The sequence below is a fragment of the Carcharodon carcharias genome, chromosome 17 (genome assembly GCF_017639515.1).
Source record: "Carcharodon carcharias isolate sCarCar2 chromosome 17, sCarCar2.pri, whole genome shotgun sequence".
In the NCBI taxonomy this organism is placed as follows: domain Eukaryota; kingdom Metazoa; phylum Chordata; class Chondrichthyes; order Lamniformes; family Lamnidae; genus Carcharodon; species Carcharodon carcharias.
In genome coordinates, this window is record NC_054483.1 from 60,427,420 (window position 1) to 60,488,367 (window position 60,948).

Consider the following 60,948-nt stretch of genomic DNA (forward strand, 5'->3'; position numbering starts at 1 on the left):
AGCCTGGTTTGAGGCATCCCACAGTAATGTTAATAAAAATATGATGGTTCCTTTATAGTGGAAAGTGCTTCTGATTTCACTCATACCATGCCAAGTTCTAATTTTAAGACTCTGCTCCCTTGTTCTGGATCCCTCCACCAGAAGATTTAATTTCTCATATCAACCCTTTTGAATTCTACTTTCATTGTAAACACCTTGATTAGATTGTGTATCGGTTTACTAAACTCAAGTGTTACCAAACAAGTTGATTCAACTTGTCCTAATAATTTAACCTTTCAGCCCTGGGTATCTTTCTGTCATTCTGGTTAATGTATAAATTTATGCAGTTATTTGGAAATTAGTCTCAGCCTCTCAGGGTTTGTCAGAAGTGAATGGACACCATGAAGCATTTCCAAGGCTCTGATACCTGCTCTGTTCTGTGTTGATGAATTTCCAGTGGAGATCCTGAAACTGGTGCTGGGCCCTTCATTAAGATGTGGACAATGCCTATAATGCCTGTTTTGGGCAGCTGTCAGGGATACATCAATATAATCGACCCAACCTCCTGACTTTAGGCACTTATGTGGCATGGGAGACAGTGCTTATTGCCCATTATGTACCTGAGAAATGGCGCCAAATGGTCTAATTTTTCCTTCACTCACTGCTGAAAGTACGTTGGTGTCAATTGTTATGTGGAGCCTGATAAATTTTGAAAAGAGATTAATTTCTCAGCGAGTAACAAAAATAACCAAATAACAAAATTTCATGTTTTAAGACTTTTGCTGGAGCATGCAAATTAAAATCAACATAGACTAAACATTTCTTAACAGGCAACTCATGCACCAAACTGAAAAAGAGGTGCTTTCACATTAATTAACTAATGCAACTGAAAAATACCTTATGAGTCATATTTGCTTGAGGCCATGTTCCTGGCAGATATGTAGCATCAAAGATGAAGTCCTGAGTCACTCCCAGCTTTCCAGCAGGCTCAATTCTTTCTGCCAAGCCAGGTCAAATCTCCCAGTGTCCTTCAAAAATCATTCCACTCAGGCTGAGTCTTCCAGAATTGACTGCCACAGCAAGGCACATCTCAGCTTCTCCTTATTCTTTAAATCACCAAAGGTCCTGCCTGTTCTACACTTTTCTTTTTGTACAGAGAACAGCTCTCACAAGCATCCTGCTTGGTTGCTAATATAAAAACAGTTTTTTTCCTATTCTTCACAGCAGTAGCTGCTTTCCTCTCTCTTGCTCCCCCCACAACTCCTACAATGTTTGTGCCACTGTCTCCAAAAAGTAGCTGTCCCTTTCACTCAGTGAAAATTGTCACTTGACTTTCAATAAACTTTGGTTTGGTTTTCATTCCTCACGACAACCAGATCACATGGGCCTATCTCCAGGCAGAGATATATTGTGTCTCACACCATCTCACTATCTGGAACATTTTGTTTCACCTTAAGTAAAAGGAGACATTTTAAAATATTACTGACTTATAAATTCCTGCATCCATAACACCTCACCCCTAAAAATGAAAAAAGAGTGACCATAGTAATGATTTTCCCATAACACTATTAAACTACCTTGTAAACAATTTTATAACTAACTTATCAAGTACAGTGCAAGTAACATTATTTCCCCTCTTGTCACATTTCACCATTAAACGTTCTGCCTTGGCAACATTATAAGGCTCAACTTGTAATAGCTAATTGCACATGGTCCCACATCTCTTGTAAATTAGAATTTATTTTACTTCTGGCTGATTCACTTTCTTTCAATCACCACAATCATTTTGAATAACATATACAGTATTTCCATGTCCTTGATTGAAAGAATGTATTGTGGTTTTTTATGTGTTTTTTTATAATCTGTATTGAATTGTGCACAGTCTGGACCTTGGGATAGTATCTGTGATAGGCCCAAAAGTTTTGCAATCTGTTAGGTCTGGACAAGAACAACATTGCTGATTGTTGATAGCTCATCTGGCTTCTGGATACTGGTGGCTTCGAATTGGAATCCAAGGAGAAATCCCGTGTCATAGTCCTTCTTACTCTCTTCTTCAAAATCAGACAGTAAATTGTTATCAGGGTTTCCACTTTTTAAGCAGAATCTGAAGCCCTCATTTCAGGTTTGAAATCTGAGCCCCATTTGCTTAATGTCTTCATGTTTCTTAAATGTACAAGTCTGTTAAGAAAATCTCAGCCAACCAAATACTGAACTGCAATGAAGGACAATTGAATTCACCACATCCAATTAAAATTCAGGACCACTTATGTCTTTAAGTTTGTTTCCTTTACTTAATCCTTTGAAGTTCTTTTCCAGAAGCTGCAGGTTTAACACTGCCTCTTTTCATGCAAGCAGTACATTTCTCTGCTGAGTAAAATCCTCTTTAGCTACTTTAAGGAATTCATTAACATAATGGCAATGTTCTGCCAAAAAGATTGGATACTCCTTTTTGGAAAATTCATAAATTATTTTAATTTCTTTTTGTTGCTCACCCTCCAACTCATTTTAAGCTTTGTCTAATTATTTTCTAGCAAGAGAAATCATTTTGACATTTTTTAAGTTTTACCTTACATTCAAGAATAGGTCTCTTTCCTCACAGCTCTATGGTATCGGTATTGGGTGCAGTTGTAATCTCTTCTTCAAATCATTACTTTCATTTCATCATTAGCTTTGAGTAGTGTTGCTATCTGTTTGGCTCATATTTTTCCTATAGCTTTAATTCTGACAATTCTAAATCATCTGCAATTGCCATTAATTCTAGCTTTTCAGCCTGATGCCCCAGTAGGTGGACATTGCATGTGGAATTCGGGACTTTTGCCATCTGTGCATAAAATTAAGCATGATGATACTGGCTCATGAACCGGATGTCCAAGATATCCCAGAGATAAAAGAAGAAGATAAAAGGGCATAACAATGATCTGGAAGCAGTGGAGAAGAGGATTTTTGTCGATGGCTCTTCCAGTCTTCCTTCTAGCCCCCCACTATACAGCTGAGCCACCCGTAGTGCCATGGACTTGGCTCTGGCTGCACTCCCCAGATGAACCTCTTGTCAGTATTCAGAAATGAATATTGGTGGGCAAGTAGGATGCACTTGGGGGACTCCTGTACTACCTGGCTGGTCCTTTTTGCCTGTCTGGCGGACACACATTCCCTCTGTCCCAGTATACTCTTAAGCTGTGGAGTGACCACATCAATAAAAGTGCTATTGACATAGCTCTCAGCCTCATGGATGCACCGCAGTGACTCCAGCTGCTGCTCAAGTTCCGAAATCCAGAGCTAAAACTGCTGCAACTGTAAATATTTCCTGCATAAATGGTTATGCAGGACACGGGAAGCATCCTGGATTGCACAGGATGTGCACTCATGATGTCAGAGCAGCCCTGCCATCCCTTTACTTATTAGTTAACTTTTTTACTGCTAAGAAACCTTACTAATAATAATACACCTTACCAATACTGATAAACCTTACTAGTACTGATAATCACTACTAAAACGTAACACACATTATGAGTTGAAATTAAACTTACTTAAAAATAAAAGGATAGATAATACTCACCAGCTACTCATATGTTCCTTATTATTATTGCTTAATATTTTTTATCATATTTTAGCAACCAGTTTTTGAGACTCAGTCCTCAAACAGTAATACTCATGATCCAATTGACTTAAGCATTTCCTGTTATGTCGCAGGTCAATTTCTGTTTTTGAATGTAGCTCTGACTCTCCACAGGAACAGCAACAGAGGCGAATAGTCCCTCCACTCTCCAGACTCTTGCTTCTTCTCTTGTGGGTTTTACCACTCTGATCTCAAAACTCTGGGGGCTTCTCTCATAGGTCTTTAGCCCCTCTGCTCTCCAAACTCTCACCATTAGCCCCTGTGCCCTCTGAACTCTCACTGCTTCTCTTGAAGGACTTGAGCCCCTCTGTTCTCCTGTCTGATCACACTGCTAAAGTGTGATGCCTGACATTATTTTAGGATGATGTCACTGAAGAGCATCAAGTTAATGAGAAACAGGAAGCTGCAAAGGATAGACCCATGGGGGACACCTGAAGTAACAGTGTAACAACAGGAAGAGAGGTCATTGCAGGTGATTCTCCTGCTACCACTGGATAGATAAGAATGGACTTGGTGTGTACAATCCCACACAGCTGGACAACAGAAGAGGGATGTTGGACGGTGTGAAGGTGGTTCCTCAGGGCCCCACAAGAAGGTCCTGGGGGTCGAGAGACGTGGTGATGAGAAGGAACTGGGTGTTCTCAGCATAAAAATCGAACTTGACATTCTGACTTGGGATAATTTTGCCAAGGGGTAACATGACAGTGAGAAACAGGAGGGGACCGGGGATAGATTCTTGGGGGACATTTGAGGTAACAGTGCAGCAATGGGAAGAGAGATCATTGCAGAAGATAGTTAATGGATCAGGTGTATGCAATCCCACTCCACTGGACAATGGAAGAGACGTGTTGGAGGAGGATGTGAAGGTGGTTCCTCAAGACCCCATAAGAAGGGTTGGATCTCTCTTGAGGCTTGCCCATCACCACTTACTTGACCATCTTACTGCTTTTGCAGCTTCAGTTGTTGTCCAGAAATTCACTCTTCTGGGATGTAATTCATTCCTCTGCCACTTTTGAATCTCATGGTGCCTTTCAATGTTGCCTCTGTTTCCTGTCCAGCGGACAATTCTCCATAGCATCCCCACATTTGGGTCTTCATCCTCATGGAAATATCTTCAGCAGTGAAACCTCCAGTCCTGCCTCTCCTTCTTTAAGATGCCTCTGAAAACCTACCTCTGAGAACATATTTGGTTATCTGTTCTGAAATCTCCTTTTCTTCAAATATTTTCGAGACTCACTCGTTCTGCAATAGTGTACCTGAACCAGGACATCAGCTTAAATAAAGCAAAATACTATGGGTGCTGGACATCTGAAACAAAAACAGAAAATGCTGGAAAAACTCAGCAGGTCTAATAGCATCTGTGGAGAGAAGAACAGAATTAACATTTTGAGTACATATGACTCTTCTTCAGAGTGGAAGGAGGGGAGATATGAAGAACCATACGGGATTTTCTAAACATCAGCTTGTTGATGTTCCAAGTTGACTCCACATCACCTGCATCAATTTTATCCCCACGGGGACTCTGACTTGTGCTTTTCGAAACCTCTGCTGCCCGTATCCTAGCTCGCACCAAGTTCAATTCACCCATTGCCTGTGCTTGCAGTGCTACATAGGTTTCCATTTCAGCAACACCCCAATTTCACAATTCTCATATGGCCAGGAAACAGAAACCAAAACAGTGGTGGTTAGTTTCATTTACCAGGCTTAGTTACTGTGTCAACATAGTGCAAGAAAAATCACAAGGAATTCACAAAGCTTCCAGCTCATTGACCCTTCATTTCACTGACAACAGTCCTCTTAAGTAACAAAAATATTATTTTAAAATTGCAAAAAAAGATTCAAACATGTGGATATTTCACCCCCGACCTGAACAGCCCTGAGCTGGGCTGCCATCTGCTTTTAACCAGTGAGGGATTGGTGGATGTGAGGAATGGCACCAGCACCAGTTTGACTTAAAGAATCCAACTCAAGTTGCAATTGGTCATGGGTAATGCACATTCCCTTAGGCCTCAGTTCCTTACCTAACCTGCTGGAAATTTCATGTCTGAACCTGTTTTGGGTCTTCACAATACATGTTCCATAAAGTACAGCACAAGCTGCTCTTGGCCTGGGTGTTGGCTCACTCTGCACCTGGTTTCTGACTCACTGCTCTCCGTGCCCTTTGCAGCTGCTATAGCCTCCAGCCCAGGCAGTCCAGCACTCAGCCTACCCTGGAGCTGCTCTAATGCAATCCCACTCAATGCCCAGCCGCTTTCAGAGGATCCTTCTCCAGCTCACACTTCAGCACCCCCCAGCCTTGTTTCCTTAGGCTCAAACCCTGCGAGTTTGCCAAGGAAACTGACCCAAAGGTGCTGAAAAATTCACCAACCCAACGCTCTCCCATGCCATCACCCCCTGTCATTGGGGGCATGGCCGACAGCCACCACATCAACCGCAGTGCCTGGTGAAGGCTCTATTAGATCAGCATTCAGGACTTAAAGAATCTGGAAATGATAACACTCCAAGGGCTGTTTCCATCCACTCACCATTGTTAGGGATATTTAAGAACATAATTATCACATTTTACTTCAGATCAGAATTACAAGTAACAGATCATTTGACGTCCTGCTCTAAATTTATGTTTAAAGTCAATGATTCCACTGAAACCATTGACCATAGCTCCTAGATGACAAGTGAACAGATGTCATGGAGGATGCTGTGTAGATGCACTACCCTGGGTCTCTAGGTTACTAGTCCAGCGGCAATACCACTACGCCATCGCCTCCCTAGGTTTTAATTTGTCTAACAATTCCTGAGTAACTATCCCGGTAAGCACTACGGAACCTGTTTTGATCTGGAGACCAGAAGATTTGGGCCAAGGGCGTTAAAGCTGCAGAACATTCAAAGGAGTAGAGACCAAAACATTAATAAATTGCTCCCAGATAATCAAAATCCATAATATCTCAGCATTATGACAGTATACAATTAAAGGTAAACTTTTGACTGAAGCAAAGTTTGAGTGGAAATTAATTTTAAATGAATTTGAAATATAACTTGATATAATATCATAAATGGATCAGCTTTTTGTCTCTTATTCCTTTTGACAATCACCAGTTTTGGTTCAGTGGTATGTTGATGCAGAGCTGAGCAAATCTAAAGAGTAACAACAGGAATTTTGTGACATTGGGAATACTGTGTCAAGGGGAATGGAGATGCTAAGAGAGGAATTGTTTAAACGAGGAACTTGGCACCTATAACTTGCTTAAAAGGGAGAGAACAATTATAATGGGGAGGAGGGAAATGGCAGAGATGGTTAAACAAATGCTATGCATTGATCTTCATAGGAGAGGAAACAGAAAACAAATGCCTTCAACTTAGCAATGGCAACTTTTCCCCATTCGCAACTCCTCAGATGCTGAAGCAGCCAATGTTCCAAAGCAGCAAGACCTGGACACATATCCCGGCTTGGGCTGACAAATAGCAAGTATTTAAACCATCTAACCATTGCCCCTTGATATTCGATGGTGTTACCATCACTGAATCCCCCACTATCAATACCCTGAAGTTACCATTGACCAGAAACTGAACTAGACTAGCCATATAAATACTGTGGCTACAAGAGTAGGTCAGAGGCTAGGAATCCTGCAATGAGTAACTCACCTCCTGACTCCCCAAAGCCTATCCACCATCTACAAGGTACAAGTCAGGAGCATGATGGAATACTCGCCACTTGCCTAGATGAGTGCAGCTCCAACAACACTCAAGAAACTTGACACCACCCAGGACACCGCTTGGTTGGCACCGCTTCCACAAACATTCACTCCCTCCACCACTGACACACAGTAGCAACAGTGTGTACCATCTACAAGATGCACTGCAGAAATTCACCAAGGCTCCTTAGGCAGCACCTTCCAAACCAATGGCCATTACAATCTAGGAGGACAAGGGCAACAAACATGGGAAAATCACCACCTGGAAGTTCCCCTCCAAACCACTCACCATCCTAACTTGGAAAAATATCGACATTCCTTCGCTGTTGCTCAGTCAAAATCCTGGAACTCCCTTTCTAACAGCACTGTGAGTGCACCTACGTCCCAAGGACTTCAGCAGTTAAAGAAAGCAGTTCACCACTGTTATGAAGTGGCAGATGATATATGCCAGGTGGATCAAATCCATGAGGGAAACTTGATACCTCTATCACAACGGTTTTGCAATTTGTATTTATTTCAAGATGCATGCATTGAATTCAAAAGTAATTAGTTCAAATCGGACTTTGAAATAAAAAAAAGCAGGCAAGCACAATTATCACCTTTAAGTGTTCGATGCAGTAGACTCATGCAGACATAGCTGGAGGTTTTTTCTCTGAGGCTGTTTCGCAAGCTTCTACTAGATGTCACAGGGCATCTCCTCTTGGCTTTTCATTTTCCTTTTTATACGTTTTCTCTCTTTTTTGAACTGTAAATTCCATTGTCCCATGTGTCATTGAAAACGTACTTTCCCACGATATAAACTTTTCATGTTGCATATTGTCAGTAACCTTTGGGAAAAATAAACACACTGCTTGGTCTAGTTTCCCTTGTTAGGTGTAAACATCCTACTGTCTCTTTGAAATTCAAACTGTCCTGATTTATCTAAAAATGCAAATTCTCTTACACTTTACATTCTAAGACTTCAGCCATGTTTACGTATCTAATATTTCAAACCTAGTTTCTTTTGATGAATCAAAGCCTCCAGACCAGCTGTCTCCAATTCAATTAAATCACACACACACACACGTGCGCGCACACACACAGACAAACACCCCCATCGAAACCCCAATATTAACCTACTTTTACAATAATATTATGACAATTATTGTACTTTCGTAACACCAACACCTTTTCATGGACAATAATTGCTGGCCTAGCCAGCGATGCCCACATCCCATAAATGAATTTAAAAAAAACACCTGGATATCTCCACAGCTGATCCCCCAATAACACAGTCCCCGACCCCTGACTACTGACCTGATCACCCAACTACATCCCCCAGCCCGACCCAAATACCTCCCACCCTGAATCAACTACCACCTTGAAACCAACTATCCCTACTAAATCCGACTACCACCCAACCGGTCCCGACTGCACCCTGCCTGACTATCCACTGACCTGACTACTTCCCCAAGGACCTGGTGACCCCCTCCCAACCACACAACTACCCCCAACCTGACAAGATTACTCCCGACCTAACTACCCTCACACCAACTGTTCCGCAACCTGACTCCCCCTCAACTACATGACTGCCCCTCTGATCTGACTACCCCCGACTGAACCTGACTACCCCTTCCCGACCCCCAGCTACACCCCCGACTCAACCTACCTAACCTCTGACCACCTGATCACTCCCAATGAATCACCAACCCCCGTCTCCCAACCTGACCCAACCACCTGAGAGGATAAATGGAGCCTTGCTTAAATATCTCATCCAAAAGTCAGCAACTGCCTCAGTACTGCACAACAGTGCCAGCTTAGATCATGTACCCTTATGAGAAAAGGGGAAAGTGGAAATGAGAAGTTGATGGCACTCAGAAGATTGACTTTGGGGGGACAAAGGGAAACTGATGAATGGTGGTCATGATATTGGGGTTCAGATGGGGAGTGGGAAACTTGTACTTTGTGGATACACTGCTCACTCTATTGAAGCTCTTTATCCTTTTAAGGACCCCAATTAGATCATTCTTTCCAAAGTAAAGGAATAGAAGCTAGGTCTGTGAAACCTGGCCTCATAATTTAACCTTTTAAGTGCGGGTGAGTTTGTGCTGTAACACTGCCAATACCAATATATCATTCTTGAGGATTGATGCCTGAACCTCAATGCATTAATTCTGATAGGATCTCAATTGTCTCTACACACGAACCATCACTTCCTCACTTTTGGATTCCAACTTGAACAGCCCATGAGACATTTTGGCTTGGATTTTCACTCCCGAAGCGGATGTGCAGTATTGGGTAATTTCCTGACACACCGATCCCCCTTCAGGAGAGGTTGGTGGTGGGGGGGGGGTGCAGGGGGGTGGTGTGGTGTTGGGGGGTTGCTGGTGCAAGATGGAGTCAGGCCTACTGACCCCAGAAGCAGTATAGATGCAGAGGCAGGCCCTGCATGGGTAACAGGTCACAGGCACAGAGGCCAAATCTGGGGGGGAGAAAAAGTACAGGAAACTCCACTGAAGGAGCAGGGGGGCCATGCAGGAGTGGTGGGCAGTGCTGGTGAAACCAAAGGAGCCAGGTTGGGGGGGTTGGCGATTGGAGTTGTCATGACCATGTAAAAAGGTCAAAGTGGTCCATGAACTCGTGTGTGTATGTGTGTGTGTGTATGTGTGTATGTGTGGAGTCCCCTTTTTTAATTTGCGAATGATTCAATTTGAAAATGGCAGCAGCAAAGCTATAGCCTTAAACAGAATAAAAGGCTAGTTTAATACAAAAACACAGCTGTCAGTTACCCAGCTGAAAGTAATAAAGTTACTAACTAAATAAATACATTAAATACAGATAAAAATAAAAGATATTTATAAAGATGAAATTCAGTTCAGTCCTTTAAGATATGATTGTGGGCCTGGAGCTTGCAGGTGAATTGTCTGCAGCAAAGGATTGAAGTTGAAGACTTGTTCATCAGTCGTGATGGCTTCTGTAGTTGAATATTCAGAGGTTTTCCTTTTCAGGTGATTTCAGCAGGTCAGCAACATTTTGGGAAAGAGTGAATGTTTCCTATTTCTTATTAATTCTGTGGTTACAGCACTTGCAGATTGCCTAGACTCTTTCAGCAGAACAGCAGTTGATTTCTTAATGCCTTCCTCTTTGTCATCCCTTTGAGAAGAACCCTCTCTGACCTTGTCCCTCAGAGTTTTTTCCGGGGGGCTCTGCACCCTGCTACACAAGATGGCTTCTTGCCTCACTCTATTTATAGTTCACAAACACAAAAATGACTGCTCTGTTAATTTTCAGTAAGTCATTGTTTCAAACAAGCAGCAAGTTAATTATGTTGAGGCCCTTTGAAGGCCTTTCCTGTCTCCTGTTCCCTAAGAAATAAAACGGTCTTTATACCTTTTAGAAGATTCAATGGACATCCCTGGAGGAGTCTTTTGCATTTTAGTGACTCTTTGTAGCCAGTTCTAGAGATTAGAGAGTAGAGGTTGGACGGGGCTCGGTGGTGATAAGACCTTAGCCGCAGAGAATGTGGGGGTTGGGGAGTGGGGACTAGAGAACAGGGGTAGAAGCATCAAGGACAACATGAGTTGGTCAGAGAAAATACTTTGCCCATCACAAAATACTACATTTAAAATTTCTTATTTACAGGGTTTGAACAAAGACAGAAAGGCGTGAGGTTGTGCACCCATACTTTCATTTTGAAAAATGCTTTTAAACTCAAATTGTTGAAAACAGAAAAATACCTTTTAAACAGTTGCCCTTAAAACCTATAATATCATATTTACATGCTCGTGACAGTGTGCTGACCGGATCAGAGGAGTAGAGGTGGGACGGGGCTCGGTGGTGATAAGACCTTAGCCGCAGAGAATGTGGGGGTTCGGGGGTGGGGACTAGAGAACAGGGGTAGAAGCATCAAGGACAACATGAGTTGGTCAGAGAAAATACTTTGCCCATCACAAAATACTACATTTAAAATTTCTTATTTACAGTCTGCCTCCTCAACCCTGTGAAAGCTTTGCATTGCTCCCTTGAAGCTCCACACTGATCCGTAGATGCACCAGACTGCGCACCAACACAAATGCACACACATCTGTCCTCAACTACCCTTCCGCACCCCTTCCCCCTCCCCACCACATACACTTTGGAAGCCCTTCTCTCTAAGACTCTCTTCCCATCTAATCTGCTCAGATCCAAACCCTCAGGTCTGCCAGATCTGCCTCACCCTTGCAACTGCAATTCCCTCTACCACTACAATCAAGCCAGGGGATCAACCCTGGTTCAATGAAGAGTGCAGGAGACCATGCCGGGAACAGCACCAGGCATACCCAAAAATGAGGTGTCAACCTGATGAAGCTACAGCACAGGAATACTTGTATGTCAAACAGTTTAAGCATCAAGTAATAGACAGCTAAGTGATTCCACAACTAACGGATCAGATCTAAGCTCTGCAGTACTGCCATGTCCAATCATGAATGATGCTGAACAATTAAAACAACTAACAGGAGGAGGAGGCTCCACAAATTTCCCCATCCTCAATGATGGGGGCACCCAGCACATCCGGGTAGAAAACAATGCTTTTGCAACAATCTTCAGTCAGAAATATCCAGTGGATGATCCATCTCGGCCTCCTCCTGAGGTCCCCAGCATCACAGATGCCAGTTTTCAGCCATTTTGATTAACTCCATGTGATATCCAGAAATGGCTGAAGGCACTGGATACTGCAAAGATATTGGGCCCTGAAATCATTCCAGCAATAGTACTGAATGTTTGTGCTCCAGAGTTAGCTGTGACCTTAGCCAAACTGTTCCAGTATAATTACAACACTGGCAACACTGGTAAGGTGAGAGTGACTGCTCTTGACATCAATGCAGCATTTGACCTAGTGTAGCATCAAGGAGTGTTAGCAATACTGAAGTTAATGGAAATCAAGAGGAAAGTTCTCCATTGGTTTGTGTCATACCCAGCACAAAGGAAGATAGTTGTGGTTGTTGGAAGTCAATCATTTCAATCCCAGGAAATCACTGCAGGAGTTCCTCAGGATAGTGTCCTAGGCCCAACCATCTTCAGCTGCTTCATCAATGTCCTCTCCTCCATCATAAGGTCAGAAGTGGGGATGTTCACTGATGATTGCACAATGTTCAGCACCATCTGTGATTCCTCAGATACTGAAACATTCCATATCCATGTGCAGCAAGACCTGGACAACATTCAGGCTTGGACTGAGTAGTGGCAAGTAACATTCGTGCTATAGAAGTGCCAGGCAATGACAACCTCCAACAAGAGAGAATCTAACCATCGCCCCTTGACAATCAATGGCACCACCATCACTGAACCTCCTACTATCAACATCCTGGGGGGTTACCATTGACTGGAAATCGAACTGGACTAGCCATATAAATACTGTGGCTACAAAAGCAGGACAGAGGCTGGAAATTCTGTAATGAGTAACTCATCTCCTGACTCCCCTAAGCCTGTCCACCATCTACAAGGCACAAGTCAGGAATGTGATGGAATACTCTCCAGCTACCTGCATGAGTGCAGCTCCCACAACACTCAAGAAGGTCGACACCATCCAAGGCAAAACGGCCGACTTGATTGTCACCCCATCCCTCACCTTAAACCATCCGTCCCTCCACCATGAGCACACATTGGCAGCAGTGTGTACCATCTAACAGATGCAGTGCAAAACTCACCAAGGCTCATTCGATAGCACCTTCCAAAGCCATTATTAGTACCACCTAGAACAACAAGGGCAGCATAGGAACACTACAACCTACAAGTTCCCCTCGAAGCTACTCATCATCCTGACGTCGAACTATATTGCCGTTGCTTCACTGTCGCTGGGTCAAAATCCTAGAACTCCCTTCCTAACAGCACTGTAGGTGTGCCTACACCACATGGGCTGCAGCGGTTCAAGAAGGCAGATCACCATCACATTCTCAAGGGCAATTAATTAAGGGTAATATAGGCTGGCCTAGCCAGTGACTCCCACATCCCACGAACAAATAAAAAAAAAGGACCCCTCTTCCCTCAGGCCTGCCCTGATCCACCCACTCCCGCCACCTCTTGTATGCTTGGACCTCCTCGCCCTCAGGCCTGCCTGGACCCATCTACCTCCTCAGGCCTTTTCAGACTGGACACCCTGCATTCAAGCCTGAGAGTGCTGTCACTGTCGCTGCCACTATTCTGCCCCACCACCGCTGGATTTGACTCTGGACCTCCACCCGCTGGGTCAGGCCTGGCTCTGAGTGCTCCTACTGCAGCCAGCCCGGACTGTCCCTTGCCCCAACATCTCCCAGGTGCTGGATCCCACCCCCACCAAACTCCGACCCCCCCAACCACCCACCTGTTGAAGCCAGACTGCTGTAGAGAGGAGAATGCCAGCCAGCCCTCGTGGCTGTGTGCACTTGCATCTGTGCATCCACAGCAGCACAGTGCGCATAAACAGACACCAAAGGTGCTCGGGCAGCGGCAAGAGGATGTTCTGAGCAATCTCCTCGCTCGCTGCCCAGAAGAATCCAGGACAATGACTTCCTGGGAAGTCTAGGCATGGGATATGGGGCTGGAAGCCAAATTCTGGGATAATCATGGAAAATTCAGTCACCCTGGCCTCAAGCTGGGTATAAAAGGAGTTCCTGCAGAAAATGGATGGAGTTGCTGCTGTTGTTCGAAGGAGATGGCAATCAAGTGTTAGGTGAGTGCTAACTAACAGTTGCTCAACTGGTAGCTGACACTGGAAGAGGTGGCTCATCATGGGCATTCCAGAGGAACTATAGTCATTCCTGATGCCTTTTCACAACATAGTGAGGCAGCATAATCTACCAGGTTAAGGCTGGAAAAGCTTCATGAGGCATAGCTATGGAGATGGCAGCATCTAAGCGCCATCAGCCACTGACAATATTCTGTATCGCAATCAACTGCATTGTTAAATGTGCTACCACTTCCATTGGCCACATCTGTGCGAAATCCATCCTGCCTCTGTCCCCCCTGACAAAAATGGTTCAGGCCCCAGTGTTATTTTGTATAGGGCACAAGGTTGTTTTGACTCCACAAAAATCTGGCCTTTGATTACTGGTTCAGCTTGTGTGGTAGCTTTGAGCATTTCCTGTACATGGACAGCTCAATCCCTTAGCTTCTCAGCAGCTTCTAGTCTTTCAAATGAAGAAAATATAATAAATTCTCTTTCTCTGATTGAAAGTGGATGAACTCACACATTGAATTCCATTTGCTCTGCTTTTAACCAGTCACTTAACTATCCACGTGCCCCTTTGGAAATCTTTGCTACCAACTTCCTGTGCCTTCTAATTTAGTGCAATCTTCAAACTTGGATGTACAGCTCTCTATTCATTCATCCAAGTCACTGATGTACGTGATGAGCACTTGAGGCTTCTGTCCACAATCAAGCATTTAGCTTCGTCTGTGGTTTTGCAGGGGCACATCATTTATCACATCCCATCATTCACAGATCATTCAATTTCTCCCTACTTTCTGTCTCCTAACTCCTAACTAATTTCCAAGTCATGTCACAAGGCTCCCTCCAATTCAGTGCGTACTTATTGTTGCTAATCGACTCTTGGGGGAATTCTTATCTAACTCTTTCCGGAAATCTATGAAGACAACATCCATAAACATCCCCCTATTCAAAATACAAGTGATCTTCCAAAAGGTTTAGATTAGATTAGTCTGTCATGCCATATCCTTCACAGACCCATGCTGACCCTTTTTAATCAACTTATACTTGCCCATATCACTCACTGGGCTCAATTTTGACTGGGGCAGGTTGTCCAAGTTAGGGGATGAAAGTGGGGGGTCGGGGGTGGGGGGGTGGGAGGGGGGGAGGTGGTATGGGGGCAGTGCAGGGGCTTTAGTTGCTGTGGAATTTTTGTGCAATTGTGTTTTAAAAATGATTACTGCCCAGAGGCTGACCCAACAGACAGGCCACTTTCTCTGCTGGGCAAGGAACATGTTGGAGACCAGAGCTGCAGGGGTGCATGTAGACCCTGTTGCTGTGTTAATGGGAGCATCAGTGGGGTGGGTAGATCCCACATAAGTCCTACCTCGGAGATTCCATCTGTGGGACTTGTCAGGGTGGTGGTCCGATTCCAAACGCGGAGAAAGAAATTGGAGCATTGCAATGGAGTGGGAATCTGATGCCAGGCAAAATCCCCCCCCAGTGGGGGATTTAGATGGTCCAAGAGCATGGAAGAAGATGAGCTTAGGGGGGAATGAGGAGATGTAGTCCTTATCTGCCTGTAGCCCACAATCAATGAGGTAAAGGCATTTAGCTTGATCTGTGGTTTTTCAGAGGCTCAGGAAACCCAGCTGACCAAGGTTAAAAGGGGAAGAAAAATTAAATCTGAGATATATGCAACTTCATAATACTTCAGTATTTAAATGGACAGTCTATCCTTATCTCTGCCTGTAAACCTAGAAGTCAGTATATTTTTGCGATTTTCAAACTTCTACAACTCATCTGGCCTCAACCAACTGGAATTTGGAGCTTAAAATTGCCCCCATTCTCCCTGATAATCGATTCCTGTACATATGATTTTCTGCTGATTTTCTGGTCTCTGCACTGATGAGTTTAAGTAGAACTCAAACCCACTGTTCTGAATTCTTAACCTCAGTCGCTGGTTCATTCGGCATATCACCAGAGCTTCTAGAAATCAGTGAGACTAATTTTAACTCTGTATAGGTGAGTGGGTTTTGAGTGAAAGTATATAAACAGGGTACATTGCACAAGTGATATTAACAATGATTCACTTGTAATTTCAGTATTCAGTCACCAGCAGAGCCCTGGAGTATAAATAGATTGACATGGTACTGTACCATTGGTAAATGTCCCAACATGTCACTTGGGGTTAACTATAAAGACCAGGGTTAGAATTAATTCCAAGGATCAAATGTGCAAAATGGACAAGTTACAGCTGCAGACAAGGTGGATTATGAAAGATTTTATTCTCTTGCAGTAACACACAGGAGGATTTGTTGAAAATGAAGCTCGATTGGCTTCAATGTCACTTCACGTGGGCTCCACAGAAAGAAAACATTGACCTCAATGATCTGAAGCAAAGATTAGAAGATTCAATACAGGCTGGTGTGAAATATCAAGCCAGATCTCACAACCAACTCACTTTTGTAAACTGTCTGCAAGGAAACTATGAAGAGGCCATTCAAAACTTACAGGACGCTGAAAGATTTCTGAGGGAGAATCATGAAGATGAATTTGACAAAAGAAGCATCATCACCTATGGAAACTATGCCTGGGTATATTATCACATGGGACAGCTGGCAGAGGCTCAGTCCTACCTCGACAGGCTGGAGGAGATCTGTAAACAATTTCCTGATGTCTCTCAGTATACAGCAATGATTCCTGAAGTATAAGGGGAGAAGGGTTGGTCACCGTTAAATTCTGCTGCTCAGTACTATGAAGAAGCAATGGAATGTTTTTAAAAGGCTCTGGAGGAAGATCTGGAGAACACGGAATGGAATGTTAGTTACATGGCTGTTCTGTCGCATCTGAAGGGGTTTTCTGGTACAGCATAGAGCTGTGTATGTGGTGAATCTGTGAAGCAGCGGAGGTGTGTGCTGGAACCTAATCCAGATGACGCTGAAGCCATGGTGCTGTTGGCTCTAAAACTACAAGAGTTCAAGGAAATGGCAGAAGCCTTCACATTAGTTGAACAAGCATTGGAGAAGTCCCCTGATCTCCCATATGTGATTATCTATGCAGCAAAATTTTATAGAAGAGAAAGGGATGTGGATAAAGCTTTAGAGCTGTGAGAGGAAGCATTAGAGATTATCCCAAACTCTTGCTTCTTACACCACCAAATGGGTCATTGTTACAGAAGCAAATTACTTCAGCTGAACAAAAATCCAGACAGCAAAGACCCTTGCAATCCTGCTTTTCAGCAGAGTAAAGAATTGATCAATCAATGCAAGTATCATTTTGAAAAGGCAATTGAGAACCGACCATTAACATCTATTCAGGTGCATTTGGATTTAGCAAGAATTTGTATATTAAATGAAGAATATCCCAAAGCAGAGGAGCTCTATGACCATCTACTGAAATTGGAAGGCATTCGTCCAGAAAATAAGCAAGCAATATGTTTACAGACGGGCTTAGTTGAACTCAATCACAAACAATCTGAATCAAATGCCATCACCCATTTTCTGGAAGGAATGAAAGTCAATTATGACTCAATACATCAGAAAAGGTGTCAAGCAAATTTGGAGATGAAAGCAGCAAGACTGTTTTGCAGGAACCCAAGAGAAAGCAAGGCTCTTGGTGTTTTTGGGTTCCTGCACCAGCTGGATGGTGAGAGATGTGAAGCTATTAAGTGCTTTGAAAAGGCCTTGGAGTTTGATCCTGACAATAAAGAATATCTAAATGCTCTTTGTGAATTACACCTTTCCATCGAGGACAACAATGACTTTCCCAACTAAAACTAAACACGTTTTGAAAACTGCATTAACGACCCTGATCTATAAATAGGTTCAGTGGGGCACATTTTCATTTATATTCTAATGGCAACTTCATTCAAATGAGCATTTCACTCACGTTTGCTTAATTTTCAAACCATAATTTTATTGTGATTATTCTAAATTGCTGTGCTTCATTCAGGAGTATTAACCATACTGGTGAACTCACCAAATAATATTTATTTTCATATTCTTGGAGTTTTTGCTGAGTGTGAAAAGGAACAAAGTAAGATAGGATTTGGGGATTTAGAGATAATTGAACCAATTGAACAGAGCTACAATAAGTCTTTATAAAGTACACAAACCTGTTTTACACAATAATAAACTTAACATGGGCCTGATTTTAACTCCAGATGGGTTTTGGGTGAGTGGTGAGGTGATTTGGAAACTCACTGGTTTCTGCAGCTACCGGGTCCGGGTCCAGGACAGAGTTGGCAGTGCAGTTGGAGCCCAATAATGTCACCAGACCCCAGTCTGCATATGTTAATGAGGACCCCGCCCACTTTGGTTGAGCAGCTTAGCCTAGTTTCCACCAAGTCGGTAGATTTACAATCACCTCCATTAAGTTCTAAAGTAATCTAGATAACTGGGTAGATAGATGTAAACTGTTGTCCAAATAAAGATGAAAAATATGTTTTGTTTCATGATTTTAATAGGAAAACATTATAGTTGGAGTTACTATTAGCTTCAGTGCACTCTGAGCATGTGACTTATAATCTTTTTATGGTATGATGGTGTAATAACAATATCCAATGCAGCCTGTAGAGGGTATAATAAAACCAGTCTGCCACCCTATCTTTCACTTGCTGCCTCTTCACAGAAAGTTCCCATTGGGTTAAAAGCTTTCCATATGTGACAGCTGGGAAAGGGCTGACAATTACTTCAGACCCTTCAACTAAATCAACAACTTGATTCTGTTGCTCTGAAGATTTGCTGAGAGATGATAGGACTCCCAACCAGAGCTTTCATTCAGATCTCAGCCTCTGTCACTGGGACTCTCCATGTCCTGTAACTTGTCAGCTTCACCAACTCTTCATCAAACCATTCAAGTCCCTCATTGGCCAACAGCTTGGGCAGCTTGGACAATACCCAGGATAGACCATTTTCTACAGACTGTCACCATCTCAGTGAAGAGAAATGCAGTGAACAGGAGAAGGATAAAGGATATACAAAATGGACTAAAAGGGAAAAAAAAACAATGCCTGCAGATACTGATTTTGTAAACTGAGATTTCAATTGTAATTGTATTGAATAAGTTTAAATGCCAAAATAAGCAATAAAATGAAACTGTGCCTAAAATATTATTTGTTTGTTTGATGCATGTAAATGCAAATTGTTAATGCGGTACAGAATATGATGGGGATAAAATCTGCAAGAAAACTTCTGACAGTTCATGAAGTTTATGGCCACTAACAAACATTTTGATGAACAATATTTCACACATTACGTTCTGGTAAGCACAGAGCAACTCAGACACAAGCTGCAAAGTCTATTTTATGGAGATTTTTGCCATCTCGGCTAAATGAAGACACTGTGGAGGAAGGGAGGCTAAGAGAGTATAAAAAGGTTCAAAATAGTTAAAAAATTATCAATTAGACACAGATTTTATCAACAGAAGTCACACATGTCAATGATATTTGCCTCCTGGAACTCAGACTGCAATGATTCTCTGCCAGTGAAGATGGTTTCCAATCTCTATTTGCCTCTTTGGCAATTTTTTAAAGACAACGTGAAATTCATTGAAACTTTTGATTCCCCCAGTAATAGGTTTCTTGCTGCTGATGAGAAAAAGATATTTAAAAATGTAAAATAATCATCATTTCCAAATGGGAAATAGAGAGGAATTGGGGAGAAAAGTGAACAAGTGTTCCTTTTTAGCCAAAGGTTAAAAGAGAATCCAATCACTGTGTTCATTATAGAACCCAAACTACTGGAAAATGCACCAAATAAGTTGTCAAAAAACAGTTTGGAGGTCTCATCTACTTTAGATGCTTTATCAGGTTTTTTGAAAGTTTTGGTGAGTTCTTACTCGTTCTTGAAGTTTGAAAAGTATGGGAAGTACATGTGGTTGTCTGTTGAAAGACAGAATTGGACATTGGTGTGGTGTGCCACACAGTTAAATACCCTGCTACAGTCACTGCCCTTCAAATAATTAATGAAAACCTGAGTGAGATACTGGAGGGTGACCTGTGCCCATTGGTTTGTACTCAACTAGGGAGTCAGCACCCCTAAGGGCAGGAGGAAGTTGGAACAAATAGCAGAGAAAACAGATAATGAGCAAAAATCTTTCTGGTTACTGAGTATTCCAGGTCCCAGGATGCAATTTCTGGTATTTGACAGACACTTTATCCACCCCTAACACTGAACTGACTGCTGGGATTTTCTGGAAAACTTACCCAGTTGCACAGTTGTCCAAAGGTGCAGAACAACAGTTGAGGTAACAGCCACAATGTGACAGAACTGTTGAGCTCCTCCATAGCTTATGTATGTGTAGTAATCTGATGTGTAGTATAGCTTTAAGACAAATATTGTAACGCAAGATCACATGATCTTGATACACAACAGCAGAGTAGCATGTTTTTGAGTTAGATTCTGAAGAAAGAAGACAGAATTTTGAATTGGAAGCACACAAGTGTAGCTGCTCAGTTCATTCTGTAAATAAACAGAATGTGTTTCTTCTAAGAACGGTCTACTGATCTTCTCTGTCTCGGTACCAACTCGGTCACCCCGAAACAAGTGTGCAATCCGGATCCTTTTGCCCCAATAAACCAAGGGCACTGGATCCAACAAACTGGCAACAAGAATAAAAAAGCAAGAAAAGACATGAGAAAACGAGGTAAGAAGCAAGAAATAATGAAGGAAATCAGAAGAACGGGAATCAGACCATATCTCGCACAATAGTTTTAGGTAAAGAAAAATTTCCTTCCTGATCGTTGAAGCAATCCCCTCAGAGCATACCACAATTTGGAAGAGTGTAGCCCTTCAATCCAACTATGGGTGTCTGGTCTCACTATGTTCTTCTTCCAGGGGAACAACATTGCGTGGGAGGAGGAGAGGCACACGATCCTTCTGTCCATGTGTGGGATTACTACATATGGATTAATTGGGAATCTGTTGATGCCCAGTGCCCCAGACTCAAAAAGTTTTGATAACTTAGTGAACCTCGTAAAGAATCATTACCAGCCCAGTGACGATGCAACGGTTTAAACTTAACCCGAGGAATAGAGCTGCGGGGGAGACAGTTGCTTGTTATGTGGACAGTCTGAAACAGTTAACTGAATATTGCGAGTTTGGTACATCTATTAATAATATACTTAGAGATCATTTGGTGTGTGGTATAAATGAAGATGCGATTCAGAAGAGTTTGCTGTCTGAAACAAATTTAGGTTTCAGAAGGCATTGGAAATTGCTGTGGCAATGGAAGGTGAAGTGTGAGACTCGGAAGCCATAAAAGGAGCGCAAAATTGCGCCATCCTTCACGTTGGGCAGGGGGGGTGGCGGGAGCGGCCTCAGCTAGAAAGAGCACGAAAGTGCAAGGCTTTACTCAGAAGTGGGAAGCAGCTAGCAGACAAATTAAAAGAGATAACTTAGCAGGAAAAACATGGCATAATAGTAGCAGAGGTAGAAGTAGGCAACCTTGTAATGAATCACAGTTTAAGGAGACTGATTGTTTTTTCTGTCATCGAAATGGACATCTCATGAAACATTGTGAAGTTAGAATCAGGCAGACTTTCAGACAAAAGCAAAAACCCAATGAGATTAACAGCGTTGAAAAGCCTGAAGTATAGATGCTGATATCTATTCATTATATAATTTAAAGGTAGAAAGGGCAGAGCATGTAACTATGTAACTATGAAAGTGAATGAGAAGCTATCAGACTGGAGGTGGATACCGGAGCAGCCACTACAGTGATAGGTGAGCATACTTTTGAATACCTGAATCATCAGGAACGTAAACTAAAATTGGAAGAAACCGACAACAAATTAAAAACTTACACGAGAGAAGACATACAAGTCAAGGGCATTTGTAAAGTCACAGTGCAGTACAGAGAACAGTGAAATTATCCTCGATGGTAGTAGCAGGCGAGGGACCTAATCTCCTTGGACGAAACTGGCTGAAAGAAATTAAATTGGAATGGACTGAAATCTTCCCACTGAGACCTAATGGACTATCAGAGCTACTACAAAAATAAACCTCAGTTTTCAAGGGCAAATTTGGAAAGATTGAGGGACTACAAGCAAAGATTCATGTAGATCAAGAGGCAACACCAAGACTCATGAAGGCAAGACCAGTGCCTTAGGCAATGTGGGAAAATGTAGGTGCCGAACTGGACAGATTAGAAAAACTGGGGTTGATGCAACCTGTGCAGTTTTCAAATTGGGCAGCACCAATCGTACCTGTTCTCAAACTTGATCAAAGCATTACAATAGGTGGGGACTACAAATTCACAATCGATAAAGTGGAAAAATTGGATAGACACCCCTTACCTACAATTGAAAACTGATACGCTAAACTGGCAGGTGGAACTGCCTATAAGAAATTAGATATGAGTCATGCCTACAACAACTGGAATTAGAGAAGTAATTCCAGAAGTTTGTCACCATAAATGCACATAAATACACCCATTTACCATTTGGCGTATCTTCAGCTTGCGCCATATTCCAAAGACCCATGGAAAGTTTACTACAGGGACTGCCACATGTTGCAGTTTATTTGGATGACATTCTCGTGACTGGACTCACTGAAAAGGAACATTTGATGAACTTGGAAGAAGTTTTGAAATGTTTTTCGCAGGTTAGAGTGAGGTTAAAAAAAGAAAAGTGCACATTCCAAGTGAAAGAGGTAACTTACCTACGTCACAAGGTAGATTCACAATGCCTACATCCAGTTAAAGAAAAAGTGAAAGCCATTAGAGAAGCCCCAGCACCAAAGAATACATCCAAACTGAAATCATTCTTGGGGATGATCAATTACTATGGACGCTTCTTGCCTAATTTGTCAACAGTCCTGGCACCACTTGCCCAAGAAAAACCAGAGATGGTCATGGCAAACACCACAAGAAGAAACTTTCACATAAGTGAAACAGCTGTTGCAATCATCTACACTTCTAGTGCATTTTGACCCAAAAGAAGAGTTGATATTAGTGTGTGATGCCTCTCCCAATGGAGGGGAACAGTGCTTTCCCCTCGAATGGATGTTGGATCAGAACAACCTATAGGATATGTGTTGAGAACACTTAGTACTGCAGAAAAAAGGTACTCTCAGGTAGAAAAACAAGGCCTGGCAATCATTTTCGGTGTTAAGTGGTTTCAGCAATATGTACACGGGATCATTTCACTATCATAATAATGGATCACAAGCCATTATTAGGATTATTCAGTGAAGACAAGGCTATTCCCCCTATAGCCTCAGAATGAGTACAAAAATGGGCATTGATCTTGGCAGTGTATGATTATACTTTCATTCACAGACCCGCGAGTCAAATTGCAAACGCAGATGCACTCAGTTGTTTGCTCATGAAAGTAAAAGATGAGGATGTTACAATTTCTCAATAATTCATTTTGTTATTGAACTTCCTGGACTCATCACCGATATGTGCTAGACAGATTAAAGGTTGGACAAACCGAGACCCAGTCTTATCCAAAGTGCGAAATCAAGTTCTTCATGGTTGGTCACTAAAACAAGAATCTGATGAAATGAAACTGTATTCCCAGAGAAGGTACACGGCAACCAGCCAAGAAGATATCTTATTGTGGGGAGCTTGAGTGATTGGTCCTCCAAAAGGATGAAAGCCACTGTTATCTGAAATTCACAGTGCACATCCCAGAAATTCCAAAATGAAGGCAATAGCACACTGCTATATGTGGTGGCCTGGAATGCATGGAGAAATAGAAAACTTAGTGAGAAGTTGTATGCAGTGAAGGTCCACAGGAGCTGCACGGATGGCTCCTCGGGGACAAGGGCTACCCACAGAGGCCGTGGCTGATGACACCCGTGCGGTGGCCTCAGACTGCAGCAGAGCGATGCCATAATGAGGCTCATGTAGCAGCTCGCAACTTGGTGGTGCAGACCATTGGGATGATGAAGATCAGGTTCCGGTGCCAGGACCAGTCTGGTGGAGCCCAATACAGTCCGCAGAGGGTGTCATGCATCGTCGTCTTCTGCTGCACCCTTTACAACCTAGCATTCCAATGGGGAGATGAGCTGACTGAGGAGGAGATGGACGACTGCACGTCGATGGGGATGAGGGTGAGAAGGTCCTTGGAGGTGATGATGATGAGGATGAGGCCCTTGCACTGGCTAGATGAGGCAGGCGCGCTTTGGAGGCACTAATAGCTGCTAGATCTGTGGAAGATGATGATGACATGCAGTGAGGTGACCCCATAGGTCCTTACATCACACCTGTGAACATTTGACTCCATTCTGGCTTATAGCAGCACACATACCATCTGTGAGAATGCACCTGTCACTGAGACGCAGTGGAGGCCCTAACAGTCGCTCGATTGCAGGAGGATGTTGACGGCATGCAGTGAGGAAACTCCATAAATCCTCACATAGCGTCTGAGAATGTCTGACTCCTGTCTGGCTGAGGACAAATCGCTTGTGCTCTGTGATCAGGATTATATCATAGGGATGCAGGCATGAAACTTTAGAAACATCTGATCCTTTGTCTGCCTTCAGCACCTCAGCCCTTCAGGAGCTGGTGCACAGCATCAGTGGTCGCAGATGCTGGTGGGATGGGGTCCAGCCCACCTTAAAGGTGCTGAGAGCACATGGAGAGAATGAGAGAACTCTGTGGTGCCTGCCCACTACATTCTGGCAGCATGGACCAGCACTGCCGAGGTACAGGCATCAGTAATGTTTCCAGGGAGTGTGAGGCCGGACTGACACACCTGCTTTTATCTTGTGCAAAAAGGTTTCACATCCGAGTGACAAGAACACTGCTCATTAGAACATGGGGCCATAGGCTGGGAGACATTCTTGGGAATTTATTTACAACAGCGAACAGTACGTACAAGTGATTAACATGCGTGCCCAAGTTGTCCAACTAAATCTCCTTCAGTTATGTTAATTGTTGTAGGCTGCACTCCCTTTCCGGTTATTTAAAAAACTTTTTATTACTGTTTTGTTTGCACTTCAGCCCCACGCTCCTGATCCACGGACACTCGATTTGGAGGGAGACTGGGCAGGAGGAGGACCTCCGCGTGAACCTGCTCCTGGGCTTGGCCAAGGTAGCCATTAACAGGTCCAGGCAGCAGGCAATCGAGGGGGTCATCTGACCCGACTGTCTGCCCCTCTTCTGCGGCTATGCTCGCGGACGGGTGTCCCTGGAAAGGGAGCATGGGGTGTCTGCCAGCACCCTCGAGGCTTTCTGTGCCTGGTGGGCACTGCAGGGGCTGGGGTGCTTTATCAACCCCCTTAATCACATTTTGATTTGATGTTTGTAAGTCTTCTTTAAACTTTGTCTTTGGTTTTACAGCTAACCTAACTTAGGGGCTGTGTTTACTTTATCCCTCATTTTGTTGATTTAGTTTATTAGGGTGGCTTTAAAAGAGCTAAATCTCCTTTAATTATGTTAATTGTTGTAGGCTGCACTCCATTTTCAGTTATTTAAAAAACCTTTCATTACCGTTTTGTTTGCACTTCAGCCCCACGCTCCTGATCCACAGTACCCAGTGCGGAGGGGGTGCTGGGAGGGAGGAGGACCTCCTCGTGAACCTGCTCCTGGGCCTGGCCAAGTTGACCATTAACAGGTCCAAGCAGCAGGCGATCGAGGGGGTTTGTCCCACCCGATTGTTTGCCCCTCTTCCGCAGCTACGTTTGTGGCCGGGTGTCCCTGGAGAGGGAGTGCGCGGTGTCTGCCGGCACCCTCGAGGCCTTCCATGCCCGGTGGGCACCGCAGGGACTGGGGTGCTTTATCAACCCCTTTAATCACATTTTGATTTGACGTTTGTAAATTTTCTTTAAATTTTGTCTTTGGTTTTACACCTAACCTAACTTAGGGGCTGTGTTTATTTTATCCCTCATTTTGTTAATTTAGTTTAATTATTTGCCACTGAAAGAGTTATATTTCCTTAACTTTCCTAACCCTGCTACTATGTCTTGGTGCTCACCGGACATCCACAGCAGAAGTGGAGGCAGCTTGCTGACTGTGACATCCTGTCTGTGGTGACCTTGGTGGGCGTCCTTCGGGGGCCAAGTCTTAGAGGGCCCCGGTCTGATTTCAGGGCCATGCTGTGTGGCAGTGGCAACCTCCTTGGTCTGTGGAGCTAGAGCTGCTGGAGTCACAGGAAGAGGGGAGTCGGATGGGCTGGACACTCTCGGAAGCACTTGGGTGGATGGGTCCAGATTGTGCGCCTGCTGAACCTCCTCCCTATGGGTGCCTGGGGACCCCAGGCTGACTCCTCAAGGAGCAGGGGTAGCAGGTAGGAGTGAGATCGAGCTGCCTGGCACCCCTCATGCGTGTCTACTATTGAAGGCCAACTATTGCATCAGCGATAGAGTTGAGCCGTGCAGCAGTGTAGGGTCAAAGTCCTGGACCAAGTTCTCCATGGTGGCCACCATGTTACCAGTGTTGACCTCGATGCTTTGGCATGCTGGTGCTAACACCTCGGTCTGAAGGCGGACAGTCTTCTCCGTTGTGCCTTGCAGTCTGAGGAGTGCAGCGGACATCCCTTCCTGATGTTCCCAAGCTTGCCTTTGCAGCTCCAGCAATGGTGACATGACTGAGTCCAGAGGCTCGTCACCTGACTCAGAATCAGCAAAGTTCAGGCCTCCAATAGTCCCCCGAGTGATGGATGCCTGGGAAGTCCCCATCTCCGCCTGCTGTGGCTCAGACAGTGTGTTGTGCTCAATAGATTGTGATCCTGGGGCTATTCTAAAGATAGGTCACACCGAGGTGTGAGTCTCTGTACTGGTGGAGGGTGTGGGTGAGCGCTGTGATGGGTCTGCAATGAGGATGCCTCCAGATTCCTCTTCAGAGGTTTCTTTGGGGCTTGATTGGAGGTCCTGGGTCATGGACTCTGTTAGCTGTTTGGCAGATGTGCCTGCAAAAGCAAGGGGAGATAATTAGTGCATGGCAGTGACCTGTGAAACAGGACACATCACTCTCAGCATGGTTGTCTGATGGATGTTGCACTGCTGGATCCTCATTTGGTAGACCAGTGCTGACCTCACCGTCAGCACAGGAGTGGTCCAGATCCTCGCCGGCCAGCTGGATGGCTCTGTTTTCAAAGTCCATGAGGGCCTTGATTTCAGACATTCCGCCACCGGTCTGTGACCTCTCCCTCTTGTTGTGTGCCAGCTTGTCCTGCATGAATAGAGATGGAGAAAATGTAAGCAGAATGCCTGGCAGGCCAGATGTTAAGGATTCCTGGCCTGTGTGGATGGTGAATGGTACCACGGACAGGATGAGGACAATAACAGTATGTGTGAGAGAGTGAATGGTGATGTCCCTTGAACTGGCAGTGAGTGAAGGCCCTGTGGATGGGTTGTGAGTGTGTGAGTTGAGAGTGATGAGAAGAGTGACTCACCCTGTCAGAACGGAGATGATTCGCTCTCTTGTGTCACAGGGTGACTGTCCTCTTCTGAAGGGTATTGGCACCGACCACCGCTGCCATCGTTTCCTAAGCTGGGTTAGTGGAGTTGCTGCCCATCCTGCGGCCAGATTGGGGTAGAGGACATCCCGGTGGGCCTCCATGGCATCCAAAAGGCACTCGAAGGATGTGTCATTGAACCTGGGGGCTGCAGTCTTCTTCAGTTTCAGGGCCATGTCTTCTGCGCAGCTGTGGTGGTCTGGAAGCGCTGAGATGTGTGCTTGTGGCTGGGCTTTAAATATGGTGACTGGTGTGATGCAGTCACCCACCTGCTATGGGAACAGCCTGTTTCTCATGAGTGCGTAAATAATGTGGTGGGTTTGGGATGATATGGCGTGAAAACCCACCATTGCAGCCAGCAGGTAAAACGTCGTTTTACTCACCCGTTACCGCACTTACTGCAAATCAGATTCCGCTCAATGTCTCTCTGATTTTCTTTCTCTTTCTACCTTTCTCCCATTCGTGCTCTCACTCGTTTTCTGTTTTTTTCTTTCCCTCCTTCTTCCTTTTTCACACTATCATTCTTCATTCTTTCCCTTTTTCTCTTTCCTTCTGTTTTTCTCTTTCTCTTTCTTGGTCTTTCTTATTTTCTCTTTTTCTATCTTTGATTCTTGGTCTTTCTCATGCTTTGTCTCTCTTTTTCTTTCTCTCTCATTTTCTCTTTCACTCTCTCATCCACTTTAGTCTTTTTCTTTCTGCCCCATTCTTCCTCTCACAATGTTTTATCCTGTCCTTTGTATGGAAAGTGTTTCTATTTTCACTGCTGCCAAGCCAAGTTCTAATTTTAAGACTCTCCTCCCTTGTTCTTCATCCCTCTGAAGACAGGATCTAGTTTCTCTGTACTGACCCTATTTAATTCTCTTTTCATTTTAAACACCTCAGCTTAGTAAACTTAAGTGTATACCAAACAAGTTGATTCAACCGGTCCTTTTAAGTTAACCTTTTCGCACTTGGTATCATTCTGGTTAATGTTTAAATTTATATCGTTATTTGGAAAGCAGTCTCAGCCTCTCAGGTTTTGTGGAAGTGTGTGGATGTTATGAGCTATTCCCAAAACCCTGATACCTGGTCTTTTCTGTGTTGATGAATTGCCCATGGAGGTCCTGAAACAGGTGCTGGGCCCCTAATTAAGATGTGGACAGGGCCTATAATGCCTGTTTCGGGCAGCTGTCAGGGACACATCAATATAATCGACCCAATGTCCTGACAGGTTTACTTCAGGCACCCATGTGGCATGGGAGACAGTGCTGGGAAATTGATGCTTATTGCCCCCATTATCCATCTAAGAAATGGCACCTAATGATCCAATATTTCACCCACTGCTGAATGTATGTGACATCTATTGTTATGATCCCCTTAGAGACTGATAACTTTTAAAAAGAGATGAATTTCCCAGTGACCAACAAAAATAACCAAATGACAAGATTTCAAATTTTAAGATATTTCTCTCACTTGCTCAGTCCCTCTCTCCCTCCATGTCTCTGTCTCCAAAAAGCAGCTGTCCCATTTTTCTGTGTCACGCTATGCAAATTCTCACTTGATTTTTAATGGGTTTTGGTTAAGGCTTCTTTTCCATTGGCAATCAGATCAAATGGGTCCTGTCTCTGGGCAGAGATTAGGTACGTCCCACACTAAACCCCTATTTTATTTTAATTTTAATTTTACCTCAACTTAAAGAAGACATTTTAAAACATAACTGTATTGTAAAGTCCCGCATTTGTGAAACCTCCCCCCACAAATGAAAAGAAGTATTATGTTAGCAATCGTTTTTTTTCCCCCACAGCACCATCAAAAACAACTATTTAAACATTTAAACAACTAAAACGATTCCCCCTTTTATTCAAACATGCTGTTTTGGCACCATTATAAAGCTTAACCCCAAACAAACAATCATATGTGACAATTAAGATTTAAAGTCTAGCTTGTGTAAATTCTTAAGAGTCCCAGCTCTCTTTTCAGCAAGACTTTCTTTTACTACTGGTTCATTCACTTCCTTTCTCATTTTACAAAGCTTGTACAGTGTTTTCATGGCCTTGGTTGGAGGTTTGTGCTGTGGTTTTGCATCCTTCATGTGTTTTTTAAAAATAATTTGTGCACAGTCTGGACTCTGACATAATATTTGTGATAGGTCAAAATATTTCACAACCTGATCAACTTTGTCAAGAACAACATCGCTGATTGTTGGCAACCCATCTGGCATCTGGATATTGGTGGCTCTGGAATCCAAGGAGAAGTCCCCTGTCATAATGCTTTTTACCCTCTCAGTTCAAAAAAACCCCTTTGTTCTTCTTTAATGTCAGACACTTTTTAAGACAAGCTCTGAACCAATTTTTTTTTCCGTTTTTAACTCCTGAGCTCCATTTTCTTCCATGTCTGCATGTTTTTTAAATGTCCAAATCTGTGAAGAATGTCTCAACTAGCCAAACACCTGAATCACAATGAATGACAATTGAATTTGCCACATCCAAGTTAAATTCAGGATCAATATTATATTTAATTTTTTTTCCATGATTAAATCCATCATGTTCTTTTCTAGGAGATGCATGTTTAAAGCTGTGTCCTTTTGTGTAAGCCGTTCAGCTTTTTGTTGAGTAGAATTCTCTTTATCTGCTTTAAGAATTTTAAAAAATGTTATACTGATGTTCAACCAAAAATTTTTGGTACTCCTTTTTAGACAGTTCACAAATTCTTTTAAATTATTTTTGTTTTTAGTCCTCCCTCTCAGTTTGAGTTTTGTCTAAAACAAAAACAGAAATACCTGGAAAAACTCAGCAGGTCTGGCAGCATCGGCAGAGAAGAGCAAAGTTGACGTTTCGAGTCCTCATGACCCTTCAACAGAACCTAATTTGTTTCTAGCAAGAGGGATTGCTTCATCATTTTGAAGTTTTAATTTATGTACGAGAACAGGAATTCTTCTTCGCAACTCTATTGTATCTGTATTAGATACAGCTATGCTACTTCCCTTCAAAGCATTCCTTTCCTTTCTTTTGTTATTAATTTTGAGTGCTCTTGCTACGTGCTTTGTTAAGCCTTGCTCATGCTTTACCTACTTCATTAATTCTTACAGTTCATATTTTGTTGCAGGATTAAAGATTATCTCCTTCCTGTTCACAGATCTCACCAAATTCTCCAGTTCTATCTACATGAACTGTTTCAGTTATTCTGAAACTTTAGTCTTGGATGTTAATTTCTGAACTTTGACTGTCTGGTATGAAACATGCATGCTATTGTTCATATTAACATTGGGAGCTCAACACAAGTTTAACTCAAGCTAGAAAATTGCATTCTGCTCAGTAACAGATCAATGCAGTCAGCGTAAACAGCCTTGGAAATTACTTTCCAAACACCGAACTGGTGGTGTTCTATGGTACCAAATGCCTGAACACGAAGCTCCAATGGCTTTTCACCTTGGGACTCATCAGCCTATTTCTGACAGGCTGTGGAAGCCAATTGGGTAATGAGAGGGGATGACTGCTCACTGCACTCAGGAACATAACCTGTGGTCAGGCTGCGGCATTCAGGCTGATGCTGGGAAGGATGGCAGGCATGAGACGATTGGGAGGTTGGTGAATATGGACAGGCAGAGGCAACGTAACAGAAGATATTGTCAAGGGAGCAGTCAATACATGGATGGTGGGCTAGAAATTGCACCTTGCCATCTTTTTAAATGCAGGGGTGGTCATTCATGGCCTGCCAGTGCCCCCTAGTAAAGAGATAGACAGCAAGCAAATTTGGTGCTGCCTCCTCATTTGCCTGATAGTAACATTGGTTCAAGCAGGGCCTGTGCCACTGGCTGTGTGAGCTCTCAGCAGGTTGCCATGAGGGGCTGAGCAGCATTTGCATAGAACACAAGATGCAAACAACCTTTCCTTCTTAAAGACAGTCTGTCCTCTTAAAGAGGGGCTGCACTCAATCACAAGAGGCTGCTGCTGAATGCTATTGTTGCAATTCTGAAGAAGGGAAATGAAACACCAGTGCACAAAGAGTGCTCCCGGGGTCAGGAGAAGCCTAACGACTGCACATGGGAGGTCAAGGGTCAGTGAAAGCAGCTTCACATGACACATCCTATCCAAGAGAGCATCAATCTCTCATTCTGCTCAATGCACCATATGCCCATCATTCTCAATGTTCTGATGCTACAATATCTGTCGCAACCGACCCCATGATTCAGAGTCATCCCCTCTGTAGGACTCAGGAATTGCAGGTGTCACTGTTCCTGACTGGTTCTGCCCTGCTCCCTTCTATTGTGTGCTAGCTTGTCCTATTAGCAGCTCCTAGCACTCAGGGCTCACCCACAACATCTAGATACTCCACCTCACCTGCTCACACATGCCAGTGATGCCAGCCTCATATCCAGCTCCTTCTGCTTCTTCATGTTGCAAACTATTCAGCTATGGGTTGGCACAGAGTAATTCAAGAACTGACATTCTTCCCTTTTTCTTATAGGACAAGCTGGCACACAGTAGAAGGGAGCAGGGCAGAACCAGTCAGGAACAGTGACACCTGCAATTCCCGAGTCCTACAGAGGGGATGGCTCTGAATCATGGGGTTGGTTGCGACAGTTATTGTAGGATCAGACATTGCTGAGAACATTGAGCATGATGGTAGGTTTGTGCTTATGCCCTTTCTCAACTTGCAGCTCTTCCTGCTATCTGGCATGATTAACAAGCTGCTGATGGTGTGACCATGGACATCTTGCTTTCTTCCCTAAACTCTTACCTAGTACCAGTCAATCCCTTCTTGATTCCCTAGCTTACAGGCACCCAAGAACTATTGTTGGCCCAGTTTCATCAGCCCCAGGGGGAGAGAGAAGAACAGCGCAGCACTAATGCAGAGGCCTGGTCACTTGATCCGTCAGCTCGGACACTGGCACTGCATGTACCTTGGAGACAAGTGCAGATGCAGGGTCACTGTGTGGTGAAATCACCAGACATGAATGATCTGCAGCCACATCAGGGGAATGGTTCAAGTGCCAGCAAATCACAGGGTGAGGTTGCAAATGTGTTCCACTACAAGGGGCTCAAGTGTGGTCCTCGATGGGGTGACATTTGGGGGAGTGCTGATTGGGGTGCACACTGAGATACTGAGGGCATTGATTGTCTCCTGTCATTGCCAAGGAGCCTGGAGGAGTCCATCTAATGTGACAGGGTAGCTGGTGCAGAGCTTGTTCCCCTCAGCAGCCCCTACTCCATCTCCATGTTGTTTGCACAGCCTCAGCCACTCCCATCCCTATTGCAGCTTTTATGTAGACAGATCATCAAATCCTCTATGCTTCCTGTGAGCAACAACTCCCTGCCAAATGCAGAAATTCACCACAATACCTTCAAATACACTCCACAGCACCCCCAGAAACTTTGCTATAGCAGTAGTTATTCTAACTTATCTTTACTGCAACTTTGTTGCCTGGCCTTTAAAATATCATTAGTTTTAGCGGATCTTGCCGTTGAACGCATGACCTTTGGTGAATATGTTGAATGGCCCCTTGTGGTTCAAGTGTACAAATAGACTGTCAAATAGTTGGGAGGGCTGAGTGTCTTCATGGCACCATGAGGTCTAGCTAGTGGCGCCTAAATCCCATTAACAAATTTTAAAAAGGTCAGAGGCTTACAGCATAGCGAATGGTGCCTGTCTCAAGATGGGGCAGGGTGCAGGGTGCATTGGAAGCAGCTGGAGGTGCAGCAACCTCTGATTGGGGAAGCATTGACTTCCAAAGCACTGTCTCACCATTTGTTGCCCTGCAACTCCTAGCCAACACATAAATAAGCCTTAATCAAAGGAAGATTGTTTTGTTTTGATGATGTTGATTTTCTGCAATTGTTGGAATACCTTTAGGCTTCACTTCCCTGTCTCAAGTACGATTCTGCAAATTCATCTGATTTTGAAGGGTTCCAAGGATGTGAAAGTTGTGTGTATATGTAAACACACACATATATATATATGCTGGAAGGACTGAGCGCACTGCATTCTGTTCTTCCAGCTGATCAGATAACAGAAGTCAAAGTGAACAAGCAGCCTGTGTATTCACTCAGGTCATTGTGAGGTAAGAGAGATTTTCATGTGTCAGTAGTGTGTACAGTATAGTCAACTGTAGCTCAGTGGTATCACTGCTGCCTTTGAGTCATGGTGTGCGCTCACGTCAGACTCAAAAGACCTGAGCATATAATCCAGGCCTATTCTCAGTGCAGTGTTGAGGGAGTGCTACATTGTCTGGATGCTGACTTTCAAACAGGGTATGAAATCGAGAAACCATCTGCGCTCCTAGTTGGACGTCAAACATCCCATGGCACTACATCAAAGAAAAGGTATGGATGTTCTCCAAGTGTATAGGTCCATATTTATCTCTTAATCAAAATCACTAAAACAGATTACCTAGTCATTATCACATTGTGTTTTTTGGGACCTTGCTGTGCACAAATTGGCTGCCACATTTCCTATAAAATTATAGGAAATAAAAGTACTTTATTTTCAAGAAAGTGCATTGGGGCATCCTGAGGGTTGTGAAAGGCCCTATAGAAAGGTAACACATTTTTTTCATTCACCTTTTATATTACACCAATTAAAGCATAGGGGTCAGTATTGGAAAGTGCTCTGAAATGGGAACTAACTCACACATTCACCACTGGGTGGGAAACACAGTTCTGGATTTGCTTCCATTATAACACCCAAAAATGGAAAAAGGAGGAAAATTGAATGAGGAAACCTAGCATCACATCCTTACTCCCCAGAAGATCACTATAAAGTCCCTCCCGCCATTTAATGTATTGGTAGGATGAGCGGGAGGGGTAGAGTAGTCAGGATGTGGGGAAATAGGCTGAATTCCCTCCATCCCACCTCATCTATCACCAACCAGAGGTGAAAAATAAATTTGCGCTGCATTTAGGTGCTTCTGTTAATGGTGACTCTTCCTCTTGTAGGTGATTTTACCTCCTTGTTAAGTTTGGTGACCAAGATTATGATTGATTCAATCTCACACTAAGTCCAGCACCATTATTGAGAATTTTAAACTGAACAGTTTCAATTAAATCATACAATTAACCTACAGTGATGACTGTAGATCATTAGAAATTATCTTTAACCAAGATCTTACTGCTTGGATCACAGGATCCTAGCCTGTCAGTATGTATCTTCAATCTTCTTTTTTGAGCACTGTGTGGGACTTTTCAGAGGTTTATTTACAAAATACAATTTTCTTCTGGTTCCGATTGGTTATTTGGTTACATAATTGGCTGTTGGTTGGTTAGAGTATTCCCAAATTGCCTTCCATTGGCTTAGCCACATAAGGATCCTGTCCCACTGTAATTACCTGTCTGAGTTCAATCAATCCTATGCTGATTTCAAACAATTCGCTCTGTTTAACAGTTAGGTTTAATTAAAATTGTTCGATTCAATTCAGTATCACTGCAATTAACAAGGATTGATGTGATTAGCAAGCTTCCACTTGTCATGAGCTTCTGAAGCCTTTGCATGGCTTTCAGTCCTGGACCAATGCTATGACGCGGCAGATGGAATGTGCCAGGTGGATCAAATCCATGAGGGAAACTTGATCCCGCTATAATAAAGGTTTTGCAATTGGTATTTATTTCGAGATGCGTGCACTGAATTCAGTAGTAATACATCCACCAAGACTCTAGAGATTTTTTTAAAAACTAAAATTAACAAAAGGAAAGATTTCAAGCACATACATAGGTCTACAAATTACTACTATAACTCCTGAAACCCTAATTAATTTGGCTCCCAGTTACACCCCCTTTAAGGCAATAGTCCATGAATAGACATTAGATTCCAAACAGATCCAGCTAATTAACACAATACCCTGGACAGTGGAATTCAAAATGGCTCTCTCCAGCTTTGGTTTCTGTAGACAGCAGCTTTCTACACAAATGTCGGAGGCTTCTTGCACTTCTGTTAGACCTTACAGTGCCTTCCCTGCCACATAGCCTCACTCTCCTTTATACATGTTTCTCCCTTTTTAAATATGTAAATTCCATTGTTTCCAAATGTCTTTGGAACTTCTACCTTTCTTATAATATAATCTTTTCAAGTTGCTACTATTCTCACAAACGTCTTTGAAATTCAAATCCCCCTTCATCAATCTACAAATGCAAATTCCCTGTACACCTTACGTGCTAAGACCCCAACCATGTTTACTCATTAGCATATTAAAGACATTTCTACACATTACTTCTTTTGATAACTTTAGCATGTAATTAAATCACACACAGATGGAACAACACAACTCCCCATAAACCTACATTACAATAAACCAGAAAAATATTATGAAACTTATTATGTCTTCGTGACACCAATCAGGCTTTTATGTTCTCTTCCCTTATCTCATCCACTGCTGTTCCCCATGATCATGTTCTCCATGAGTTTCCAAAGCTCCTTTCAAACATCCGATCTCTAGTCTTTAAACTAACTTGCAGCGGTTTTATTACTCATATTTAACTGTTAACAGTTGGTCATGCTTGGGGCTGTTTATCATGCCTGCTGGTCTGATGAAGTTTATTGAGCTTATTCTCCATACGCACAATTTAACTTTTGTATTCAAGTGAGAGTTTTTCCCAGTTCCTCTTATCAGTATGATCTGGGAGTGTGCTTGTTTATCTTCACGGTCCAATTGATCGTGCCTGCCCAATGTTTTCCTTATCTGTGAAAACAGCTTGGAGCATTCAGCAGTTTCATTTCACTTTGAAAAGTTGCTTTTTGGCCTTGTAAAGCATATGGAAAACATAGGGCTGAATTTTCTGTTCATCGGGCGGTTGGGCCTGACCCAATCGTGGGTGGGCGCAGAGCCGATCGCCACCAGTGATCAGGGCCGCACCGCCATTTTACGTGGATGGGCCAATTAAGGCCCAGCCAGCGTGATGTCCGCTGGGAAGTGCTATCTATGCAGGTGGGGGAATCCCTAAAATCGAGACGGCGCTCTTTCGCGCATGCGCACAGAAGAGCGCATTCATCTCCCTGAGGCTAAGTGCAGACTTTTAAAAATATTAAAAACAGAAAAAAAAAATTCCCTTTCATGTCCCCTCATGTGACAATGTCACATGAGTTGGGACATATTCATAATTTCCATAACAACTTTATTACAATTCTTAAAACCCTACATAAAACCTCATCCCGCCGATGGATGAGGTTCCAGTTTTTTCCAGCTCCTGGCCTGCTCAACAACCTTAAGGTTGGACGGCCAGATCCTTTAATTGTTTTATTGATCCTGTCAATGGCCTCAAATGGCCATTGACAGGTCGGTGGGTGCACAGCTGATTTTGCTGTGCCCCTGCCATCCTGAAAACTTAAAAAGGGTGGGGAGATGTTGGGAATTTTATGTGTCGGCAAGTGGGCCCCGCCCTAATTGCTGATGGCAAAATCCTGCCCATAGTGTCCAACATTAAATGTGATTCTGTGATTGGACAACATTTGGTTAATAATCCTAAATGTGCTAAAATTCATGCTGCTAACCAACTTAAAATTGTCAGTTGGGCTTGCAGAGTAGCGCATGTGTGTATAAGCTACACATATATAATATATACTTTTTAAAATTCATTCACGGTATGTAGGCTTCACCGGCTGGGCCAGCATTTATTGCCCATCCCTAGTTGCCCTTGAGAAGGTGGTGATAAGCTGCCTTCTTGAACCGCTGCAGTCCATGTGGTGCAGGTACACCCACAGTGCTGTTAGGAAGGGAGTTCCAGGACTTTGACCCAGCGACAGGAACGGCGATATATTTTCAGGTTAGGATGGTGATTGACTTGGTGAGAAACTTCCAGGTGTTGGTGTTCCCATCTATCTGTTGCCCTTGTCATTCTAGATGGTTGTGTTTGTGCATTTGGAAGATGCTGTCAAAGGAACTTTGGTGGATTCCTGCAGAGCATCTTGTAAATGGTAGACACGGCTGGTACTGTGCATCAGTGCTGGAGGGAGTGAATGTTTGTGGATGTGGTGCCAATCAAAAAGACTGCTTTGTCCTGGATGGTGTCAAGCTTCTTGGGTGTTGTGGGAGTTGCACTCATCCAGGCAAGTGGGGAATATTCCTTCATACTCCTGACTTGTACTTTGTAGATGGTGAACAGGCTTTGGGAAGACAGGAGTTGAGTTACTCATCGCACGATTGTTAGCTTCTGACCTGCTCTTGTAGCCACAGTATTTATATGGCTAGTCCAGTCGCGTTTCTGGGTAATGGTAACCTGCAAAATGTTGAGTGGGGGATTCAGTGATGGTAATTCCTTTGAACACCGAGGGGCAATGGTTAGATCCTCTCTTGTTGGAGATGATCATTGCCTGACACTTGTGTAGTGTGAATGTTACTTGTCATTTGTCAGCCCAAGCCTGTATATTGTCCAGGTCTTGCTGCATTTGGACCTGGACTGCTTCAGTATCTGAGGAGTTGCGAATGGTGCTGAACATTGTACAATCATCAGCAAACATCCCCACTTCTGACCTAATGGTTGGGCTGAGGACACCACCCTGAGGAACCCCTGCAGTGACGTCCTGGAGCTGAGATGACTGACCTCCAATAACTGCAACCATCTTCCTTTGAGCTAGGTATTACTCCAATCAGCGGTGAGTTTTCCCCCTGATTCCCAATAACCCCAGTTTTGCTAGGGCTTCTTGATGCCACACTTTGTCAAATGCTGCCTTGATGTCAAAGGCAGTCACTCTCACCTCACCTCAGGAGTTCAACTCTTTGGTCCATGTTTGAACCAGGGCTGTAATGAGGTAAAGAGCTGAATGGCCCTGGAGGAACCCAATCTGGCCATCTGTGAGCAGGTTATTGCTAAGCAAGTGCCACTTGATAGCCTTGTTGGTAACCTCTTCCATTACTTTACTGATGATGGAGAGTAGACTGATGGGACGGTAATTGGCCTGGTTGGATTTGTCATGCTTTTTGTGTACATGACATACCTGGACAATTTTTCACATAGCTGAGTAGGTGCCAGTGTTGTAGCTGTACTGGAACAGCATGGCTAGGGGTGTGGTAGGTTCTGGAGGACAAGTCTTCAGTAGTATTGCTGGAATATTGTCAGGGCCAATAGTCTTTGATGTATCCAGTGCCTTCAGCCATTTCTTGAAATTGCATGGAATGACTTGAATTGGCTGAAGACTGGTATCTATGATGCTGGGGGCCTCTAGAGGAGGCCCAGGTAGATCATCCACTTGGCACTTCTGGCTGAAGATTGTTGTGAATGCTTCAGCCTTATCTTTTGCACTGATGTGCTGGGCTCCTCCATCATTGATGACCTGGATATCTGTGGATCCTCCTCCTCCAGTGAGTTGTTTAATTGTCCACCGCCATTCAGGACTGGATGTGGCAGGACTACAGAGCTTACATCTGGTCTGTTGGTTTTGGGATCACTTAGCTCTGTCAATCACTTGCTGCTTATGCTGTTTGGCACGCAAGTAGCCCTGTATTATAGCTTCATCAGGTTCACAGCTCATTTTTAGGTATGCGTGGTGCTGCTCCAGACATGCTGTCCTGCACTCTTCATATATTAATATACAGAGCCCTGTTCTATGCAGACAGAAATAATATGTACATAATTTGCACAGAATAATTGGCAGCCACCCGCTGGCTCCTTCCTCAGGGCAATTTCTTGATTAATCAAGGTCAAACAGCTTGATTTAAATTTCAAACAATGCTTGCCAGTTAACTGTCCATCACCATTAACTGGTGCATTCTCCACCTCTACCAATCAGAGTCCGCTTGCCAACCAATCAACACTCTCTTCTTATACAGTATAAAGTTGTTGCTTCCCCTGACGTTGGTATTCTTGCGATTGTCCTGATGACTACAAGACGAAAGCTTTGACAAAAAGTCTTTTTTCAGCAAGACTCAAATTCTGTACTACCAAATGACAATTAATTTATTTTTACCATTCATCTTCCTTTTCAATTGGGATTGATTCATAAAGAACTAGTTTGTTCATAGAAATCACATGACCCTCAACTCTCGAATTCTGCTAATACTTTGGTCAATGAAATCACATGACCCACATCCTGAATCCTGCTCCACTGTTCTGATTGGTTCATGGGAACCTCCAACTATGGGAGGGGATTGATTGGTTTCTTTTGTTTTAATGATAGTCGCTCTCATTCCTTGTTAGCGGCCCTGATCCTAGCTCGACCTCACCAGTCTGGGGCTGGAAGTGTCCCTGTCGGCAATTTCAGGCTTCTGGTTTCATGTTCCCTGTCCTTCTCACCATAAAAAGATTATTTTGTATATTTAAGTTTTTGAAAACAGCCGGATGGAATGGGCAACAAAGGATCAGGATCCCAGGTCTTTGGTCTTAGGGTGGGGGGAGAGGGGGAATATCCTGGAAGTTTCCATCTCTTCACACTAATGACACTGACCCCAGGATTGAGGGTGGTTTCAGTGCTCAGGCGGGCTGGTGGGTGGGGCATGCTACCCCAGCCCAGCTCCAGTGACTGAGCAGCCTGTCTAGGATTTCCAGACGTATGTGTTACCGACACTGAGATCAACTTACCCTCAAAAAGCCGATGAAGCATCTCATATCAATGGATTCCAGATGAGAATATGGGGAGTATGGCAAATAGGGCCTATGGAGATCTGTGACAGTATATGCAATTCATGTTCTGGCAGCACTATCGCTGGAGATAAAACAGTGATGGTTAGTTTTGTTTAATAATTTCAGTTTCTATTCTTGCCCTCAGGAAATAAATAATCTGGAAACCATAACACATCAGGCACTTTCACCTTCAACTCACCAGGCAGAGTGGAAGTCGAAGAAGGAATTTAGCTTTTGATCAGCATTATGAAGTAAAATCATTGGAATTCTGTCTGCATTAGACTATTAGACTATTGAACGAGGAACCTGTTTTCAGAAATACAAAGAATAAATTACATAGCAGTTGGCACAGATAGAGCGGGGAATGCTGCTGCATCGTAACTAGTGATTGTCAGAAGAAATAAGAGACAAAGGGCATCCTCTCCTCATTAACAAGTGCTATAAGTAGCAGTAAATATTATTAATCTGTGAAACAAACACCCTTTTAAAATACAGAGTGTGTTGTTCCTAATCCCCTGGTATATGTCTGATAGTGTTTGAGGATAAAAAGACATACTTGTATTTATATAGCAGGTTTCCCAACCTCAGAACATTCCAAAGGGCAGAGTCATCCGGTCAGCGAGCTGGGGCGGGCCCGACACGCCATCGCATAAAATGATGAGCGATGACATCAGGCATGTCACTGTGCACCATTGCGATATTTCGGCGGCTGGGCGCGCTATGAGTTCTGAGGTGTGCCACCATTAATTAACAGGCCACTTAAGGCCCTTGAGGGAGTAATAGACAGCGATTTTTCTCAGGGCATCTACACAAAAATGTGGGTAGGCCACGTTTTTAAAAACCTCAACCACAGGCGAGATAAGTGGAGTAAGTGGGCTCGTGAATGCTAGTTGTTAGTCATTTAGAAACTTACTGCTACTTGCTTGTCTGAACAGGAGAACTTCAAATCTCTTCAGAGCTGCTTTTACAGGAATAACAGGCTTCAGGTCAGGAGTCTGGAGAAAACATAATTCTTGGGGCCTTGCAGTTTCAGGCAGCCTTCGCTTACCCTGGGAATGGGGGTTGTGTTCTCCACTGGCGGCACCTCCTCTGAGGAGGAAGGGAGGGCCAGAAGAGGGAGGAGGCCAGGAGTCCATATTCAGCCACTAGGGGAGCCACCTTTGGGAGGACAGGCACAGGCACAAGGGATGAAGGGCCAACAGGAAGTGCAAGGTGGGAGAGGCCGCAGAAGACACCACTATTCTGCTGCCAGGGTATACAGGCGGTGAAGCAGCTACCTCAATATGTCTGAGATGCAGTGTCGAAGGAGGCATCGTCTCTCAAGGGAGACAGTGACCTCCATCTGTCAGATGATAGGCCCTGAGATCAGATCCGACTGCATGGATGGACACTCAATGCCAGTTGTGCTAAAGGTAATGGCTGCCTTCAACTTCTATGCCTCTGGCTCCTTCCAGGAGTCGGTGAGTGAACTTTCCGTAGTCTCCCACTCAGCTGTCCACAGTTGTGTCAAGCTGGTGACAGACGCTCTGTTCAGGCGTGCATTGACTTTCATTCACTACCACTCTGACAAGGCCAGCCAGACAGAGCAAGCCAGAAGCTTTGCCGTGATTGCTGGCTTCTCCCACATTATTTGTACACATAACTATCAAGGCGCCAGCAGGTGAGCCCTGTGCCTTCGTCAACAGGAAGGGCTTCCACTCCATGAACGTACAGATAGTGTGTGATCACAGGATGCTGATTCTACAAGTCTGTGCAAGGTACCCAGGCAACTCCCATGATGCCTACATCCTCAGACACTCCCAGGTGCCGGGGCTCTTCAGTGCTCCATCCAGGTTTGATTGATGGCTGGTGGGTGACAAGGGCTATCCCCTCAGAAGGTGGCTCATGACACCTCTCCACCATCCAAGAACAGAGGCTGAGCAGTGGTACAATAGGAGTCACGGCACCACAAGGGCTGTGGTGGAGAGAGCCGTCGGTCTTCTCAAGATGCGCTTCCGATGCCTGGACCGTTCAGGGGACGCACTTCAGTACCCCCCAGGTCATGTGTCGCTGATAGCGGTTGTATGCTGTGTTCTCCACAATCTGGCGCTGGAAAGGGGCGATGCAGCGGAGGAAGAAGATGTAAATGCAGATGCTCTGGCTGCACACGATGAGTCCAGTAGTGAGTCCGAGGATGAGCACACTCAGGAGAATGCTGACGGGGTAGATGCTGACCTGGGCAACATCCAGGGAGGCAGCAACACCCGGGAGGCTTTAATCATAGATCCTTCAGCTAGCCCACCACAGATGGACCTCCAACACATGCTAGGGCTGCAGGCTCCATACTCGATACCTGAGAGCAACAATTGCCTGGTTAGGAACATTAACTCTGTGCTTCGTCAATAAAGCTCAATGACAAACAAGTCACTCATAACATTATGGGTTCCCGTCCGCCTGTAGAAGGAATGAAGTGCCACCCAGAGGCTTGTTGAGAACTAAAACATTTAATGATTGCGTACTACAAAACAGAAATGAAAGTGCATTAAAAGGTATTGAACAACACACCGAATGAGAAGCAACTGACGTGGGGGCAACAGAAAACCACCAGTGATAAGCCCGTGTTGTGCCTGAGGTGATTTATGTTTACGTTTGCGGATGCTATGGTTGGGTTCTCCCCCCTCGCTGGCACTGATATTGGAGACAGCCTGCCCACTCTGCTGTCCTGTTGGCCTTGATGACCTTTGCGGTCGTCGTCTGGCCCGTGAAGCCTGTGCTGGCCCCGACTGTGAGGGAGCAGCAAGTGGCATGCTGGCATCTCCCCAGTCACTGCAGCCTCATCAGATGTCATGGTCACTGGCAGAGAGGTGGAGGAGCTGCTGCCCTCACCTGGAGCACCCTGAGCGGAGCCCACAGAGATGACAGGCAGGTCATGCGCCAACGTGAGGTCGCTTTGGACCTCCCTGCTCACCATTGATGGATGGGCGCCTAGCTGGGATATTGGGTGCCATGGGCAGCTGTGCCTTCAGCTGCCTAGCCCCTCTGTTCAGGGCTTTCCTCCCTAAAACACATGCCTTCTCTACCTCTCTTACCTCCTTTGAGCTGCTCCTTAAAATCTACCTTTTTCATCAAAGCTTCTAGCCATGTATCCTAATATCTTATCATTAGTTTTGGTGTCAAATTTTGTTTGGCAATGCTCCTGTGAAGTAGCCTGGGAGGCTTCATTATGTTAAAGGTTTTAGATAAATGTGAGTTGTTATTGTAAATTTTCGATGTGTGCTGCTGTGGAATTCTGTGGACTACACTGTTGTTTAAACTGTGAAATAGTAATCTCTAAAAAATTTTTTCAGAATGCCTGTAGCAACTGAAACGTGATCCTTAAACCAAACACCTGGAGGCCTAGGAAACAAAAACAGATTTTGTTTTTCAGTGGCCTGGCTGATTATCCACCCACGTGATGGCTTCTTTGTCTCTTGTGTGCTCCAGCCTCAAATATTTTGAGTGCATGACTCTCTCTGAAAGTCAGTCTCCAGAGACAAGCCAGTGAAAAGCAGCAACATTTGTCATTTCAGGTCATAGGGTGAATAATGAACCTTTCCACCACTGGGATAGGAAATTACTCTGGGTATAGTTTGGATTCTCACTGTATCTTCTAGAGTCCCACAGACCCTGTCCAAACTAGATCCCCGAGAATAGATCCTCTCCAATGCGCTCGAAAACCCATTCTCACAATATTGTAAGATGAAAATCTGATAAATTGATGAATAAAATTGCACAGAATCAATTGGATACAGCAACAGATGGTAATGCATGACTTCATTTTTTGCTGGCTCTTTTAAAGCTGTTTCATAGAAAAATGGAAAATAGGAGAAGGAGGAGGCCATTCGGCCCCTCGAGCCTGCTCCACATTCAATATGATCATGGCTGATCCTCTATCTCAACACCATACTCCTGCTCTCTCCCCACACCCCTTGATGCCTCTGCTTTCCAGAAATCTATCTATTTCCTTCTGACATATGCTCAGTGACTTGGCCTCCAAAGCCTTCTGTGGTAGAGAATTCCACAGGTTCACCATCCTCTGAGTGAAGAAATTTCTCCTCAACTCAGGCCTACCCTGAGACTGTGACCCTTTGTTCTAGGCCCCTCAGCCAGGGGAAACATCATCCCAGCATCCAGCTTGCCCAGCCATGTCAAAATTTTATATGTTTCAATGAGATCCCCTCACATTCTTCTAAACACCAATGAATACAGGCTGAATTGACCCAATGTCTTGTCACACAACAAACCTGCCACCCAGGAATCAGTCTGGTGAACCTTCATTGCACTTTCTCTACGGCAAGTAAGCAGACCAAAACTCCACACAAAACCCCAGGTGTGCTCTCACCAAGGCCCTGTACAGCTGTGGCAAGACATCATTACTCCTGTACTCAAGTCCTCTCGCAATGAAGGCCGACATACTATTTGCCCTCCTAAGTGCTTGCTGCACCTCCATGCTTGCTTCCAGTGATTGTTGTACAAGGACATCCAAGTCCCCTTGTACATCAACATTCCCCAATCTACCACCATTTAAATAATAATCTGCCATTCTGTTTTTCCCACCGAAGTGGATAACTTCACACTTATCCATGTCATACAGCATCTGCCATTTTTTGCCCATTCACTCAACTTGTCTAAATCGCCTTGAAGCCTCTTTACATCCTCCCTACCATTCACATTCCCACCTAGTTTTGTGTCATCGGCAAATTTGGAAATATTACACTTATTTCTCTTATCCAAATCATTGATATATATTGTGACTAGCTCAAGCACTGATCCCTGTGGTACCCTACTACATCCTGCCATTCTGAAAAAGATCCATTTGTTCCCACTCTGGTTCCTATCTGTTAACCAACTCTCAATCCATGCCAATATATTACCCCCAAACCCATGTGCTTTATTGTTGCACACCAATCTTTTTAGTGGGACTTTCACAAAAGCTTCCTGAAAATCCAACTAACCACATCCACTGGTTCTCCCTTATATATTCTATTATTTAAATCCTCAAAAACTCCAGTAGGTTTGTCAAACATGATTTCCCTTCCATAAACCCATGTTGATTTTGTCTAATAATCCCTCTGATATTTTCTAAGTGTCCTGTTATCACACCCTTAATAACAGAGTCTAGAATTTCCACTACTATTGATGTTAGGCTAACCGGCCTGTAATTCCCTGTTTTCTCTCTCCCTCCTTTTTCAAAATTGTGCAATTACATTTCCCACCCTCCCATCTACTGGGACTGTTCCAGAATCTAAAGGATTTTGGAAGATGACAGCCAATGCATCCACTATTTCCATGGCCACCTCCTTTATACCCTGGGATGTAGATTAACAGGCTCTGAGATTTATTGGCTTTCAGTCCCATTAACCTCTCCAGCACTATTGCTTTAGTAATACTAATTTCCTTCAATTCCTCCTCCTCATTAGACCCTTGGTTCCTAGCACTTCTGTAAAGTTACTTGTGCCTTCTTCTGTGAAGACAGAACTAAGGTAGTTGTTTAATTGCTCTGCCATTTCCTTGTTCTCTATTATAAATTCTCCCAATGCGGACTGTAAAGGACCTACATTTGCCGTCACTAATCTTTTTCTTTTATGTACTTGCAGAAGCTTTTACAGCACGCTCTTATGTTCTTGCAAGTTTACTCTCATACACTATTTTGCCTCTCTTTATTAATCTCTTTGTCCTTTTCTGCTGCATTCTAAACTGCTCCCAATCCTCAGGCTTGCTACTTTTTCTCGGAACTTTATATGACTCCTGTTTGGATCTAATACTATCCATAATTTTTTTTGTTAGCTATGGTTTCCTGCTACTAAATTAATAACAGCCCTTTGATAACTTTTATGATGAAATGGAGATACCAGAACTACACAAGTAAAACATGATTATAATTATTTCTAAGTTCAGGCAACTTTGAGCTACAGAACTCTTGATCAAGATCAGAATGTAATTCAGTAATGACACCAACTCATTGTGATTCTCAGGAAAATCTAAAGCTGAGACAATGGGCACCTCTCCCATAGCCAAGTTGGTGGCGTGGACAGATAGGTGGAAGATGAAGTTCAATGCAGAATGGTGTGAAGTGATGCATTTTGGTAGGAAGAGCATGGAGAGGCAATATAAAATAAGGGGTATAAACCTAAGGGGGTACAGGAACACAGAGACCTGGGTGTATACGTGCATAGATCATTAAATGTAGCAGGACAAATGGAGAGAGCAGTTAAAAAAGCATACAATATCCTGGGCTTTATAAATAGGGGCATAGAGTACAAGAGCAAGGAGGCTATGCTGAGCTTAAATAAGACACCAGATAGACCTCAGCTGGAGTATTGTGTACAGTTCTGGGCGCCACACTGTAGGAAGATTGTGAACGCATTGGAGAGAGTGCAGAAGAGGTTTACAAGAATAATTCCAGGGATGAGAAACTAAAGTTATGATGAGGGATGGGGGAGATTAGGACTGTTCTCCTCAGCGAGGAGAAGGCTAAGAGGAGATTTGATAGAGATGCTCAAAATCATGAGGGGAATAGAGTAGTTGGGGAGAAACTGTTCTTGCTTGTAAAAGGATCGCGAACAAGAGGGGACAGATTTAAAGAGATTTGCAAAAAAGCAAATGGGATTTTAAAAAAAATTAATTCATGGGTTGTGGGCTTCGCTGGCTGGGACAACATTTATTGGCCATCCCTAATTGCCCTTGAGAAGGTGGTGGTGAGCTGCCTTCTTGAACCGCTGCAGTCCATGTGGTGTAGGTACACTCACAGTGCTGTTAGGAAGGGAGATCCAGGACTTTGTCCCAGCAACAGTGATGGAATGACAATATATCTCCAAGTCAGCTTGGTGACTGACTTGGAGGGAAACTTCTAGGCCGGTGGTGTTCCCATCTATTTGCTGCCCTTGCCCTTCTAGATGGTAGTGGTCATAGGTTTGGAAGATGCTGCTGGAGGTGCCTTGGTGAATTCCTGCAGTGCATCTGGTAGATGGTACACACTGCTGCTACTATGTGTCGGAGATGGAGGGAGTTAATGTTTGTGGATGTGGTGCCAATCAAGTGGGCTGCTTTGTCCTGGACGGTGTTAAGCTTTTTGTGTGTTGTGGGAGCTGTAGTCATCCAGGCAAATGGAGAGTATTCCATCACACTCCTGACTTGTGTCTTGTAGATGGTGGACAGGCTTTGGGGAGTCAGGAGGTGAGTTACTCGTCATATGATTCCTAGCCTCTGACTTGCTCTTGTAGCCACAGTATTTATATGGCTAGTCCAGTTCAGTTTCTGGTCAATGATAACCCCGCAGGATGTAGATAGTAGGGGATTCAGTGATGGTAATGCCATTGAACATCAAGCAGCGATAGTTGGATTCTCTCTTGTTGGAGATGGTCATTGCCTGACATTTAGGTGGCGTGCATTTTACTTGCCACTTGTCAGTCCAAGCCTGGATATTGCCCAGGTCTTGCTGCATTTGGACATGGACTGCTTCAATATCTGAGGAGTTATGAATGGTGCTGAACATTGTACAATCATCAGCAAATATCCCCACTTCTGACCTTATGATGGAAGGAAGGTCATTGATGAAGCAGCTGAAGATGGTTGGGCAGAGGACACTGACTTGAAGAACTCCTGCGGTGATATCTGGAACTGAGGTGACTAACCTCCAAAAACCACAACCATCTTCCTTCATGCTAGTATGTCTCCAAGCAGTGAAGATTTTATCCCCCTGATTCTTATTGACTCCAGTTTTTCTAGGGCTCTTTGATGCCACAGTCGGTCAAATGCGGCCTTGATGTCAAGGGCAGTCACTCTCACCTCACCTTGGGAGTTCAGCACTTTTGTCCATGTTTGAACTAAGGCTGCAATGAGGTCAGGAGCTAAGTGGCCCTGGATGAACCCAAACCGCACGTCAGTGAGCAGGCTATTGCTAAGCAAGTGCCGCTTGATAGCACTGTTGATGACCCCTTCCATCACTTTACTGATGATGGAGAGTCAACTGATGGGATGGTAATTGGTCAGGTTGAATTTGTTCTGTTTTCTGTGTGCAAGACACACCTTGGCAATTTTCCACATAGCCGGGTAGATGCCAGTGTTGTAGCTGTGCTGGGACAGCTTGGCTAGCGGTGAGACAAGTTCAAGAGCACAAGTATTCAGTACTATTGCCGGAATATTGTCAGGAATGTTGTCATAGCCTTTGCAGTATCCAGTGCCTTCAGCCATTTCTTGATATCACGTGGAGTGAATTGAATTGGCTGAAGACTGACATCTGTGATGCTGGGGACCTCCGGAGGAGGCCAAGATGGATCATCCACTCGGCACTTCTGGCTGAAGATAGCAGCAAATGCTTCGGCGTTATATTTTGCACTGATGTGCTGGGCTCCACCATAAGACCATAAGACCATAAGACATAGGAAATCCCCCATGATCACTGTAACCTTGCCTTTCTTACACACCTTTTCTATCTCCTGGTGTGTCTTGTGCCCCACATTCTGACTACTGTTCGGAAGCCTGTACATAACTCCCATTATGGTTTTTTTACCTTTGCGGTTCCTCAACTCTACCCACACAGATTCGACATCATCTGACCCTATGTCATTTCTTGCTATCGATTTAATTTCATTTCTTACTAACAAAGCAAACCCATCCCCTCTGCCAATCTGCCTATCTTTTCAATAGGATGTATATCCTTGGATATTTAGCTCCCAGTCCTGATCCCCTTACAGCCATGTCTCTGTGATGCCTACTACATCATACCTGCCAATTTCAGTCTGCGCCACAAGCTCATTTACCTTTCTTCGTATACTGCGCACATTTCGATACAACACCTTCAGTCCTGTATTTCCCATCCCCTTTCTCATTGTCATCCCTTTATCTGATGTGCTTGAAGTTAGATTCCTAGCCCTTTCCGAACACTCTGTCCTATTTGTGTTCTGAGACTTTAATAGCCTCTCCTGGGCTCTCCCTTTTTAGTTTTCTCATAATTTTCCATGAAGTTGAATCCACCCCCCTACACGCTAACCTGCTGCTTTGTTTCCCATTAGTCATACTTCTTGGAGTTTTACCCTTCCCTCCACCCCCCCCCATTTTCTAGTTTAAAGTCCTGTTGACCACTCTATTTACCCTAATCGCTAGAACATTGGTCTCAGATCAGTTCAGGTGGAGACCATCCCAACGGTACAGATTCCTCCTGTTCCAATACTGATGCCAGTGCCCCACGAAATGGAATCCCTCTTTCCTGCACCACTCCTTTAGCCACGTGTTTACTTCCCTTATTCTCGCGTCACTATGCCAATTTGCACATGGCCCGGGCAGTAATCTGGAGATTATAACCCTTGAGGACCTGTTCTTTAATTTAGTTCCTAGTTCCTGATAATCCCCAAACAGGTCCTCCTTTCTAGTCTTACCTATGTTATTTGTCCTGACGTGGACCACAACAGCTGGATCCTCCCCCTCCCTCTCCAATATCCTTTCAAGCCGGTCCCTCACCCTGGCACTGGGCAGGCAACATACCATGCAGGACTCTCAATCCTGCTTACAAAGGATGCTATCAATTCCCCTAATTATAGAATCCCCTACAACTACCACTTGTCTTTTTGCTCCCCCCTCTTGAATGTCCTCCTGTGCCCCGGTGCCATGGTCAGCTGGCTCATCCTCCCTACAGCCCTGTTTCTCATCCACACAGGGAGCAAGTACCTCGTACCTGTTGGACAAGGTCAAGAGCTGAGGCTCCTCTGTTCCTGAACAGAGGATCCCTCTACTTGCCTCACTTGAGTCACACCCTGCTGACCCTGACCACTGACCGAACTTGAGGTACTTGATCTACCCGGTGTGACCGCCTCCTGAAACAAAGCGTCCAGGTAACTCTCCCCCTCCAGCAACCAGCACTTGCTGCAGATGTGGTTACTGTGGCTTGCAATGGGATCTGCCAGCTCTCACAACATACAGTTAGAGCATTGCAATTGAGATTGCAATGAGATTGTAATTTTGTGTTCACTTCCAGGGGTATTGATGAAATGGTTTCTGAAGGCACTGTAAAGATATAGCACTTCAATAAGTAACAACCCCACTTGTCCTTAAGTATAAGATCATCCCAAGGAGCTTTATAATGGAAAGATGGCACAAAGCCACATGACATGTCAGGGCCAGGTAACTCAAGTTTAGCTGAAGAGTTAACTTATAGGAAGCAAGGTAGGGAGGAAATTGAGTTTTGCGCAGAGAACAAATTAGTCACAGGGTTAGAGTATAAAATTAGATGCTCAGGAGGCCAGAATCAGATAAGTGCAGGTATTGGTTGGGGGTTGGGGGGGTGGGGTGGGTAGGGTTGGGAAGAGATTTTGAAGATGGGGTTATGGTATAATTTGAAAACCAGGAAGAGCAATTTTAAAATTTCTGCCATTATGGAACCAGGTTAGAGGTGGATGTTGGAAGAAGTAGCTGTTCTGGGTCTTACTGTCTACACACCTGGCTGCCATGTTTCTCAAGGTTGTGGAAAGTGCCAGTAATGGAGCCCTTGTGACCAAATGTGAGCAGCACATCTTACTTTGAGGTTACTTTGAGTTCCTAAATGTGCTTAAGGAGGTGGTGGTGAGCCATCTTCTTGAACTGCTGCAGACCATGTGGTGCAAGTACACTCACAATGCTGTTAGGGAGAGAGTTCCAATATTTGGCCAAGCAATAATCAAGGAATAGTGATATATTTCCAAATCAGGATGGTAAGTAGCTTGGAGGGGATCTTCAGGTGGTGGAGTTCCTGTTTATTTGCTGGAAGTATGGAGAGAGCAGAAGCAAAGAGAGAGCAGGAGCAGAGGGAGAGCAAGAGCAGAGAGAGAGAGAGCAGGTGTGCAGGGAGAGAGCAGCAGCACTGGGAGAACGGAAGCACCGAGAGAGCGGGAGCATGGAGAGAGCAGGAGCACGGAGAGATCAAGAGAACAGAGAGAGAGAGCAGGAGCATGGACAGAGCAGAAGCATGGAGAGAGATCATGTGCATGGAGAGAGAGCAGGAGCACAGAAAGAGAGCAGGAGCATGGAGGGAGAACAGGAACACAAGGAGAGAGCAGGGGCACAGGGAGAGAACAGCAGCACAGGGAGAGCAGGAGTATGGAGAGATTGGGAGCATGGAGAGAGCACGAGCATGGAGAGAACGGGAGCACAGAGAGAGAGAGAGAGAGCAGGAGCAGAGAGAGCAGAAGCAGAGAGGGTGGGCAGGTACATGGAGAGAGAACAGGTGCACGGAGAGAGATCAGGTGCACAGGAAGAGAGCAGGAGCACAGGGAGAGCAGAAGCAAGGAGAGACCAGGAGCAAGGAGAGACCAAGAGTACAGAGAGAGCAGGAGCACGGAGACAGCAGGAGTATGGAAAGAACAGGATCACAGAGATGGGGCAGGAGCTTGGAGAGAACAGGACCATGGAGAGAGCAGGAGCACCGACAGTAAGTAGGAGCACGGAGAGAGTTGGGGCACAAAGAGAGAGAGAAGGAGCATGGAGAGAGGAGGAGCACAGAGAGAGCATGAGCAGAGAGAGAGCAGGAGCATGCCGAGAGAGCATGAGCATGGAAAGAGAACAGAAGCACGGGGAGAGAGTAGGAGCATGGGGAAACAGGAGCATGGAGAGAGAGAGCAGGAGCAAGCAAAGAGAGCAAGAGCATGGAACCAGCAGCAGCACGGAGAGAGCAGCAGCAAGGAGAGAGCAGGAGCACAGAGAGAGCAGGAGCACGGAGAGACCAGGAGCACAGAGGCAGCAGGAGCAAGGAGAGAGAGCAGGAGCATGGACAGACCAGGAGCACAGAGTGAGCAGGAGCATGGAGAGAGCAGGAGAACAGGGAGTGCAGGAGCATGATGGGAGAGGAGTATTAAGGGATCAGAAGCAGAGAGAGAGAGAGCAGGTGCATGGAGAGAGCAGGAGCATGAAAAGCTGGAGAACAGGGAGAGCAGGAGCACAGAAACAGCAGGAGCAGAGAGACAGAGATAGCAGGGGCACCGACAGAGCAGGAGCACGGAGAGAGCAGGAGCACAAGTAGAGCAGGAGTACAGAGAGAGACCTGTAATGTGGAGAGAGCAGGAGCACGGAGAGAGAGCAGTAACATGGAGAGTGCAAGAATACGGTGAGACTGCAGAAGAATGCAGAAGCACGGGGGTTGGGGAGCAGAGCACAGAGAAAGCAGAAGCTTGGAGGGAGCAAGAAAATGGGGAGAGCAGGTGCACAGAGAGGGCAGGTACAGGAAGCAAGCTGGAGAATGGAGAGAGCTAGGGTATAGAGAACACAGAATTATGGGGAGAGCAGGAGTATGGAGACATCGAGAACACAGAGAGAGCAGTTGCAAGGAGAGAGTGTGGGCACAGGGAGAGAAAGCAGGAGCATGGAGAAAGCAGGAGCATAGAGAGCAGGAGCATGGAGAGAGAGCAGTAGCATGGAGAGAGAGCAGGAACATGGAGGGACAGCCAGAGCATGGGGAGAGCAGGAGCAGGGAAAGAGAGCAGTAGCACGGGGAGTGAACAGGAGCTCTCTGATTTCATTGGAGCAGAGAAGACTGAGGGGTGACCTAATCGAGGTGTGCAATGTTATGAGGGGGATGGACAGGGTGGATAGGGAGCAGCTGTTCCACTTAGTTGAAGGGTCAGTCACAAGGGGGCATAAGTTCAAGGTTAGGGGCAGGAGGTTTAGGGGGGATGTGAGGAAAAACTTTTTTACCCAGAGGGTGGTGACAGTCTGGAATGCACTGCCTGGAAGGGTGGTGGAGGTGGGTTGCCTTACATTCTTTAAAAAGTACCTGGATAAGCACTTGGTACATCATAACATTCAAGGCTACGGGCCAAGTGCTGGTAAATGGGATTAGGTAAGTAGGTCAGGTGTTTCTCATGTGTCGGTGCAGACCCAATGGGCTGAAGGGCCTCTTCTGCACTCTGTGATTCTATGATTTTGTGAACGTGGAGAGAGCAGGAGAATGGAGATAGCAACAGCACAGAGAGATCAGGATCACACAGAAAGAGCAGTAGCATAGAGAGGGAGCAGGAGCAGGGAGAGAGCAGGAGCATGGAGCAAGTAGCAGCACAGAGACACCAGGAGCAGGGAGAGATCAGGGGCATGAAGAGAGCAGGAGCACAGAGAGAGAAGAAGCACAGAGAAAGCAGGAGCAAGGACAGAGAGCAGGAGCATGTAGAGACCTAGACCCTGGAAAGAGCGAGAGCAAACAGAGAGAGCAGGAGCAGGGAGAGAGAGCAGTGGCATGGAGAATTATCATGGGGCATGAAGAGAGCAGGAATACCAGGACAGCAGAAGCACAGAGAGTGCAGGAGCGTTGAGAGAACATGCACACGGATAGAGCAGGAACACAAAGAGGGCAGGGGCATGAGTAGAGCAGAAGTACAGGGAGAGAAGGAACACAGCAAGAGCAGGAGCACTGAGAGAGCTGTACACCAACTTGTGTGTTTGGTTAAGATGAGATGACTCCATGATGCAGCATTGACTCAATTTCTTGTGTCACTTTTATTAAAAGTGAGTGTGGAATATCCTTTGGGGTGAATAAACACGCTGGTTTTACATCTGGTCTCAATATGATGTGATGGGCAATTTTCAGCTTCCCCAGACCTCCTAATGATTGTAGGATCTCTGTTCACAATTGTGTCTGTTTTTCTGGGTTTCTGAGTTCATCAACTTCATAGATGAGTTGTAGATCTGTGCAACCTTTTTGGCTTAACAGTGAATAACATTTGCTTTGGAGAATGTACAAAGCTTTAGTGATTTCACTTCCATTCGTCACCAACAGTGCTGTTTGGGAGGGATTGATAGAATTTTGACCCAGTGATAATCAAGGAATGGCGATATATTTCCAAGTCAGGATGGTGAGTGACTTGGAAGGGAACTTGCAGGTGGTTGTGTTTCCAACTATCTGCTGCCCTTGTCCTTCTAGGTGGTATTGATCATGGATTTAAAAGATGCTGTCCAAGGAGCCTTGGTGAGTTTCTGCAGTGCATCTTGTAGATGGTACACACTGCTGCCATTGTTCATCAGTGGTGAAGGGAGTGAATGTTTGTGGAAGAGGTGTCAATCAAGTGGACTGTTTTGTCCTGGATGGTGTCAAGCTTCTTGAATATTGTGAGAGCTGCACTTATCCAGGCAAATGGGGAGTGTTCCATCACACTCCTGACTTCTGCCTTGTAGAAGGTGGACAGGCTTTGGGAGTCAGGAGGTGAGCTACTCATCGCAGAATTCCTAGTCTCTGACCTGCTTTTGTAGCCATAGTGTTTATATGGCAAGTTCAGTTCAGTTTCTGGTCAATGGTAACCCCGCAGGATGTCAATAGTGGGGGTTTCAGAGATGGTAATGCCATTGAATGTCAAGGGACGACAATTAGATTCTCTCTTGTTGGAGATGGTCATTACCTGGCATTTAAGTGGTGCAAATGTTACTTACCACAGGGTCTTGCTGCATTTGGACATAGACGGCTTTAGTATGTGAGAAGTCGCGAATGGTGCTTAAAATTGTGCAAGCCATCAGCGAACATCCCCACTTTTGACCTTATTGTGGAGGGAAAGTCATTGATGAAGCAGCTGAAAATGGTTGGGCCTGGGACACTACCTTGAGGAACTCCTCAGCCATATTCTAGAACTGAGATGACTGACCTCGAACAGCCACAACCACCTTCCTTTTTGCTAGTTTGACTCCAACCAGCAGAGAGTTTTCCCCCCAATTCCCATTGACTCCAGTTTTGCTAGGGCTCATGGATGTCACACTGGGTCAAATGCAGCCTTAATGTCAAGGGCACTCACTCTCAACTGACCTCTTGAGTTTAGCTCTTTTGTTCATGTTCGAACCAAGGCTGTAATGAGGTCATGAGCTGAGTGGCCCTGACAGAACCCAAACTGAGCATCAGTGAGCAGGTTACTGCTGAGCAAGTGCTGCTTGACAGCACTGTTGATAACCCCCCTCTGTCACTCTACTGATGATTATTATGTTCCCAGCTGATGTTACTACTGGATAAGCTTAATCCCAGGATGGAACCCAGCATGATAGATCATAACTTTTATATTTTGTTTAGATATGTGGAGCATAGCTACTGAAAAGTGTCACAGGAGTCAGCTGATGAACATTTAACAGAAGTGTAAAGCATTATTAGAAAAGAAATGAGGAACTATAGTACAATACTCCTTTGCCCACAACCTATAACGTCATACATACATACAGATTTGTAAGGGTAACACAAGTTACCAAAGCTATCTTATACTCTAATGTTCACTGTAAGTACATAGCCCATGTAATCTGAAAAACAACCTGTGGTCAGACACAGCACTCTCTGAAACCAAGTGACAGATACCACCCAAAACAGATGCTATAGATCTCTCCTCAACTCTCTCCCATTCACCACCACCTGACCCCCAACAGTTGTTTGTCACACAGCAAGCCAAGCAGTCACACTGAACTCCGTCTTTCACACAAGAGTTTTCAATCTCCACTCTCCAAGAACTCATTTTGGAATCTTCTCCCAAAGAATGCTTTCTATCTGACGTCTTCCGCAAGCTTTGCCCTCCAGGGTTTCGAACTCTCCTTCCAATGTTCTTCCCCTGGATCACCATATGCATTCAAACTTACTTCCATGCCCTCTCTCTCAAATGCTCTACTGTGCCAATGGCATCCCACTGCTTCACATGCCCACAGCAAAGTGTTATAGACCATCAGCTATCTCTTTGGACCTTTAGGCTTCTCGCTTTAAATCTGCTTCCAGCAGCTTTCTTCTCTTTAAGCCTGAAGCTTGGAGCCTTCCCCTCTGCTCCATACTTTCAATTCCACAGAACAGAACCTTTTTACAGATTCCTCTCCTGTCTTAGACCATAATGTGTTCTTGGGACCCAACCTTTCCATCTAAGTCCTTGGCCTTGGGACCATTCGTCTCTTTAGGAAATCGACTCTCTCTGCAGATCCCTCTCCCAGTAGACTGCTGACAACTTGGCATTTCCCTTGATATTCAGAGCTCAATTGACATTCACTGTTAGTTTAACTTTAGAGCAACTCATCAAACATTCTGAGACTTACTTCCCTCAGAAGTCTGCTGGTAAGTCAGTTAGAGAGAGACTTAAACTGCTCCCTTTAACTTACAACATAATGACCAACTGAACTCAAACTGCTTTCAGTTTCTCTGTCTGTGTGTGTGTGGGTGAGTCTCCCTCTCAGGACCCCAGTTACTGGGCAACAGCACAGTTTGTCTACTCTTGTTTGATTTAACACTCCTTAATGTGTCATAAAAACCTCATTAGAAATGAAGGCATTTTTAAAGTTAAACTAAAACTAAACTCCCTTTATTAACAGACAAATACAGAAATACAAATCAAACTTAAATTTTAAACATTATTCTTTACATACCCAAATACACATATAACTTACATAAACTATCCCAATTTCCAAACAGGATTGATAGTAGGCAGGTTGGAGGAGGAGCAGGGAATCCGAGGGAGGATGGGGGAACACAAGAGGGAGGAGGAGGGGGGAATCTGAGAGAGGAAGGGGAGCATTTGAGGGAGGAGGCGGGAATCTGAGGGGAGAGGATGGGGGAATTTGAGGACGGAGGACAGGGGAATATGAGGGAAGAGGAGGAATTCAAGTGAGGGGGAGGAGGGGGAGAAGGGAAAACTGAGGGAGGAGGAGGTGGAAACCAAGGGAGAAAGGAGAGGAATCAGAGGGAACAGGAGGGGGAATTGAGAGAGGAGGCCAGGTGAATCCAAGGGAGGAGCAGGGAATTGGAGGAAGGTGGAGGAGGGAATCTGAGGGAGGGGAGGCTTGAGGAGGGGGGAAAGAGTTTGCAACTGAGAAGAGGAGGAATGAGGGCAGCGAAAAATGGAAACCAAGGAAGGGAAAACGATAGGAGGGAAGAGTTGGAACCAAGGGCAGAGGAGAACTGAGGGAGGGGAGAGGGAGAACTGAGGGAGGGGATAGGGAGAACTGAGGGAGGGGAGAGGGGAAATAAGTGAGGGAAAAGGGGGAACCAAGGGATTGACTCTGGAAGCTTCCTGTTAATTGGTTGTTGATGAGCTTTTATTGGCTTTCCGCCAGCAAGAAGCCTCCTTCAAGGACAAAGCAGAACTGTGGGGAGAGAGCATGGCATCCTTCTCTGCAATTTTTCCAGCCATCATCCCCCACCTCTGAATCCTTGGGAAAAATCGCCCCATATGTCGAAGAAACTTTGATTCAAACAATCGTAACTCACTAAACTAGCAATAGTAATACTGACAACACTCTGATTCCCCTCATATTTACCAATATAATACAACAGCTCCCTGATAGTCCAATTACAACTGCTAATAGTCGGTATAATGCCCCGATACCCTGTAACAAATAATAATCCTATAACCTGGTGATATTCAACCTGAAAACAGAACACAAATGCCCCGAAACTGCACAAGCTGAGAGCCAGGATCACCTGGGTAAAACACTATACAGCTACCCTGCTCTGCTTAACAGGGGAGGTGTCCTCAGGCTGCAGGAGCGGGTGGGATAGAATCTGAAATTGTTTGCTGCAGAAAAGAAGACCCATCAATCGAGACACATCATAATTCAGTAAAACAATCAAGTCAGAGGGAATACAGATGCATTAAGTTTCAAGGAAGCAAGGCAAGGCTGGATGGCCCCTACTTTAATGCCGGGTGAGTTAAGAGTGAGGATTGACACGTGTGATATAGTAGCCATCACAGAGACATGGTTGAGGGAAGGGCAGGGTTGGCAGCTCAACATTCCAGGATATAGAATCTTGAGGCACAACAGGGGAGGTGGTAAAAGAGGAGGAGGCATTGCATTATTAGTTAAGGAGTCAGTTACTGCAGTAAGAAGAGATGATATCTTGGAGGGGGCATCAAATGAAGCATTGTGGGTAGATCTTAGGAATAAAAAAGGGGCACATTGGACAACTGGAGTATTGTGTGCAGTTCTGGTGACCACATTACAGGAAGGACGTAATAGCTCTGAAGAGAGTGCAGAGGAGGTTTACAAGAATGTTTGCAGGGTTAGAAAAGAGTAGCTACGAGAAGAGATTGGATAGGTTGGGGTTATTTTCCTTAGAATAAAGGAGGCTGAGAGGTGACGGGATTGAGTTGCACAAAATTATGAGGGGAATAGATAGATTGGGCAGGATGAAATTGTTTCCCTTGATGGAGAATTCTAGAACCAGGGGACATAGATTCAAGGTAAGTGGCAGAAGGTGTAGGGGGAACATGAGGAATAACTTTTTTTCGCAGAGGGTAGTGGGTGTCAGGAATGCACTGCCCAAGGTGGTGGTAGAGGCAGAAACTTTAAACTTTTTTAAAAAGTACCTGGATCTGCACCTAAAGTGCTGTAAGCTGCAGGGCTAAGGGCTGGGTGCAGGAAGGTGGGATTAGAAAGGGCACCTGGGTGTCCTCGGGCTGGTATGGACAAAATGGGCCAAATGGCCTCCTTCTGTGCTGTAATTTTTCTATGGTTCTATGCTGGATTAAGTGAGTGGCAGATAGAGTTCAGTGTGAGGAAATATGAGGTTATGCATTTTGAAGCTAAGAACCATCAGAATATTGTCTGAATGGTTATATGTATACAGTTGCTAAATTTGGTGGACAAATAGAATAAATAATCAGAGATGTTAATGCATTATTGGCCTTTATCTCAGTGGGGTTAGTCTACAAAGGATACAAGTTATGCTACAGTTGCTTAAAGCTCGAGGTAATACATATGTTCTTTAGGCAAAGATGAATGGAAATCTAGAACATTCTCTCCCAATGAAAATTTCAAAAGTGAGATTGATAGACATTTGTTAGGCAGGAATATGAAAAGTTATGGAACCAAGGGGTAGTGGAGTTGAGATAAGGATCAGCCGTAATTTCATTGAATAGTGGGATAGTTATTGTCTATGTTCCTATTAAGAGCTGATCTCAAATTTCAGCGAGAACTCATCAGCCAGTTGTTAATTTTCGCTTGCCTCTTGGAGCATTACTGCATTCTAATGGTTTTTCCTCTATCTGAGGGATGTGGGGCAGGTTAAACTGCAATGGAATTGTTCCATATCCACCTGCTCTGACCCGCACACCTACTCAGCTGTTCAGGCTTTGCCACCATTACAACACTGATATTGCAACACTAACAATGTCAGAGCGATATATGCATAAAATAGATTTTGTTTTGTGTTTTCTTGCAGCAAGAAGGATTCCTTGAAAGCAAAACTCAGTCAGCTTCAATGTCACTTCACGTGGGCTCCACAGAAAGAAAACATTGACTTGGATGATATGAAGCAAAGATTAGAAGATTTAATACAGACTGCTGTGAAGTATCAAGCCAGGTCCTATAATCAACTCGCTTTTGTAAATTGTCTGCAAGGAAACTATGAAGAGGCCGTTCAAAACTTACAGGAAGCTGAAAGATTTCTGAGGGAAAATCATGAAGATGAATTTGAAAAAAGAAGCATCATCACCAATGGAAACTATGCCTGAGTATATTATCACATGGGATAAAGGACAGAGGCTCAGTCCTACCACGACAAGCTGGAGAGGATTTGTAAAATATTTCACAATGCCTCTCGTTATAGAGCAATGATCCCTGAAGTATATGGAGAGAAGGGTTGGGCACTGTTGATATCAACCAGGAAGTATTATGATGAGGCAAAGGACTGTTTTGAAAAGGCTCTGGAGGAGGACCCTGATGACATTGAATGGAATGCTGGCTATGCAATTGTCCTGTTTCGTCTGGAGGTGTTTTCTGATGCTCCAAAGAATGCTGATTCCAGTCAATCAATGAAGCAGTTGAGACGTGTGCTGGAGTGTTATCCCAATGACTCTGTTGCCATGGTGCTGTTGGCTCTAAAACTCCAAGAGTTCAAGCAAAAGAAGGAAGCCTTCACATTAGTTGAACAAGCATTGCAGAAGTCCCCCGATCTCCCATATGTGATTCGTTATGCAGCAAAATTTTTGAGAAGGGAAGGAGCTGTGGAAAAATCTTTGGAGCTGTTGAAGAAAGCATTGGAAATTACCCCCAACTCTGCCTTCTTGTACCACCAAGTCGGTTTGTGTTACAAAATCAAGCTGATATCACTGATCAAAAATCCACGCAGCAGAAACTCTCGCAATCCTGATTTTCAACAGAAACCTGAATTGATTAATCAATGCAAGTACCATTTTGAAAAGGCATTTGAGCTTCGCCCATTAACATTTGTTATTGCACAGCTAGATCTTGCAGCCATCTGCTCATTAAATGAAGAATATCATGAAGCAGAGGAAATTTACAGCAAACTACTGGAAAAAGAGGGTATTCATGCTGATAATAAATAGGCAATACATTCACAGTTTGGGTTATTTGAACTGCATCACAAAAGATCGGAATCAAAAGCAATCACACATTTTTGGGAAAGCCTTCAGATCAAAAATGGGTCAAGGGAATGGCATATATGTCGCATAAACTTGAGAAAGATTGCAACGAAACAAATTGACAGGAATCCAGAAAACAGCAAGGCCTTTGGTCTTCTTGGATTCATGCACCAGCTGGATGGGGAGAAGTGTAAAGCTATTGAATGTTTTGAAAAAGACTTACAGATTTATTGTGACAATGAAGAATATCTAAGCGCTCTTTGTGAATTACATCTTTCTATCTAGCTCAACAATGATGTTCCCAGCTGAAGCAAAAGTCCCAGTTAGGAACTTTGCATAATGATGCTTGAAATTCTGCTGCTTAGATTACAGTTCAAGTTATTGCTAAGCTGTGTTGCATAATTGTAAACACAAAATATTCCAGTAACCAATGTATTGAGTCAGCGTAATAAATGGAATTGTGTTTTGTTTTTTTGCATAACAAATAATCAGTGATACATTGAAGAGTGATAACATTTTATTACTACAGCAAAAATGTGTTTATCATGAAAAATAAACATATCAATAGAGTCAGGTTCTTCACCTGTGAGAAATCTGTTTTGAAATCAGTGAAAACGATGAAAAAAATCTGCATGATCTATGAACAAGTTTGGCAGTTGCTCATCTGGCTTATTTAATATAAACTGTTAATACTTTCATTCTAATCAGTCATTTTGTCAATGCACGAAGATTCATGAGTGCAGCTCCCATGCACATTACAGCCCCATTTATATGAATGCAATTTTCCCT

At 44.3% G+C, this 60,948-nt stretch overlaps 2 pseudogenes; both read left to right on the forward strand.

Annotated features, from left to right (window-relative positions):
- Positions 1-13,901: 13,901 nt before the first annotated feature.
- LOC121289641 lies at positions 13,902-17,876 on the forward strand (annotated as a pseudogene).
- A 14,002-nt stretch (positions 17,877-31,878) lies between these two features.
- Positions 31,879-60,609, forward strand: LOC121289642 (annotated as a pseudogene).
- The last annotated feature ends 339 nt before the right edge of the window (positions 60,610-60,948 follow it).